This window comes from Meriones unguiculatus, chromosome 12 (genome assembly GCF_030254825.1).
Source record: "Meriones unguiculatus strain TT.TT164.6M chromosome 12, Bangor_MerUng_6.1, whole genome shotgun sequence".
Taxonomy (NCBI): domain Eukaryota; kingdom Metazoa; phylum Chordata; class Mammalia; order Rodentia; family Muridae; genus Meriones; species Meriones unguiculatus.
Genome location: NC_083360.1, coordinates 23,465,040 through 23,537,128, shown reverse-complemented (window position 1 = coordinate 23,537,128; position 72,089 = coordinate 23,465,040).

The following is a 72,089-nucleotide window of genomic DNA, read 5'->3' as shown; positions in this document are numbered from 1 at the left end:
GTCAGGGAGAGGTAATAACTTGCTCTTTAGAGCCAGACATTTGACTCTGTGGCCACTCAGATACACCTCTGCTTCCTTCAGGCATGCATTTGAGAATGCCACAGGTATTTTATCTACAAGCACTAGAACAGTACTTCTCATAAGTCCATTCAGTTAATATTTAGTTATTGCTGCATATAGACCTGAAGTTCAGGTCTGACCTGGAGTTCAGAGACTGTATCCTCAAATTTTCTTCTTTTATAAGAACAAAAGTGATTTCTGGTATGAACACAGGATTGCTTACCTCCAATCTCTTAAGCAATTTTCTATGTACACAAATAATAATACAGAAACTTGAACTGTGCTTTCCTCTGTTCACTGAGCTCATATTTTCACCTTCTAGTTTATTTAACTCAGCAGCTACTGTATTCTCTGGCTTTCTAGAGTTCAGGCAACATCTATTAGACTAATTGTCCTACACTTAGACCAGACTAAAATCTACACACTTCCTGTTTGTTTCCACTCTTTATGCCCTTCTTCCCTTTCAGCAATCCCATTTAATAGTTTTCAATCACACCTAGTCTTCCCTCTTAGAAATTTCAGTCAGCTTTCAGACCCACTCAGTGAATATACTTGACCAATGTTCATAAGTAGATACACAGAGTAGGAAGAGTCTGGACTGCTTTTTATGATGTGAAAGCATGACAGGAAGTTCCAGAGAATATCTGAGACAAATAAACAACAACTAGATGACTCATGTAGGACTAAATAATAGACAAAAGGAGCAGGTTGGAAGGGCACAATGGAAAGAAAGGAATACAAAAGAACGAGAACTTTTTTTTGTTGTTGTTGTTTTAAGAAACAAGGGGTAGATGCATAGCAATCAACATTGGTAATGCTGTGATAAACTAAGGAGATACTGTATCTTTTCAGAGACACTGTAGATAAGCAAGCCTAAGCCCATAACTACAGCAGTATACCCTAAGATCAGTAAAAATTTCTTGTCTGTTTCTGCCTACCACAGTTTCTTCATTCTAAGCCACTATGAGAAGTACAGAGAAACAAAAAAAAATGTTTATTGGATCAGAAAAAGGAAGAAGATGATAAATTTAAGAAATTTGGGGTAGTTCATATTTGGAATAGAAGCTCAAAATGGGAAAGAATGGATGGTCACCAGAATCTCCATAGTAGAAGAGGAGAGATGGCTATTCAAAGCACAATGAAAGAACTGGTAAAAGGACTTAACATTTAGGGGAGAGAGAAAGAGACACTAGATCAGGCAGAAGTTGATCCACTCAGGCCTCAAAGGCTTATTCAGGAGTTTGAGGTATTTTGTTTTGTTTTACAGGAACAAAAGCAAAATCCTGGAAACACAGAATTCCTGATTTCCAATCTCTTAAGTAATTTTCTATGTGTACAAAGAATACTGGAATCTGCACTGTGCTTTCCTGTGTTCCGTGGGCTTATGTTTTCAGCTTTTGCTGTCAGAAACCTTTTGTATCTTCTTAAGCTGCTTCCTAAGGCTCAGATCTAAGTCAACCTTGAGGATTTTAGTGCTAGCTTAGTATTATCAATTTATTCAAACAATCTCCCAGTCTGATTCCAAATTTGTCAGTATAAAAATGATCAATCTGTCAAATTTAGTGTCACTCTTCTTCCAGAAAGACTACATTGAAGGAGAACACTTATAGGCAACATGGGATGGACTGGCAGGGTGAAAGGTGAAGACATGCCCAGTCAATCTCCATCCTTTGGTTCACATTGCCTGCATGGTCATGGAGAAATGTCCCTGACCATCTCAGTCACCTAATCCTGACCCTTCCACATTGCTGTCTATAACTACAGAGTTTGGGTATCTATTTATTTTAAAATTGAGCAATGAGTGTTTTGCAACCCTAACCAGAATAATGTGGCAGATTTAGCTCAACTCAAGAAATTCTACCTCCTCCTGAGAAGGGAGCAGCCTTATCAGCCCACAGAGGAAGACAATGCAGCCAATCCTTGGAGACCTGATAGAGTAGGGTCAGAGGGAAGAGGAGGAGGACCTCTGCTATCAGTGGACTTGGGGAGGGACATGGGAGGAAATGAGGTAGGGATGATGAGTTTGAGAGGGGACGAAGGAGGGGACTACAGCTAGGATACAAGGTGAATGAACTTTAATTAATTAATTAATTAATTAAAAAGACTAATATTGAAAAGAAATTCTGGTCAAGACACCACATCCTGGGTTTTTAATACTGTCTTTTTGCTGGATCAACTTGCTCTATCAGATTAGCACTAGGTACACACCCACACCCACACACACACATTCTCTATACAGAAGATTGTGGACCTTGAAGGAAGCTTAAAGTTTCAATTTGGTATTCTTACAGTGTTGATTTATACAGTGATGCCCTTGACTGGTGTTTAGACTTGAGGACACTTCTAGCCTTGACTCACAATGAGTATTATAAGAACAAGACAGACAGATAATTATGGTTCATTATTTCAGGGAAAGTCAAGTTTACAACTTTCAATTCTAATTGTAAACTCTCAGCCTGTGCATGTTAAGATACTGAGGTGAGATACTCAATCTTTTTGCCATTCTTGGTTTATTCAGTATTTTTGTGTTCTCTGGCTCAAAAACTAGTACTTATTAATATGTAGTCAAGTTTTCTTGTCATTTATCCTACCCACTCTGTTGTGGGGTAACTGAACACTTCACATGCAGATGAAGATTCTCCTTCCGGGTTCATCATGCTCAAGAGTAAAACTATCTTTTTTTTTTCTATTATTATTATTAGTTACACTATTAACTCTGTATACCAGCTGTATCCCGCTCTCTTATTCCCTCTCAATCCCACCCTCCCTCAGCTTCTCCCTGCCCCTTTCCAAGTCCATGGATTGGGGAGGACCTCCTCCCCTTTCATTTGGCCTGTTTTATCAGGAATCTTCAGGGCTGGCTGCAAAGTCCTCCTCTGTGGCCTAGCAGGACTGCTCCTCCCTTGGGGGGTGGAGAGGTCAAAGAGCCTGCCATCTCTTAAATTCTATCTCTTATCTATTTTTATCGAGTATGCTAGTCAACTTTCTGTCATTATCATACAATATCTGAGAGCTTCAATAGGAGCAGGTATATGTTGTCTCAGAGTTCTACAACACCAGTGAATAATCAGTTGATATTGTTGTTTTTGTACGTGTGTGTATGTATGTGCACTGTACTGGGCTCACTCAATAAGAAACAGGTGTCATACAATGATATTCTGTAGCAAGGAAGTGAGAAAAAGAAGAAAAGGAAAGACCAGGATCCTACAACCGCTTTAAAAGATGCACGCCAACTATGTGAGGACATCCCACCAGACACTATCTCTCAAAGTTTCCATTCCATCCCAGCAATCTTCTCTAAGAAGAACGACTTTAACATATGGTCTTTTTAAGCACATTTAACATACAAACTATAAAACACACTTTGATAGTCTAGAAATTTCTTCAGCCATCAGCTATACACAAATATACTCAGCTCAGTGAAGCTTCCACATGCCACACTGTGCTAAAATTTATTCAGTACTTTAAAGCCTCTGCAGCTTGGGAAGTACTAGAAACGGACACCACCACTGCTAGTTCTAGAACTGACGCAGGATGTTCCAACGAGGGGTTAAGGCTTCTCATAATATTTCCTATAAGCCCACACCTGCTTGTCTACATCCCCCATTTTTATTCATTATTAGCCAGATAGAGCCAAGTAATTGTGGTAATGATACTTGCTTTTTTGCCCAATGCTGGAATGCTAGTAAATTTAGGTATGCCCTGGTTACTTGCATGCCTCACTGGGTGCCTGTGCCCATTGATGCCCCTCACGCTATGACTCTCTTCAGACAGAAAAGGGATCTTGGAACTACAGCCACCATTGTTACTACCATCTCATTGGCGGCTGTTGGAGCTACCACCAGGGCATTAGCCATGAGTCATACTGTGCAGACTGCTCAGACCCTGAATAATCATTTAGCCAATGTAGCTCATGCCTTAGTTGTACATAAAGGAATTAATGCTCAACTAAAAGGAAGCTTGATGGTGGTCAATCAGAGGATTGACCTCTTGCAGGAGCAAATTGATACCCTATGGCAAATCGCTCAACCTGGCTGTCAATGAAAGTATGCTGGACTTTGTCACTAGCATACAACATGAGAATTTTTCCTGTGCTGCAAATCTGTCTAAACAATTGTCTATCTATATTTTAGGTAATTGGACTGGAGAATTCGATACTACGATGGAGCAGCTGAGAGTGGCCATTGTCACAGTAAATTCTACCAGAGTGGACGCAGGACTAGCCACAGGATTATCAACATGGATTGCTGCAGCCATGAATCATCTGAAGGAATGGGCGGGCATGGGAGCATTAGCAGGCCTTCTGGTGTTGGTCTCCTTGGTTTGCCTGTGGTATATATGCAAGATTAGAGTCTCACAACAGTGTGATGCAGCCATGATCATTCAGGCCTTTACAGCCATTGAAGCAGGACATTCTCCCCAAGCATGGTTGGATACCATAAAAAGCTAAAATGATACGCTCAGGATGCGAGGCTAAGCACTGCACTCAGGGTCAGCCGCTTTGGACCCAGAGAAGAGCATGTCTGATTGCATGCGGGTTGATGCCCCAGGTCCCGCCTCTGAGAAAAAGGAATCGGACGGGTCTGATGCTCTTTGGGTGGATGACACCTAAATGAACATCGGTACAAAGTCCCAATTTATTTCTAATATCAGAGATCAGACCTCTACTCTTGCCTGATGCGTCTAAAACAAAAAGGGGGAACTGTAGAGAGCTGCGGAATGCTATGCCTTAAAGATGGAGCTGGTTTCCGCCTTCCACCTTCCCGATGGTGAGTGCTCTCTGTCACAAATAATTCCACATTTGGCTAAGGCTGAGGATCTGGCTTGCTTCCATGTATGTGGACCTATCTGCATTGCCCACGTGGCATGCCTGGGTTGGCTACCCAGAGGCTATTTAAGCTGTGGGCTGGCTTTCCCCAGGGTCCGAGGATTGTTCAAGGTTCCTGAATAAACTGCATTGAAAAAAAAAAAAAAAGAAATGCAGATACAAAAAAAAAGAAAAGAAAAAAGAAAAGAAAAACAGATAAATTTTATTTTTGTGCTTTTTAAATTATCCCCTCAAGAAACAATCTACAATAATAGGGTAAGCATAACAGCACAGAAAATTCCTCCCTCATTTCAAAGCTGAGCAGAAAAAAAGTTTTGCTTACAGATACATAATTAATTCAAGTTCATAAGGCATGTTTGACAAACATTTCACTATGAACATATAAATCATAAGGATAACAGAGGATGAAATGTTCTAGTTCCTTTTGGTAGATTCTTTCTCTTGTCCACCAATGTATCCAACAGTCCTCCTGGTTAGAAACTCATCCTATGTATGCAATGTATGGCTTGTGTACATTTTGACTGATAACAGGAAAGAGTGGCTGAGTGAGTCACAGGCCTGCTCAGAAAATCTCTGCATTGTAATGGACTTGCAAACAGATAGCCTACCATGGTAGTGCTCTATCAGCACAGTTATGGGATGTCTCTGGGTTATAAATAATTAAGTAACTCTATACGGGTATAGGATGGGTAAGGAAATATCTTGTTCTGCTTTGGTATTAGAGGCATTTTCATGTGGTAACTAATGGATAAAGGACATTTTAATCAAGATTTTTATCATAAACTATGGCCTAAAAGAGCATAGATAGTATCTTTGAGGAACTAGAAGTGCTAGATGTATCTGAATCATAATATACATGGATAGGAGAAGAGATGCAGGATGGTGGAGAAGAGATTTCCGATGGAAAAAAGGGTGCTTCCTGGTGGCTAAGTCCTATAGCATTCAGTATACTGAAAAAAGAACAAATACGATAACTTGGTCTTCATTTGTCAAATTTCATTCTGGCTACAATGAGAAGAATGAGTGTGTGGGAGGCAGTTTGGTAGCAATCAGACTAGAAAGGAATCTGTTTCAGTAAAAAAGAGGTGATTAAAGATAAATATAGGTGAGACAAGGAGATAGTAATTGTATGGAGTTAAGTAGGGGGATTCTTGGAGCTCCACTGTTGATTAGACAATGTTGGATGAGAGAAAGAATGGCACAGCATGATGTTCTCATTCATGGCTTGGGTTGCTGCTGCATGGTTTTCTAATTGCTTTACATTGGGATGCAAAGAAGACAGTCTGCACTAACAAAATACAGACTTTTTTTTTTTTTTTAATACAGATATCTTGACCTGGAACTTTCCAGGAACCTGAGATCTTTAATCTGTCTTGTTATCTGCTCTTCAGTTTTGACAGAAGTAAGAGATTGGAACAATAGTTCAGATGGGTACTTGTCAGGCAAGAGAGACTTAATTAAGAAAAGCATACCTGGCAAAAGTGAAGAAAACAAAAAGGTTAGATCACTATCATCCAAACACATAGGTCATGGAAAGGCAAACATAACCCAGAAGGAGCCCAAGAAAAATCAGCCTAGAGGTAAGGGTTTGGTCCTGAGCAAAGCTGGTTTAACAGAAACCAAGGAACAAGAGACATGTCATCTAATATGACATCCTAAGACAAAAATGAGCTCTAAGATAAATGTGTGTATAGAATTTGGAGATTTACTACCTTTTCAGAATGATTCCAGTGTAGAAGGGCGGACAGACCCTGGCTCTTTACAGCTGAAGAGGAAGTTATACTCAGGGGCTGGAGCTAGCAAGAGCCAGTTCTAACGCTCAGAGATGTAGCTGTGGCAGGGTAGGGAATTCTTGAATCTATACAGATTATTATGGTTTTGCTTTAATTAAGTGACTTATCAAGCTTTTATGTTGGCTATTGGGAAGACTCCTTTTTTTTCTTCTTTTCTTTTATAAATTTATTTTATTTATTAATTACAATTTATTCACTTTGTATCCCAACTGTAGCCCCTCCGGAAATGTTAACTCAGGGTCTAGTTCTACATACCAGGGAAAGACTTAAAAAGAAAATAAAGGCCAAAAGGACTATCAAGTCAAGACAATGCAAGACCATTCACAGAGCTTCCAATATTTGCCCAACTGTATTTTTTGATACAACATAATTTTATTCTCCAAGGTCCAGAACAGCAGTTCTTTTTTTTAATTTAATTTAATTTTATTAATTACACTTTATTTACTTTGTATCCCCCCATAAGCTTCTTCCTCCCTTCCCAGTTCCACCCTCCCTCCCCCTTCTTCACGAATGCCCCTCCCCAAGTTCAATGATAAGGGGGGGGTCCTCCTCTTCTTCTTTCTGATCTTAGTCTATCAGATCACATCAGGAGTGGCTGCATTGTCATCTTCTGTGGCCTGGTAAGGCTGCTCCCCCCTCATAGCGAGGTGATCAAAGAGCAGGCCAATCAGATTATGTCAGAGGTAGTCCCTGTTCCCAAGTGTAACCCTCTTGGACACTAAAGTGTCATGGGCTACATCTGTGCAGGGGTTCTAGATTATTTCCATGTCTGGTACTAGGTTGGAGAATGAGTCTCTGGGAAAACCCCTGTGTTCAAATTTTCTGGCTGTGTTGCTCTCCTTGTGGGGTTCCTGTCCTCTCCAGATCTTACTATTTCCCACTTCTTACATAAGATTCCCTGCACTCTTCCCAACAGTTGGCCATAAGTCTCAGCGTCTGCAGAACAGCAGTTCTTAACATGTGGATTGCAGCCTCTTTGGGGGGTTAAACAACTCTTTCACTGGAGTGTAGTGAGAATTTTTGGTTTCTTTAAAAATACAGAAATGTTGTTTTTGTTTTAATCCTAGGTATGGGATAATGGGCTGCATCGGATTGTCCAGAGCTTCTGACTAAGATTTGCCTCATGTTCTAGCAAGATTGTGATTTTGTCAGATGCAGATAGTTTCTCCAAGTGAATGACATTTGGAATTCTGGGGACTCTTGAGGGTGCGTATAAAGACTTGCACCTTGAGAGGGGCTTTGGCAGCAGCTGCTGCTCCTTTTCTTCTTCTTCCTCCTCTTTCTTCTCTTCTTCCTCTTCCTCCTCCTCCTCCTCCTGCTGCTGGTGGTTGCTGGTTGCTGTTGTTGTGGTTTGTCAAGTGGTCATGTACAAAGAGATGAGGAAAATAAATTGAATATTCTGATGGTGAAGATCAAACTTGCTCCAAGTAGCTCCAAGCCCCTAATCAGCAGGAAGTCTGCTAATGTTAATGATTCCCCCTTTCCTGTCGATTGTTCTTTCTCTTTTACCTAGGGTTGGGGGGTTGGAAGGGTGGAATAATGTGGAGAAGGATGGAAGAAAGTAAGGAACTTACCAAATAGCAAATGACAGCTGCACTGGAGTTATATATTAGATATCCTCCATTTCAGATATTTACTTTATGATTCAAAATAATAGCAAAATTACAGTTATGAAGTAGCAACCAAATAATTTAATAGTTATATTTCATTATAAAGTGAGGACCTGTATCAAAGGGTGATAGCATTAGGGAAGATGAGAATCACCAGTCTAGAAGTTAAGTATATAAGGACATGGTATTAGCAGGCATGCTGCTTTAGAAGGTTAGAAAGAAGAATCCTCCCTTGCTTCTTTCCAGGACCTGGTGGTTGCTCAGTAACCAGTGACTACACTTCTCCACTTTCTACCTCCATCTTCACTAACATGACATCCTCCAGTGCATGTTTCTTCTTTAACTTATTTTCTCTTCTTACAGCTTGGGATGAAAGCAGGCCATGGCTGTGTCGGTCAGCTGTAACTGTATGAGAAATTTAACTTTTAAATAAAGAGGTTCATTTTGCTTTCACCATTAATGATTTTAGTCCATGTTTGATTTTTCCCATTGTTTAGGCCCCAAGTGAGCAGCTTATCAGAGCAGGAGAATATGGAGCAGAGAAAAAAGAACTCACCTTATGATGTGAAAATTTCCTGTTAGAGATTGACTCTTACGGTTTCCACCCAATGCCTTCTACATTTACCTTTGGGAGCCATTCATTCTTTAACTAATAGCCAGGAGATACAGCTCAATGTAGAATACTTGTCTCGTATACTGAAGATGCTTGATTAAATCTCCAGCACTGAAAAAATATTATACAATAAATCCCTGGACTCAATGGTTATTATCCATTATTACTTCAAGGTACACTGGTTAAAATGATCAAGATTATGTGTCTGAGTAAAGTTACATTACAAAACTATTGTTATAAAAACTATTAGCACTGGATGGCTATTATTTTAGCATACAGAGACCCAAATAATATACAATAGCTGAAACCAAAAAATAGATAATGTATTAACAAAAAGAGAGTCTGGAAATAGACAAGACATTGCCATTCAGCCTAAATCATCTCACAAATGGACATGATATTTATCTATTTAGAGACTGGAGAAAAGTGTGGAAATAGGAACTCCAATGAAGCTGAGGCACTTTAATATTAATTTATTAACAGCAAGGGGACACTGAGCATGGTAATAACTAGGTATGCATCAGAAGATTAAAAAAAAAAATCTCCTGTGAGGCAAACATGTAGAACTTCATTCTAGAAAGATAATCAGGCATGTGCCAAAATACCATATATGTGGTTGAAGAATACACTGGGAAGATGAACCAGTTTGGGCAAAAGTATAAGGTGGTATGAAGGCAAGGGAATTCCATCAATTGTCAACAATAGCAAATTCAGCCATGATGAGCAGGTCTTGCTCCAAATTCCACTTTCTTCCCACTCTGCCACTGTAGAGAAGGAAAGAATGAGTGGAAACCATGGCCCTGAGTGTTTATTTTTCTGATTGGGTATCTTCTTACCTGTTGTTTCTTTATTGATCCCCAAAGGCCTTGGGGTTTACTGAAATGCACAAGGTGGAAGCAGTGATTAATGTGTCCCAGACCAAGGCGCTCACGGTGAGGATACCTGCCTCCTCACAGAGTTGCCATTGTTCCTGTAGGAGACTGGGCCTCGCCCTCTCACAGCCCAGCCTGGGCTTCCCTAAGCAGAGTGTTTATGTGTTGAGTGCAACACCCCATGGACTCCAGGGTCTAATGGGGTGTGAGAGGGAACCTGGGGTTTTTCATCTTGTTTTCAGCTGTACAAACATCATACACCTTCCCCTTCAGCTCGGGTCTAGGCTCAAGCCTGCTTACATCCCAAGCTGTAAGGCAGCAGCAGGGACTCCACAAGTGGAAAAGAGGGACCCAGTGCCTTCCACCCTAATACCAAACACATTCACAGTGTTTATTTTCTTAGCTCCCACCTAAGCTCTCAGATAAACATGTGGATGCTGGTTGATACTTTACAGACTATTCGAAAGGAGCAGGCTAAGTCCCGAACTGTCCAAGCAAGGAGAATCTGCTCCCTAAATTTCATCAGGAATATAAGAATGCAGATTGTTTCCTTTCACTTATCATTGATTTGGTTTTTTTTTCTTTCTAATTTATGGTTCGGATTGTTTTTTAATAAGTGAATTTGTTTAGGAATTTCTTTTGTTGACTAAAAGGTCTCTTTTCCTGGAACAAAAATAGATGAAAAGAAAAGAGCCACAGTGAAAAGAAAGGAGCATTGTAGGACTCCACTGAAGTGTCTCTCAACTGTGATGCTCACTGACCAAGGCATTTCACTTAATTCCCAAATCATGGAATGTAAATGTTACTAACAGATGAAACACAGGCGCATGCGCACACGCACACCCTCCCCCCCACCAACATATTCACACACACACACACACACACACACACACACACAGGAAACAGAGAGAGAGAGAGAGAGAGAGAGAGAGAGAGAGAGAGAGAGCATTTATACTATGTTCTTTGCTTTTTCCCCCTAGAAGACTGTCCTTTTTTACTTTATTTCTTTCTTTTAACTAAGCTGCTTTATTACAAGTATTTAGAGAGAAGGGTAAATGGAGAGACAAGATGAAAAGGGAGAGGAGAGAAGAGATAACAGGAAAGAAGAGGAGAGGGAAGGAAAGGGAAGGGAAAAGAAAGAAAATAAAGGAAAAGGAGAGGAGAAGAGTTCTTAAGAAGAAAGGGGCAAGGAAAGACTGACTGAATGAAGGAAAGAAGGGATTGATGACACCATGATTGATGCCTATAACCTTAGCATTCAGGAAACAGAAGTTGGAGGATTGCTTCAAGTTCAAGGCAAGTTTGACCTACAGTGAGTTCTATAGTTTTATGCTGAACAGGGTTACAAAAAGAAACCCTGTCTCACTTAAATGAATAACAGAAAAAGAAGGGGAAGAAAAGAGGAGGCAGAGTAGTAGGAGGAGGAAGAGCAGGAAGAGGAAAATGGAAGGAAGAAGAGAAAGGGAAAGAGGAGGGAGAGGAGAAGGAGAGAGCAAAGAGTTCAAAGTAGATATTAAAGATATCTGTGTGTGTGTGTGTGTGTGTGTGTGTGTGTGTGTGTGTGTGCTGGAGTGTTGAGCCATCATTTGATTTTGGTCAAATACCACTACTATTTACTATTTGTGTCTAGAACACAACATGTTTTGTCAGAAAGAGAGAAGAGTTGGTCATATCACAAGATACACCTTGAATTCTGAACTCTGTTACTCAATGTAGAATTTTATTTTTGAATAAGCTTTGCTTAGTTGCTTAATTAGAAATACATGTTATATTTTCTCCTCCACTCTTCCATCAACCCTTTCATGGCAAATTCTACCTGCTATTGTGAAATTGCAAGTAGGTTCTTGGAAATTTGAATTGATATTTACTTATGTATTCTTGTTCATAAGACTGTGTAAGTTTATTCCATGAAAGGTATATGTTGCTTTAAAAAGCAGCTTTCTGGAAATATCTTCATGTTAATGGCTGGCCTGGTGAAGAAGAATAAACATGAAATGCTACTTAAGAATTAGTTCACTCTTTGTTTGCCTCCCCCTGAGGGGGGAGCAGCCTTACTAGGCCACAGAAGAAGACAATGCAGCCACTCCTGATGAGACCTGATAGACTAGGATCAGAAGGAAGGGGAGGAGGATGTCCCTTATCAGTGGACTGGGAGAGGAACATGGATGGGGAAGAGGGAGGGTGGGATGGGGAGGGGAGGAGGGAGGTACAGGGGGGATACAAAGTGAATACATTGTAATTAATAAAAATAAAAATAATTAAATTAAAAAAAGAATATTTGGAACTAAAAGTCTGATTCTCCATATTCTTCCTATCATCCAAAAGCATTTACATTGGAGAATTTTTAAAAAGGCAATGGGTAGACACCTAAAAGGTGAACCAGATTGTCTCACTTCTGGTATTTGCACCTTTGTGTGAATAAGATATTCTTTTGCGAGTGAGGAAGACCCATATCTTGGGTTTTAATCAACAGACTATGCAGGCGTAAAGGATGCCACTGCTTTCATTATTTTGTCTTTACATAGGACTTTTCAGTACCAGTGGACTTGTCTGAGACCCTCTGATTTGGACTTTGAAGTGGTTAGCAATCACAACAAGAGGCTCACATACTATAGGAATTACGGTGATTTCTAGCTGTCAAGCAGCGATAAGCTGGGCTATCAGCCCTGTATGTGTGAGCAAATGACACTGTTAACAATTCTGTTAGAAATAGTCCCTGTTCCCCTCACTTTGGGAAACCAATTGGTTACTGAGCTACCACAGGCTACATCTGAGTGGAGGTTCTAGGTTATATCCATACATGGTCCTTGGTTGAATGTCAGTCTCAGAAAAGACCCTGTGCCCAGATATATTTGGTCCTTGTGGAGCTCCTATCCTTTCCCCATCAGACTAACTCCCCTTCTTTCTTATGATTCCCTGTACTCTGCCAAAGGTTTGGTCATGAGTCTTTGCTTTGAAAACACTGCTAGTTAGAGTCTTTCAGATGCGCTCAGTAGACTCCTGTCATACGTTCAATGCACATCCCATCTGTCTTTCTAAATGAGGATTGATCATCTTACCCCATGTCCGCTCAATTGATTATCTTTTTTAGGTGTATAGATTTCATTATGTTTATCATATCTTATAGGTCTATATAAGTGAGTATATCCCATGTTTGTCTTTCTCCTTCTGGGATATTTCACTCAGAATGATCTTTTCTAGATCCCACCATTTGCCTGCAAATTTCATGATTTCCTCCTTTTTGATTGCTGAGTAGTATTCCATTGTATAAAAATACCACAATTTCTGTACCCATTCCAGCGTTGATGGACATCTGGGTTGTTTCCAGGTTCTGGCTATTACAAATAGAGCTGCTATAAACATGACTGAGCAAGTGTCCTTTTTGTGTACTTGAACAAACTTTGGGTATATACCTAGCAGTGGTATAGCTGGGTCCTTTGTTCCCCCCTCCCCCGAAGGGAGGAGCAGTCCTGTTAGGCCACAGAGGAGGGCTTTGCAGCCAGTCCTGAAGATACCTGATAAAACAGGATCAGATGAATGGGGAGGAGGTCCCCCCTATCGGTGGACTTGGAAAGGGGCACGGTGGAGACGAGGGAGGGAGGGAGGGACTGGGAGGGAATGAGGGATCGGGACATGGCTGGGATACAGAGTTAATAAAATGTAACTGATAAAAAAAAATAAAAAATAATAAAAAAAGATAAAAAAAAAAAATTCTGGCCAAGAGAAAAATGCAATTCAAAAGACTCCCAATATTGCATGTGCGTACATTTCCTGTGGGGCCATCTTCTCCTATGATTGATATGAGATAACCTTGTCATCTTCTGCTATACTACATTACTGAATTATATTTTGACTTGATTGACTAATATTCCAAGCCCTATGTCACAAACTACATTTGTTGAACTGCCTAAATGGTTTTTTGAGCTTTACATTAGTTGATTTATAATTTAGATTGAGCATCCCACTGTAGGAATAATACTGTTTTTGTGAATTCTCATTACCAAGCTTCCTCCTAACAAAACACTCACTTCCCATATGCATCTCTGAGATTGAAAATGGGCTAGCATAAGGATATCTATTTAGTGACAATGCCTTTGTTACTCTTTCACAAATGATTTTCAGTTTGGGGATCTTAGCTGACATTAAGAGTTGAGCAATCCTGTTGATTTATTATTTTCTTTCCCTAATATGCATTCTGGGATAAAGTGCTTTTCCTGTCAACATTGGTCACATCAGCTACACAATGAGAATAATGATCACATCAGCTCCACAAGGGGAATAATGTCCACATCTGCCTGTCTGTGTCATTACGAGAGTAGTTGAGTAAATTATCCTAACAACAGCAAGTGTTGCAAAAATCCTTTCAGTCCCAGAAGATAGATCTCACTCTTGGGTTGATACAGCAAAGGAGGTCAAAGCATAGATGCAAAAAGCAGACAACTCTGAGATCAAATCTTACATCTGTCATTTCCCAACTTTGCAATTTTGTGCAATTCAGAGTCTGCACTATGATTTTTCTCGTCTGTAAGACAGAGATGATAATGGTTCTGCTGTGGTCATGTTACTGTGATTCTTAACAGAGAAAGTACATGCAACTACTTAGCTAGTGCCTGCCAACTATAAAACCCTTGGCAGCAATAACCTCTATTAATGTGAACATGACAGCTATTGCTCCATGAATAAAACAAGTTATATTCTAGGATATTTTACATAGAATGATGATTCTATTTCTCTATGAAAAAAAATGATTTAATGAGAAAAGTTTTCATGAAGAAACTACATTCCAGAAGCAATTTAGCTAGTATGTGATATTATACCCACAACTATTGCTGAGATTCAGAGAGAAGGAGAGTCATTGGCTTCAATTGTGGGTCCACCAGTGACTCTACTAGGCTCAAAAGGATAGTTTCAAAGTGATGTATATACAGAAGACCCTGATTAAACTAAACAGGTCTTAAAACAAACCCAAAAGTCATGAGCCTGGGACAGAGATTGGTAGGGAGTAAGGATGGTAGGGATATGAAAGAGGTAAGACAAGGTAGAGGTTATTAATAATCCAAATGTATTATATACATGTATGAAGTTGTTAAAGAAATTTAACAGTGTAGTGTAGTAACTGAATGGCCCCACATTCATGCACATACAGGCAGCACTAACTAGACACAGTGGGGGAGAAAAAGAGAGGAAGAGTGGAGGGAGGGAGAAAAGAAGGAAGGAAAAAAAGGAAAGAAGGAGTTGGGAGGTGCTTTGTTGGAGGTACCAGGGGTAGCTGCAGGAGAACATATGTTGTTTATGATCCTAATGCACTGTACACATGTATGAAATTCTTAAAAAATCAAATTTTAGAAATAGGTTCCTAAATAAGAGACCAATGAGGTACAAAATACAAGCAAGTTTAACGATGCATTGTGCATGGAGAGGATATTTGATGCCTATAGTTGCACATAGGAGCCAAAAGTAACCAAACCAAATTGCCACATAGTCTTTCATTGGTCATGGTTTCAGATCTTACCAATTTTATACTTTTGAAAAAGAAAAATAACTTATTCTGAAATGGCCTGAAAAGCAGTGTTCTCAAAGCATAGTCTGACTACAACTAGACATGTTCCTAAGGTCCGACTGCAAGAGAACATTTTCAGAAAAGTTCCATGCACAGAATACTCAGTGTCAACAAACAGCCTTGAATACCACTTCATGTTCATCATGTGGTCTCCTTTTGTAAGGAGAAAGCCTGAATAAATAACATTTGGAACATTAGCCACCATATTAGACTCTGGCCACATCTCAGGTACACTACCTTTGAATCCATTCAATTTTGGTTTGAGTGTGTCTTAGATTATGAATGTATTTTTTTTAAGACAAGGCCTAATTTTGTAGACTACAATGGCCTAGAGCATACTCTGAAGCTAAGCTTTCTTTCAACCCAAGTTTATTCTTATGCCTCAGCCTCTCAAGGGCTAGGATTACAAGTGTAACCTACAGCACCATACTAATGTAATAGAACATTTAAACAGTAGTAAGATATGTGTTATAAATTTATGAATTAGAACTTCCCAGAAGATGAAAATTATTAGCTTTATTATGTACTTTTAAAGTATATCTCAAGAACATAGGGCTCCATATGGCTCCATTAGGCTATGTTACTGAATTGGGCACATTGTGTTGGTGTTCTTTATTTAGCTGTTACAAAACACCTTAGGCTTTCAACTTACGAGAAGGAAATATTTTGTTTTGTCTTATTGTTTCAGAAGGCATAGTCCACTATCACTTGGCCCTTTGTTCTTGATCAGTGCTGATTGTCATGGAAGAACCTTGTGACAGATAAGAGCTACAGAGCCATCCAGGAAGCAAAGAGAGAATCCACTTTTATAATAAGTAATATAAGTAATAATAAGTAATAAAACCTCTCCTTCAAAACTCACTAAACTGCGAGTCAATTCATGGATTAATCTACTCATGAAGTCAGAGCCCTCATAATCCAATTAAATCCCAAAGACTCTATTTTGCACTGCTCTATTGGGAACAAAGCTTTCAATAGAGGGGACGGGACAGCTGCTCAACATTTAAGATCCAAACAATAATATGCACACAGGAGAAATTTACAGAGAATAAGAAGAATATAATCCTAACTTAAAAATAAAACTGCTTGAGCTCCTAGGAATCTCATTCTCTTTTCTCACACTGAGAAGAATCTGCCATTTGTAGTCATCTATAAATAAGCATGCCCAGAAGATAGTGTTAGCAATCAGCCACATCAAACGCACAGACCTGTATACCTGATCCTCAGGTCATACCTGTTGGTACCCAACAGTCTATCAGCGTGAAAGACTACCTTGCCAGGTATCTCTCAGAGAAGAACTTCACAGCCTTCTAAACTAATATGCTATCATGGCAGAAAGACTCAGGCAATTATTTTAAACCACGATATTAATGTTTCATTTTATGATTAATAGAGACCTCATTATGTCTTTCTAAGTAACATGGAGAGATGCTGTTTTCCTTTGTATCTCCCATGAAGTAACACACATTTAAGATGTAACAATCAAAATTCATCCAAAATAATTTTCACTTTTATTGATTTCCAGTTAGCTTGTATTTTGGAGATTTCATTTTCTGAGGACTTAAAAACAATTTAGAATGGAAAAAGAACATTGTATTCATCTGTATCTTAATTTTGAGCCCATATAAATTTCTAAGAAAATCCAGTGACTGTGCTTCAGAATCATTTGTGCTTCATTCTTAAATAAGTATTTTATTATCATACAGTTTTATAGTTTTATACAATAAATTTTAGTTGATTTCACCCCTGTCATTTCTCCCTCTCTGCTATGAGAAGCCTTCTTCTAAACAACTTCCCTTTATTCTCTCATGTCTGCTTTTCATGTGTAGCCCAAGGAAATTAATTAGGATTTATTGACTGCAAAAAGTGAAATTTAGGAGTCGCTGCACCAGAAAAGAAAATAATATCCACTTCCTTAATACTATTAACTATTGGGAGTCCCTTGAGAAGGAAGAGGATCTCATGGCCCCTATTACCCATGACAGTATGTTCAAGGGCTCAATATTGTGTAGGTCTTGTCCAGAACACACATGTTCAGTGACTTCATGAGTGCAAAAACTATGTCCTGTCTATATGTCTCTTTCTGTGTATCCTCCCACAGCTTCTGCCCCTTTTTTTTCCTTCAATGCCCTCTTCCATGATGAACCCTCAACTTTATAGTGGATGCCATATGTAGTTTTTACTGTTGTTCAATGTTTAAATTTTTTTCCTTTTATTCTCCTTTGGGGCACACATATTTAAGCATAAGTAACAGAACCCAACCTAATAAGTTCACCAAAGGCTAGTGTTCAAGCTCATTATGTGCTTGGCAGGATGTGTCACCATGTTTGTGGCCCATCACATCAAGCAGAGAAGAGTAGACTGACTCAAGGATGACTTAAGGGATTCAAAGTAACTCTTTTACAAAGCTAATTTGAGCCAGGGAGATGGGTTTGTTAGCAAAAGCACTAACCACAAAATCCTGATGACCAGAGTACAATTCCTGGTACATGTAGAAAGCCAGATGTGTTTGTACATATCTGTAATCCTAGCACTCTTATTTGCAGAAGAAAAAGGGAGACAGGAAAATCACCCAGAATCCTTCAGGCTGACTAGACTGAAGTATGAGGCACAGCACAACAGACCTGGTTTAGCAAAGAGGAAGTTGAGAACTGATGCCTGGAAAGTTGTAATTTGACTTCCACAAGCACTCCATGTTCACACCTGCATGCATACATGTACACACAAACACACGCATACACACAAGAGAAAGAGACAGAGACAGAGAGAGGGGGAAGGGAGAATTATAGTTTAAAGAAAAAGCAGTTAAGTGCGTAAAAAAAAATAAAATTTCTCAAACAACAACAAAACAAAACCACGTGTTCATTTGCCATAAACAAAAAGCAAGATTTTCGGTTGTGTAGTTGAATGTGACAATGTGTGAATTCAATTGCTTCAACATATTACACCCAGGAAAAGGCCAAACTAAGCTGAACTCAGCCCAGGGTCAGGGAGATAAGCCATATATATAACCAAAATGTACAAGTTGTGCTTCGAGTTTCAATAAGCTATCTTTTGTAGCTGTCTCCCAATGTCTGCTCCACCGTGGATGATTATTCTGAACCCCATTCCTCAACAATAACACATACAACAAAATTAAGTCATCCAGTACTTCAAAGAGGCTGAATTCTTTGGTATCTTTATCAACAATGGTGTCTTTTGTTTTTATTTTATAAGCGGACAGATGAAGGTTGTTGTTCCTTACTACCTAATAAAAATAAATGTATTAACTAATTGAAATTATACATCAAGTTTTTCTGTTGGCCTTTAAATATATTGTCATATATTTTATATTTCTTTTTCTATGTTATGTGATTAATTACTTGTTTGACCTGACTTATTTTTAGCATATTTTTAAAAGTATGTTTATTGCTTGGGGATTGAGTTATTAGTCAATAGCCCAAATGGTTTATAAAATATTTTTTTGAATTGAATTTTTGTCACCATTATTTTATAAATAATTAATTCGGTATATTTTTCTAATGGAAACAAACTGCAGAAGTCCTTAGAAAACTGTGGATTAAATATTATTGATCATAGAATTTCTTTATTATTGATTATAGGGGTTTTTTTCCTATTATCTATCTTGTTTATCATTTGTCTCATACACTTACCAGAAAAACAAATAACTCCTACTCTTTAAGAGAACAGAAAGACAGGAATTTGGTGTGATTACTTTAAAAGCAGCCACTTTTACAGAAATAATAATATAGTAATCTGACTCTGCCAATCTCTTCTTATGTCTCTGATGTCATTTATTGATGTGTTCAGACTTTGTGCTGTTTAATATATTTGCATACATTGCAGTTTCACAGTTGAGTATCTTAATCATCATTCAGTGATATATTTTTATTAATAAATTTCTATTTAATGATAATTTTTCTAATTTGAATATTGGTGCCTTGTTTATCTCTTTTGATTAAAAATGAAAACTTGTGTTTTGTTTTTAGATTTTTTTTCTAAATTAATTTGATTGCATTTTTTCAACAAATACTAACTGAATTGGGTTTTCATCCATTCTAGAAATGAATGCCCATTGTCATAAAAATTTTAATGATCATCTTTATTATGATGGTTTTTATTTATGATCTGTACTGCCAGTCTGCACTCTACTGTTTTCTTTCTTTTAGCATCATGTAATTTATGGATAAACGTTTTCATATGACTTTGAATTTAATTTGTATCCTATTGTGAATGTTGAAACAGATTTAGAAAAGTCAAATAAAAACTTTATTTCATTTTGTTTTAAATTTATAATCTCCTAAAAATTTATAGGCTATGGAGACAGTTACTAGGGATACACGTCAAATATATTTATTTCAAAGTATTAGCCATTTGGGAATGAAAGGAACACAATCAGAATTTCCCATGAAAGTACTGACTGATGCTCTTAAAAGAAGCATTTTTGTGGTGATTTTACAGTGTCTGTCTTGTAGTGACCTGTTGTCAGTCTGGGTACTTTATGAAGGTTTTCAGGGAGATCTTGGGTGGTCGTCTCACAATACCTATCAGCACCTCAATTTTTGTGTCTCAGCGAAGTTTATCTGTAAGTTTGGATGTTTATAGGAGGTTTTCCATGAATAAAAGTGCAGTGGCAGAAATACTAGGATGAATGACAAATGTTAAATAATCACAACTATCTGGAACTTCATCCCCAGGTTATCCAATGCCCTCTTCTGGCCTCCGCAGGCAACCCCATGCACATGGCATGCACACAGACACCCTTACAAACACATAGATAAAACCAATCTTTTATATATATATATGAAAAGGAGAGTTTGTATAAACTTCCCTGACCACAAAATATCTCTTTTTTAAGTGCTTCCTGGTTCATAGTATGACTGTCTCTTATAGGAAAAAAAAAAAAAAAAAAGGAAGGTTTTTTTAAGCGGGCTACCTAAAAATAACTTTGAGTGGTGAGTAAATATGCATTAAAACCACTGGGTCTTCCCAGAAACTCATACATCAACCAAGTACCATGTATGAAGATAACCTAGAACCCCTGCACAGATGTAGCCCATGGCAGTTTAGTGTCCAAGTGAGTTACATAGTAATGGGAAGATGGACTGCCTCTGTCATAATCTGATTGGCCTGCTCTTTGATCACCTCCTCCTGAGGGGGGAGCAGCCTTACCAGGCCAAAGATGATGACAATGCAGCCACTCCTGATGAGATCTGATAGACTAAGATCAGAAGGAAGGAGAGGAGGACCTCCCTTACCAGTGGACTTGGGGAGGAGCATGCCTGAAGAAGGGGGAGGGATGGTGGGATTGGTAGGGGAGAAGGGAGGGATTTATGGGAGGATACAAAGTGAATAAAGTGTAATTAATAAAAAAAAATTGAGTACTTTCCCTCTTTGATTTGGTTCAACTTTAAACTATTTCCTCATTGTCTTCAACCCTGTTTGCCATACTGAGAATTCTTTGAGCAAGCTGGCTTATTTCTCTCTCCCATCATGAGATAGTATATGCAGCTTATATGATGTATGGTAAGCTTTGAAAAGGGGGGTAGGGGGTGTGAGAAGGCTGCATTGGGTCCTATGGAAAGGACATGACCCCATAGCACAGGAAAAAGAACCAGGTCTCTACAGTGTCCAGAGCCTGGCCAGATGATGTAGCCATTAAGTGGCACAATCAAGTCAAGTGTTCAGCCTCCTACTTCCCAACGTGTAAACTCTTTCCAATCTTATGTCTGAACCTGTAAGACAGGATGGGCAACTTTTATTTTCTCCCCACTTTTTGAAGGCGGTGCTGAAGGATAGAAGTAGGGGCCAATATTCAAAATGTTGACAATGACAGTTGGTTAGTGGGAGGCAACACAAAGGCCCAGGAACTAACACCCATCCATAACAGCAGGCACATATTTTTCCTGGCACACTATGACTGTGAATGTAAACACACATCCAAGCTGGTATTTTATTACTTTAAGTATTTGTTTTAGAGTATTTTGTGTATGTCAGTGGTGTGTGGGGAAAGAGAGAGATTAAAAAGAAATTTCTTGTTATAACATATTTTGAAAAGTTCTACATTTCTTCTGGATGGTTTATTTTTGGTTCCTTTCTCAGCATGCAATCCTGACAATTTGGAGAGAGAAAGATCTCTAACAGACAAGACTCCTTTGACAAAAACTCTTATTTGCATAGCATGTCTGACACAGGCTGACTAAACTTGAATCCTGGCTTCTCCTCTTTGCAGCCATATGATTTTGTCAAGTACGATAATATTTGCGGTCCACCTTCTTATCTGCAAATGAACTGTTGAAAAATTTAAGGACAACAATGGTACCTCCTTCACCAGGGTGTCAATATAGTAAAAACTGTCAAATAATATAGTATACATGAAAGCCCATCTTATTTTAAACACTGTATCATTTAGCAGCTTGGAACAAACCTACCTCAGAAAAATCAGTGTTTTAAAAGAAGACAATGTAAAAAGTTTATCTCTCAAAAAAGATAGTTCTAAATTAATGGGGGATTGGAGAAGGAGATCATATATACTGGCTAAAGAGCACAGAATATCAATTCAGTAGAAGGAATACGTGTAGTAGATCTGTCCTGTAACACTAAATATATAATTAACAGCATACTGAAGTTTTGGAAATAGTGGAGGGGTGGCTGGAGACACAGTTAAATAGTTAAGAGCACTTGATACTATGGACATAGTTGAGCAAATGTCCTCATTGAATGGTGGGGCATCTTTTATGTATATGCCTAGAGGAGGTATAGCTACATTTCGAGATAGCACTATTCCTAATTTTCTGAGAAAGTGCTGGATTGATTTCCAAAGTTGTGTACATGGTTACATTCCCACCAGCAATAGAGGAGGGTTTTCCCTTCTCCACAACATCTCAAACCAGTTAGATGTCCCTCAGTGGAGGAATGGATACAGAAAGTGTGGTACATTTACACAATGGAATACTACTCAGCAATTAAAAACAAGGAAATCATGAAATTTGGAGGCAAATGGTGGGAATTAGAAAAGATCATCCTGAGGAAGGTATCCCAGAAACAGAAAGACACACACAGTATATTCTCACTTATAAGTGGATATTAGCCATATAACATAGGATAAACATACTAAAAATCTAGTTCTAAAGAAGCTAAACAACAAGGAGAACCCTATTGGAGATGCTTAATCCTCATTCAGAAGGGCAAACGGGATAGATATCAGAAGTAGGTGAAGACAAGGAACAGGGCAGGAGCCTTCTACAGGTGACCTCTGAAAGACTCTACCCACCAGGGAATTGAAGGAGACACTGAGACTCATAGCCAAACTTTGGGCAGAGTTCTGGAAACCTTATGGAAGAAAAGGGAAATAGAAAGACCTGGAGGGGACAAGAACTCCACAAGGCAAACAACAGAGCCAAAAAAAAAAAAAACTGGGTGGAGGGGGGTCTGTAGAGACCGATACTTCAAAGAAGGACCATACATGAAGACCTAGACCCTCTGTTCAGAGGAAGCCCATAGGCTCCTCAGGTTCCAAGTGGATTCCCAAGTAAGAGGTACAGGGGCTATTTCTGACATGAACTCAGTGGCTGGCTCTTTGATCACCTCCCCCCTGGGGGATGCAGCCTTACAGGCCACAGAGGAAGATGATGCAGCTAACCCTGACAGGCTAGGGTCAGATAGAAGGGGAGAAGATCCTCCTCTATCAGGGGACTAGGTAAAGGATATAGAGGGAGAAGAGGGTGGGCAGGTTAGACTGTGAGAAGAAGAGGGAGGGGGCTACAGCAATTATACAAAGTGAATAAATTGAAATGAATGAATGAATAAATGAATGAATGAATAAATAAATAAATAAGATTTAAAGAAAAGAAAAAAGAGAGCATTTGATGCCCTTCCATAGGAAATTCAGTTCCCAGCACCCAAATGGGGCAACTCGAAATCACCTGTGTCAGTTTCAAGGAAGCTAATGCCCTCTTCTGGCCTCCGCAGATACCTGCATATGTTTGGAGTTCACACAGAGAGATACACACATAAACACATAGAGAATAATAAATCCTTTAAAAGGAAAAAGAGTGAACCAAGGGGACATAAATTCCTGTCACAACACAAAATGGTAACTACCTGTTCTTTTTACTTCTTGCCAATTTGACACAAATCAGTGTCATCTAGGAAGAGGAAAATGCAACTGAGAAAAATACCTTTATCCGATTGCCTGGAAGGCACATCTGTGGGGTATTGATTAGTTAATTAATTAACATTGATTAATGACTGCTGTGGTGCCGCCCACGTATAGATGATCCTGTATGGTATAAGAGAGCTACTTGAGCAAGTTAAGGAAATTAAGCCAGCAAACAGTGCTTCTCCATGGACTCTGACTCAGCTCCCACCTCCCAGTTCCTGTTTTCAGTTCCTACCCTTACTTCCTTTCTTGATGAACTTTGACTTGTAAAATAAAACCATCTTTTTTATCACAACTCTAGAGTCAACCAAGGACGCTATTTGAAGAAAAGAATGTTAATTATCAAGAGTTGTTTGTTCTAAAATGTATATACTCTTCAAAATCCCCTCCTCCACAACAAATCCATAAAATTTTGTGTTTTGATTTTAAAATAAATTAATAAAGACCCATTAAAAAATTTTAAAAACCAGATTTTATTTTGGTGATTTATAAGTGTGGGGTAGGTAGGGTGCTGTTGACTATTGATCTGGACTCAACTCTGTGATGATGACTTGACTAGACACATATATTCCTTTTGACTTAGTTAGGATTTCTGTTGTTACAACAAAACATGAAAACCAAAAACAACTTGAGAGGAAAGAGTTTACTTCAGCTTACAGCTTATAATTCATCACCTGGCGAAGCCAGGGTGGGGACTCAAGGCAGAAATCGAGAAGCAGAAACGGATGCAAAGGTCATGAAACAATCCTGTTTACTGGCTTGCTCCACATGGTTTGCTCAGCCTGCTTTTGTATAGCACCTAGGACCACCTGCCCAGTCACCACTTCCAGTGAGGTGGGCCTATCCATATTAATAAAAAATACACTGTAGATTTGTGTACAGGCAGATCTTATCCAGTATTTTCTCAGCTGAGAAAATGACTTGAGTTTGTGTTAATTCGACATAATGTCAAGTCTGCAGTGCATCTGAAGGTTGAGTTTGGCTTTCTCTAGTATACGATGATGAGACCCCTTAACTCTGTTCACATGTCTTTCATCCTCCTCAATGCTGGCCAGATCAGCAAGCTCATCTCAATGAAATGGTAGAGGACAAGACATAAACAGGCTTTGGAGGCAGACATTTTGCACAGCTTTTCTTGATTCATCTCTGCAAAATACCTATCAAGGCAAAGAAATCCTCACACAAAAGCAAGGGAAAGTGTGTTCTGTAGCATACTCACCTTAGGATTGAAGTATTGCATAAATACAGAAAATGTGAGAGTTTGGGACCAATAACACTGTACATTACCAGTTGTCCAACACTGTCATTTTATTCCCAAGTCTTCATTCTTAAATATTGCATCTGTCCCCAGGCTATTGAATGGTTTTACTTCTAAAGTGAATATGCTGGTATTTGGTGTTAGTTTTCCCTCCCTATCTGTCCCTTGGATTGAGTAATTCCCTTTTTCTTACCTCTAAGCTCACAGAACATTTTTTCTTAATTATATCTGGCAACTGAGTTTCTACTTTTACAGAAGTAAAGGTTTCAGCAATTTATTTATAAGTTCTGCATCTCTACTGAATGTTCTTCTTTACTTATGAAACTTAAGGAAAAATTTTTCTTTAATTGTTGAAGCATTCCTTTTCGTTATTTTAAGGCATATTTCATTTATGTGTGTGCATCTATCTGTGTGTGTGAGAGTGTGTATGTGTGTGCCATAGGTGTGTAGGTTTCTGAGGAGAGCAGAAAAGGACATTGGATCTTGTGGAGATGGATTCCTAAGCAGTTGTATGCTATCCCACTTTTATGTTATGAACTACAATCTAGTCCCCTGGAAGAACAGGAAGCTTCCGTAATTGCTGATTCATATTCCAGACCCCCTCTTTCCATTTTTAAGAACATAATGAAAGATAGGTATATGTTCATTGGTGAAAATATTTGCTGCATAAGTGTGAGGCCCAAAGTTCAGATCCTTAGAACCCAGCTGTGTAAGCTTTTGGGTACACATTTATGCGGCTTCCTGGGGTTGACAATATGACAATACCTGGGGTTCTCATTTGCTTCCCACCTTAGATATTGAGGCATGGTCTTTCAGTTGAAACCAGAGCATGAGTATTTGACTATCCAACTTGCTCCATAGAATTCCTGTCTTCCCTGTACAAGCAAGCTTATACAGCAGTTACATAGGTTCTGAAGAACACATATGCACACACACACATATACAAAGAAATCTCTGCTATGTTGTTTGTCTTCTGGAAAAATATGTGTGTGTGTGCTTGATGTTTCTTTCTTTTGGCTGTCCTTTTTCTTCCGTAAGAATCTCTCATTATTGTTTCTCTATGACTCCATTACAATCTTTCAGTTTTCTGTTTTGAATATTCAGTGCACTGGGTTTCTAGCTAATGGCAGAGATAACTCCTGAGTACAGTTGTCTATCCCAGGAATCTACATCTATGAGGGTGACCCTAGCTAAGACTCCTAGTAATGGGGGCTACAGAGCCTGTACCAACCATCTCCTGTAAACAGTGAAGGAATTGGGACATGAAACCAGCCACAAAATCGTCAAGTTTTCCTGCTTACAAGATGTGCTGGGGAAAAGGTAGCACAGAAATTGTGGTAGTGGCTGACCAATGACTAGTGCAACTTAAGACCCATACCATGAGAGAGAGCCTATTCCTGACACTGTCTGGAGAGCCAGGACCCAGAGGCTGATAGCCCAGAGACTTATAACAGAACCAAACACAACTGGAAAAATAAGTTAATGAAATAATTCCTAATGATATTCTGCTATACTCATAGCTTGGTGTCTAGCCCAAATGTCACCAAAAATGGTTTACCCAACAACTGATGGAAACAGTTGCATACACTCACAGCCAAACATTAGGCAGACATGGGGAATCCTCATGTAGAGGGGAGGAAGGATTGTAGGAATCAGAGACATTAAAAATATTACAAGAAAACCAATAGAATCAATTAATGAAGGCTCATGGAGGCTCATAGAGGCTGAACTGCCAACCAGGAAGTCTTCATAATACTGACCTAGGCCCTCTGAAAATATGTTATAGTTGTCTTCTTGCGACACTCCTAAGAGTGGGAGCAGGAGCTGTCTCTGATTCTATTGCCTGCTTTTGGGATGCTTTTCTCCTACTGGGTTGTCTAGGAAGTACCGAGACTTACTGAAACTTGATATGCCATGGTTGGTTGATATCCATGAGAGGGCTTCCCTTTTCTGAAGAGAAGAGGAGGAATAGATGTTGGGGAGATTTAGAGGGAACTGGGAAGAGAGGAGATAGAAGAGGCTAAAATCAGGTTCTGAGATAGACAGAGAGAGTTCAGATACTATTGTATGTCTACTTTTATTTTATTTTATTTTTTACTATTTTCTTGTATGATTCCGGTTACTTTTTGTGAAACCAAATGAAAATCTTTGTCTCTTCCATATTATAAACAACCAGAGTCTTTATACCTTATTTAGCTCCAAGCTGCTGCTGATCTAGCCAAGTAAGTCCCTTAGGACTCTCCATTATAATTGTCACTCACCAAACCATTGGCATAGATCTGTACAGCATATGCATTTGGGTGCCTCTGTTTACTCTATTGCATTTACCTTGATTTAGAAAATTCCTCATCTAATTTCCAGACTGTTAGTTTCCATCTCTGCCCTCTGTGCTTTAAGCCATCAAGGCTTCCAATTTCCCCAATATTTGGGAAATGCAAACATTTAAAAATCAAGAGTCATGAATTTTTCTCAGTCCAGCTTTGTCTCTAAAGGACAAATTCTTTCCTTTATTTTTTCTTGAGTTCTCTGTAGTCTCCCAAAAGTATTCACAAGTACTCATGGACTTAAATACAGACTTTTGTTTTTTTTTTTTTTTCAGCATTCTGCCAAAACTCTGTTCTGTTGATTGACACCTGCGTTAGTGAGGCTGACTTTCCCCAGCATCACTGCGAGGAGTGCTTCCAAGAACAAAGCCACAATCCTGCACTCATCAGCATTTTCTATTGAAATTTAATTTAATATTTTTGTGTTTGTGTGGTATACTAGTGTACATGTCTGCATGTCTATGCCCATGCATGTGGGTATGCATGTATCTGTACACATTGTATGTAGTAGAAGCCAAAGCCTATCATCATTTGGCTTCCTAGATTACTTCCCATCTCTCTCTCTAACTGACCCTGTAGCTGATGAATTCAGCTAGAATAACTAGCCACCAATCACCAGAGATGTACCCATCTCCATCTCTCCAGCATAAGATTACAGGTGTGTGCCACTGAGGCTAGCTTTTATATATGAGTGCTAGGAATCAAACTCATGTCAAGTTTGTACAGCAAACACTTTACCAATTCAATCATTATCCAGTCCCTTCAAGCTGAAGCTTTGAAAAACTAAGTTATCTTGTGTCTTTTTAAAATAGTTTTAATGGTACATGGTTGTTTTCATAAACTGTGTTTAGAGTTCATACAAGTCCTCTACAGGAGAGGTCCTGTGAAGATTTCACTCAATAAGCACTAGAAATCTTGTACTTTGTGAACACTGATCAATGATGGCAGCATGGGCATGTACCATGGTATTCTGAGGAAGATAAAAGCCTAAAGTAGAATTTTAAAAAAATCATGAGCATTTCTTTAAGTGTTTCTCTGCCATCCAATGTTCCTCTATTGAGAATTTTCTGTTTAGCTATACACCCCATTTTTTAAATTGGGTTACTTGATTTGTTGGTGTTTAACTTCTTAAGTTCTTTATATATTCTGGATATTAGCCCTCTGTCAGATATAGGATTGGTGAAAAGTTCCTTTCCCAATCTGTAAACTGTCGTTTTGTTCTGATGAGAGTGTCCTTTGCTTTACAGAAGCTTTTCAGTTTCATGAGGTCCCATTTATTGATTGTTGATCTTAGAGCCTTGCTGTTGGTGTTCTGTTCAAGAAGTTGTCTCCTGTGCCAATGAGTTCTAGGCTCTTCTTCAGTTTTCCTTCTAACAAGTTTAGTGTGTCCATTTTTGTAATGAGGTCTTTGATCCACTAGGATTTTAGTTTTGTGCAGGGTGATAAGTATGGATCAATTTGAATTTTTCTACACATAGACATCTAGTTAGATTAGCACCATTTGTTGAAGATTCTATGTTTTCTCCATTGTATGGTGTTGGTTTCTTTGTCAAAAATCAAGTATCATAGGTGTGTGTGTTTATTTCTAGGTATTCTATTCAGTTCCATTGATCTACCATTCTGTTTCTATACCAGTACCATGCAGTTTTTATTACTATTGCTCTGTGGTATAGCTTAAGATCAGGGATGGCAATACCTCCAGAAGATCTTTTATTGTGGAGAATTGTTTTAGTGATCCTGGATTTCCTGTTATTCCATATGAAGTTGAGAATCTTTCTTTCAAGGTCTGTAAAGAATTGTGTTGGTAATTTGATGAAAATTGCACTGAATCTGTAGATTACTTTTGGAATGATGGCCATTTTTACTATGTTAATCCTGCCAAGCCATGAGCATGGGAGATCTTTCCATCTTGTGATATCTTCTTCTATCATCTTGAGTGAGGTATCCCAGAAGCAGAAAGACACACATGGTATATACTCACTTGTAAGTGGATATTAGACATATAATATAGGATAATCATACTAAAATCTGTACACCTAAGGAAGCTATTCAAGAAGAAGGACCCTGGGTAATATGCTCAATCTTAATTCAGAAAGGCAAATGAGAGGGACATCAGAAGAAGGAGAAAACAGGGAACAGGACAGGAACCTATCACAGAGGGCCTCTGAAAGACTCTACCCAGCAGTGTATCAAAAAATATGCTAAGACTCATAGCCAAACTTTGGGCAGAGTGCAGGGAATCTTATGAAAGAAGGGGGAGATAGAAAGACCTGGATGGGACAGGAGCTCTACAAGGAGAGCAACAGAATCAAGATATCTAGGTCCAGGGGGTCTTTTCTGAGACCGATACTCCAAAGAAGGACCATGCATGGAGATAACCTAGAACCCCTGCACAGAAGTAGCCCATGACAGCTCAATGTCCAAGAGGGTTCCCCAATAATAGAAACAGGGACCATCTCTGACATGAACTCATAGGCTGTCTCTTTGATCACCTCCACCTGAGGGTGGAGCATCCTTACCAGTCCACAGAGGAAGACAATGAAGCCAGTCCTGATGAGACCTGATAGACTAGGGTCAGATAGAAGGGAAGGAGGACCTCCCCTATCATTGGACTGGGAGAGGGGCATAGGAGAAGAAGAGGAAGGGAGGGTGGAATTGGGAGGGGATGAGAGAGGGGGCTACCTACAGTTGGGATACAGAGTTACTAAACTGTAATTAATAAAAATTTTAAAATTAAGAAAAAAAAATTATGAGAATGCATATCAAATAGAATAGCCAGTCATAACAAATGCTCAAGAGAATGACAAAGGAAACGAAATAGTTGAACAGAAAAGTCTTCCCAAGAAACTGAAACTATTAAAAGGTCAAATATAATAATCCCTGAAAACATCTCTCCTCAAAGGGTAGACAAGAAACCAAGCAAGAGAGAGGACCCTAACTAAAACGGTCAATCCCCATCCTGAAAGGCAAAGAGGATGGACATCAGAACAAGAAGAAAACAAGAAACAACCTAGGAACCTTCTACAGAGGGCTTCTGAAAGCCAGAAGAAGAAAACAGGAAACAAACTAGGAACCTACCACAGAGGGCCGCTGAAAGCCTCTGCCCTGCAGACTATCAAAACAGATGCTGAGCCTGATGGCCAACTGTTGGGCAGAGTGAATGGAATTTTATGTAAGAACTGGGAAATAGTAAGAGCTGGAGAGGACAGGGTCTCCACAAGGAGAGCAACAGAACAAGAAAATTTGAACACAGGGAACTTCCCAGAGACTCATACTCCAACCAAGAACTATTCATGGAGATAACCTAGAACCCCTGCACAGATGTAGCCCATGGCAGTTTAGTGTCCAAGTGGGTTACATAGTAATGTGAAGAGAGATTGCCTCTGACATAATCTGATTGGCTTGCTCTTTGATCACCTCCCCCTGAGGGGGGAACAGCCTTACCCGGCCACAGTAGAGGACAATGCAGCCACTTTTGATGAGAACTGATAGACTAAGATCAGAAAGGAGAGGAGAACCTCCCCTATCAGTGGACTTGGGGAGTGGCATGCATGCAGAAAGGGGAGGCAGGGGAGGAGGGAGGGGCTTATTGGGGGGATACAAAATGAATAAAGTGTAATTAATAAAAAATTTAAAAAAGAATAAAAAAATTAAAAAAAAAAGAAATCAACCTCCCAACCATGAGGAAGGATGAGTGAACGTCAGGGGTGCTGAGAATGCATCTTTGTAATTGAATTGGGTCGTACAGGAAACACTGCAGGGAAAGAATGAGAAGATAGTGGGTCTTCAAACCTTAGGAGCCCCTGAAGATAGCATCAGAAGAGTGTTCAGCAGAGAGAACAGCTGCTAAAATCCCGAGTGTTCAAATTCGGCCCTTAAGAGCTATTAATGTGAGCAAGTTATTGCTCATTTTAGTCTCAGTCATGGACTGTACCTGAAACTCAGTGGTGACTTTGTGTTGTTACACAGTGGATCAGGATTTCATAAGGCAGAGGGTGAGAGGTGTGAAGAAGAGAAAAAAGGTGATGAAGCAGAGAGTGTTAAAGGAATTCAGGGACTGGGGTCAGTCAGTAAGCAGCAGCTGAAGATTTAGGGTTGTGCAACCCTAAATAATATGAGAAGTAAACTGGGTAGAACATTGAAACATGTGTATAGAAATTATATATAAAGTTATAGAAGTTTTTAAGCCTTTCTAAAATGATAGAATAAACTTAAAACACAGTTTCACTTCTGCTGCTTTCTCCCAGCTTCTCAAGGAGAGCACATTGGCTAGTTCACCCCACTGGGCACATGAATGAACACTGCTATCTAAACCAATTCTTGTGGTTTCTGCCATAACCGCCTGCTTAGGTGACAGACATGGGCTGGGGTACCTTTCTGCATATGAAGTCTAAGGTTTAAAGAGGCTTCAAAGGACCACAAGTGCCACTTGGAAGAGAATCACAACAATAAATTTTACATGAGGAATGTGCCTCGGGACCCTGAATTGGGGGAGAAAGGATGGTGCTCAACATCTCTATACTGCCTCTTCTGACCTTCAAAGCAAGAACAAAAGAGAACCTTCAAGAAATATATGAAGAGTGGGGAGACAAAGTTTATTTTGGACTGGCCAATTTCTATCTAAATTTTAAGTATTACTAAATACATAAAGTCCTTGGTTGCTTTGGAAGGCTAAGAGAGTATGTATGTAAATAACACAGGAAGTGAGACTGTCTAGCAGTAAGGAGGCACAGGAGGCCTAACATGATTATTTGGGTCCTAACAAAATTGTGTGAGACACTGCAAATATCTGGATTCTGGATGCAATTATCTATTCTAGCTTTGGATTCAAAATTTGCCAAGAAATAAGTATTTCAGCTAGCACATATTACTTCAAATTTGAAGCATTCATCATAAACCGAAGATGGCAGCTATAGAAGATTTTGGGAAACTAGAAAGCTATACAGTTCCACAGAATAGTAAATGACATTGGATGGTATATTGTAATTATTAGGAATTTTGTATAACCTTCAGCAAAGTGGCAGGATACAAAATCAACTCAAAAAAATCAGAAGCCCTCCTGTATACCAAAGACAAAAGGGCCAAGAAAGAAATTAGGGAAACAACACCCTTTACAATAGCCACTAATAACATAAAGTACCTGGGGGTGATGCTAACCAAGCAAGTGAAAGACCTGTTTGAGAAACACTTCAAGTCTCTGAAGAAAGAAATCGAAGAAGATATCAGAAGATGGAAAGATCTCCTGTGCTCATGGATTGGTAGGATTAACATTGTGAAAATGGCCATCCTGCCAAAAGCAATCTACAGATTCAATGCAATTCCCATCAAAATACCAACTCAATTCTTTACAGACCTTGAAAAAAAGATTCTCAGCTTCATATGGAGAAACAAAAAACCCAGAATCTCCAAAACAATCCTGTACAACAACAGATCATCTGGAGGTATCTCCATCCCCGATCTCAAGTTGCACTACAGAGCAATAGTAATAAAAACTGCATGGTATTGGCATAAAAACAGAAAGGAGGATCAATGGAACCGCATAGAAGACCCAGAAATAAACCCACACACCTATGAAAACTCGATTTTTGACAAAGAAGCCAAAAGCATTCAATGGAAAAAAGATAGCATCTTCAACAAATGGTGCTGGTCCAACTGGATGTCCACATGCAGAAAAATGAAAATAAATCTATATTTATCACCCTGCACAAAACTAAAGTCCAAGTGGATCAAAGACCTCAGCATAAAACCAGATATTCTAAAGCTGTTAGAAGAAAAAATGGGGAACAGCCTAGAACTCATTGGCACAGGAGACAACTTCCTGAACAGAACACCAACAGCACAGGCTCTAAGAGCAACAATCAATAAATGGGACCTCATGAAACTGAAAAGCTTCTGTAAAGCAAAGGACACTGTCTTCAAAACAAAACGACTGCCTACAGATTGGGAAAGAATCTTCACTAACCCTTTATCTGACAGAGGACTAATATCCAGTATATACAAAGAACTAAAGAAGCTGAAAAGCAGCAAACCAAGTAATCCAATTAAAAAATGGGGAACAGAGCTAAACAGAGAATTCTCGACAGAGGAATATCGAATGGCAGAGAAACACTTAAAGAAATGCTCATCCTCATTAGCCATCAGGGAAATGCAAATCAAAATGACCCTGAGATATCACCTTACACCCATCAGAATGGCCAAGATGAAAAACTCAAGTGACAACACATGCTGGAGAGGTTGTGGAGAAAGGGGAACCCTCCTTCACTGCTGGTGGGAATGTAAACTGGTACAACCACTTTGGAAGTCAATCTGGCACTTTTTAAGACAATTAGGAATAGTGCTTCCTCAAGACCCAGCTATACCACTGCTAGGTATATACCCAAAGTTTGCTCAAGTACACAAAAAGGACACTTGCTCAACCATGTTTATAGCAGCTTTATTTGTAATAGCCAGAACCTGGAAACAACCCAGATGTCCATCAACAGAGGAATGGGTACAGAAATTGTGGTATTTTTATACAATGGAATACTACTCAGCAATCAAAAAGGAGGAAATCATGAAATTTGCAGGCAAATGGTGGGATCTAGAAAAGATCATTCTGAGTGAAATATCCCAGAAGGAGAAAGACAAACACAGTATATGGTATATACTAACTTATGTAGACCTATAAGATATGATAAACATAATGAAATCTATACACCTAAAAAAGATAATCAAGAGAGTGGACATGGGGTAAGATGATCAATCCTCGTTTAGAAAGACAGATGGGATGTGCATTGAACGTATGACAGGAGTCTACTGAGCACATCTAAAAGACTCTAACTAGCAGTGTTTTCAAAGCAAAGACTCATGACCAAACCTTTGGCAGAGTACAGGGAATCATAAGAAAGAAGGGGAGTTAGTCTGATGGGGAAAGGATAGGAGCTCCACAAGGACCAAATATATCTGGGCACAGGGTCTTTTCTGAGACTGACATTCAACCAAGGACCATGTATGGATATAACCTAGAACCTCCACTCAGATGTAGCCTGTGGTAGCTCAGTAACCAATTGGTTTCCCAAAGTGAGGGGAACAAGAACTATTTCTAACAGGAACTCAATGACTGGCTCTTTGGCCTCCCCACCCCGAAGGGAGGAGCAGTCCTGTTAGGCCACAGAGGAGGGCTTTGCAGCCAGTCCTGAAGATACCTGATAAAACAGGATCAGATGAATGGGGAGGAGGTCCCCCCCCTCATCAGTGTACTTGGAAAGGGGCACAGTGGAGATGAGGGATTGAGGGAGGAACTGGGAGGGAATGAGGGATCAGGAAATGGCTGGGATACAGAGTTAATAAAATGTAACTGATAAAAAAAAATTTAAAAAAAGAAAAAAAAGAATTTTGTATAAAATAAGAAAAAGACATGATAAATAAACTATAAAATCAAATTAATTTTGAAGTAGGCGTAACACAATTGACATCATAAAACCTGAGTTTGAGAGGTGGCTTTTCTATGAGCCAGCTTTATCATCTAAAGTCCACTACAACCTCCATGGAAGAAACAGTTCTGACCACAGTAGAGGAACATGAGATGGATGAGAGCTAGCATCCCTCTTTGTCTGATTCACATGGAAGGTCACTTTTATATCATTAATTTGTAATATCTTTGTAAACTGTTAAGTACTAGACAAAGGACAAGTTTGTTGACAGGAGATATCTTTGGTTCTGATTTTATGAAACAAATCTGTTTGTCTCCAAAACTCCATTGTGAATAATCATGTCACATGCCCTGGCAAGGAAGGATCTTATTCTCATTTGCTTTATTATTCGAAATGCTTGATCTGTTATTTACTTTCTTATTCCAACATATCTATGACAGTCATTAGTTGGGTGTCTTCAACTCCCAGGTTGTATGGATCCTTAAAATGGTGTACAATCTGATGTTTTAACCTCATATTTGAGAAAAGGGAACAATTCCCATGCCATAGAAAATTTATATGTAAACAACAGAGGGAAAATTAATTCACAAGAATTCAACAAAACCAATTTTATCTATCACATATTAGCATGCCTTTGTGTATATTATTCAGGCAGTAGGGGTCCTCTTATGAAAACTATAGAGGACTGTTTCTTTAACACCTAGCACAGGGTACATATTAGAATAAATATAATGCTGAACTTGGCCTCATGTAAGTATTCTTTGTTTGTTCTCTAGATTAAGTTTCTGCTCAGAATGTGGGGTTGGAGAGATGGCTCAACACTGGAAAGCTCATGTTGCTCTCTTAAAGGACCATAGTTCAGTTCCTAAAACCCATGGAGGGTGGCTCCCAGTCAGCTGTAAGTGTAACTCCAGGGATTCTGAACCCACTTCAGCTCCCTTCAGTTACTGCAGTTATATGCACAAGCCAGCATACAAACTCATAAATATAGAATTTTTTTAAATAAACTTATTCATTTTGATCCCAATCACAGCCCCTTCCCTCCTCTCCTCTTGGTCTCTTCCTCCCTCCTCTACTTCTCAATAAAGGGGATCCCCCATTAAAAATCTACCCCAGCCCAGAAAGTTGGATCATGACTTAGTATATCCCTCTTCTATTGAGGCTAGGCAAGGAGCCCAGCTAGGGGAAAGTGATCCAAAAGCAGGCAACTGAGTCCATGTCAGATATGATCCACATGACCCTTGTTATTAGGTAACCCAGAGGTGGACCAAGCTGTCCATAAGTTACATATGTGTCATGGGCCTAAGTCCAATCCATGTGTGCTCTCCGGTTGGTACTTCAGTCTCTTTAAGCCTATGGGCCTATGTTAGTTAACACTGTTGGTCTTCTTGAGAAGTTCTAGTCCACTCCAGGTACTTCTAAACTACTCCACTCTCCTCCACAAAATGCTCCAAAGTCCACCTAATTTTTGGCCGTCTGTCTCAATATCTGTTTCATCCTGCTGCTGGGTGGAGCCTCTCACAGGCCAGTAATGCTAGGCTCCTGTCTGCAAGCATAGCAGAGTATCATTAATAATGCCAGGGGTTGGCTTTCTCCTACGGGGTGGATCTCAGGTTGGGCCAGTCATTGGTTGACCATTCCTAGAGAAAATTTTAAAATAAATAAAATAAAACCTTTATATACAGAAATCCCATTAAATATTTTAGGCAGTGATATATACATAGACAACATGAATTGCTGTCTTCTTAAACATTTTAACTAATCCTTTGGCCTGTCAAGTCACTCTCTAAGTAAGTTCATCTTTCTCTATAGTAAATCCAACATGAATTTTACACTTAGTTCCACTCTGGATAATAAAGGCATCATTTGCATTGATAAGAGTTTTGGAAAAGGATAAAACTATTCCTCTCAGTTTTTTTATTTATTATTAATTACACTTTATTCATTTTGTATCCCCCCATAAGCCCCACCCTCCTCCCCTCCCGATCCGACCCTTCCTCCCCTTTCTGCATCCATGCTCCTCCCCAATTCCACTGATAGCGGAGGTCCTCTTCTCCTTCCTTCTGATCTTAGTCGATCAGATCACATCAGGAATGGCTGCATTGTCTTCTTCTGTGGCCTGGTAAGGCTGCTCCTCTCAGTTTTATATCAAAGTGCTGTTAAGATTCTGAGTTGCGAGACTCTAATCTTGCATATATACCACAGGCAAACCAAGGAGGCCAACACCAGAAGGCCTGCTAACACTCCCATGCCCGCCCATTCCTTCAGATGATTCATGGCTGCAGCAATCCATGTTGATAATCCTGTGGCTAGTCCTGCGTCCACTCCGGTAGAATTTACTGTGACAATGGCCACTCTCAGCTGCTCCATCGTAGTATCGAATTCTCCAGTCCAATTACCTAAAATATAGCTCGACAATTGTTTAGACAGATTTGCAGCGTAGGAAAAATTCTCATGTTGTATGCTAGTGACACAAAGTCCAGCATACTTTCATTGACAGCCAGGTTGAGCGATTTGCCATAGGGTATCAATTTGCTCCTGCAAGAGGTCAATCCTCTGATTGAACACCATCAAGCTTCCTTTTAGTTGAGCATTAATTCCTTTATGTACAACTAAGGCATGAGCTACATTGGCTAAATGATTATTCAGGGTCTGAGCAGTCTGCCCAGTATGACTCATGGCTAATGCCCTGGTGGTAGCTCCAACAGCCGTCAATGAGATGGTAGTAACAACGGTGGCTGTAGTTCCAAGATCCCTTTTCTGTCTGAAGAGAGTCATAGCGTGAGGGGCATCAATGGGCACAGGCACCCAGTGAGGCATGCGAGTAACCAGGGCATACCTAAATTTACTAGCATTGGGGCTTAAAAAAAAAGCAAGTATCATTACCACAATTACTTGGCTCTATCTGGCTAATAATGAATAAAAATGGGGGATATAGACGTCTAAAACAAAAAGGGGGAACTGTAGAGAGCTGCGGAATGCTATGCCTTAAAGATGGAGCTGGTTTCCGCCTTCCACCTTCCCGATGGTGAGTGCTCTCTGTCACGAACAACTCCACATTTGGCTAAGGCCGAGGATCTGGCTTGCTTCCATGTATGTGGACCTATCTGCATTGCCCCCGTGGCACGCCTGGGTTGGCTACCCAGAGGCTATTTAAGCTGTGGGCTGGCTTTCCCCGGGGTCCGAGGATTGTTCAATGTTCCTGAATAAACTGCATTGAAAAAAAAACAAACAAACAAAACAAAAAAAAAAAAAAATTCTGAGTTGCTATCTCTAAGTTTCTCTTGATCTCGTGACTACCTATGTATGATCATGAATATCCCCTGGATTGAAAGATACCTAAAGAAACAGTAAAAACCCATTCCATTTCCATGTATGCCTATGAAAGTGTTTCTAGAGAGGATTAACATACAGGAGAAAAAAAAGATGAAAGAGCCACTTTGGAAGTGGGTGGTATCGCTATGCTGGGGCCTTGCTATAATAAAAGTGAGAAAGGAAGCTATCTACAGTGAACAAACTTCATTCCTCCTGAATGAGTGTGTAGTGTGTGTGTGGGGCGGGGTACTTTCATTACTGATGGCATTCCACCTTCTTCAGCCTTTCAAAGTGAACTCACACAAATGACTCTTCAAGAAGATCCCAGGCTCCAAACTCAGATAGGGATTGTAGGTCTCAGCCTTCATCAAAGAAGTTTTTTTTTTTTCTTTTTCCTCACAGACATGGATCATTTACAAGATCTATAACTTATCAAAGTGCAGAGAACAGCCATTCATGGGGTGTACAAGCCCAGTTAACATATCTACAACACAACCCCTGTAATAAAGCTCAGGAAATATTTTGAAAGATGGACTGGAAAGACTGTAAGAGGCAGGGAATAAGGCTCTCTGGTACTGTATTTTATATATGACAGGGAAGTTACCCTCATGAAATCTCAAAACTATTTTCACCTAAACAAGAGCTGCACAATGCCACCATGAATGAGAACTCTTACAAATCTCTACTACTAGACAAAGTGCAAAAATCAATTAATGGCTGCTGGGAGAGGGTCAATTAGACTTCTCCAAGAATGAGACCCCTGACAGTTTGTCTACTCTTCAATGGACAGCCCTAAACAAAAACACTAAATGGACTTAACAGGCTGAATATAAGATATACATACGTAATATTTATATATAATATGTATATACATATATAATAGAATACATATATAGTATATTATGTATACATATACATACAAAACAATAATCTATGGAGAGGTCGTAAATTGACAGTCAAGAAGAAGTTGCAGGGGGAAGAGGTGGGAAAGAAATTATGTTAATGAAATAGTCACACGTGAAATCCTTTAAAAATCAATTTAAAAGCAAGAAAAGTAAAATGTAGGCTCTGAATGTTGTAATGATGTGGTTCAATATAGTAAAGATTATTTTAGTATTAAAATAAGGAGAGAAAAAGAAAAGAAAATAGTTGCTTTTTAAGCCACGAAGAGTGTTATAAATTGTTATAGGACCATGAATTGATCCCAACATTTAGTATCTATTTTCACTTTTCCAAATCTAAATCTATTTTCCCCAGGAATTTGTGTTCTTGTCAATAGAGAATGATATTAAAACAACAAGATTTGCGCTCCACATATATCATGCTTCTTGAGTTTTGTTTTCAGAGTGACTTAATAAACAAAGATTGGACAAGTGTGAATACGCAAATATAGTTACATAGAGACATTTGTTTTGGCATTTGACCCTGTGTTTGTCTTCTGAGAAAATCTTGTGTTTATTCAATACCTTATATTCAAACTGACTTCTTAGGGTTGAAACGATTTTATCCCTCTCTATAGTTCCAACTTCCTGCAGCAAATAGAAGCCTGGATGCCTTGTCATTCGTGTGTCAACTTATTTATCCACTTTGCAAACAAGACCACATTGGACACAGAGACTTGGCTCTGCTGTCGTTAGGTCCATTTTGCTTACTTCTCTTTCCCACTTTATTTGGCCACCTTCTTTTTTTACTTCCTTCTTGCTTCAATCCTGGCCACACCAGCTGAATTTTTACTCTGCCTGTAATTAGGTTATTTTTTTTCTCATCACTTGACATATAAATATTTTGGTGCAGAACATTGCAATCAGCTTTCTGGCACATTTCCAAAGAAATAAACTGATTGGTCCATTCATCTGGAACAAGGTCACAAGCACATTTGAACAGTGAAGGGAACATGGATTAATGGAGTAGAAAATAAAAACATTCACAAATTGTCAAAATATTTGTTCAAAATGCACTATTTCTTTCACTAATGAAACATTGCTAAACACTATATCATAAATATTGTTCTAAATCCTTCATATTTAGAAGTTACATCAATCTCTTCTGACACATTCTGCCAGCTATGGTATAGAAACATGTCATCTTCTACCTCAGGGTTGGTTTATCCATCTCCTCATGTAGTTTTGGAGCTGTGAAAATGAGCACTGTCAGTCATTTCCATATTTTCAAAGCATAGCCAGAGATCAGCACAATGGCATTTTACAGACATTTGCCAAATCCAGGGCGGCCTCACCATGCCAGAGAGGAAGAGGATGCAGGCAGTCCTGATGAGACTTGATAGGCTGGAGCGAGTTGGTAGGAGAGGAGGGCTCCCTCATTCTGAGGACTAAGGGGGAGGGATGGGGGAAAGAGAGAGAGGGTGGGACCAGGAGGAGAGGAGGGAGGTGGCTACAGTTGGGATATAAAGTGAATAAGTTAAAAAAAAATAAATTAAAAAAATTGGCAAACCACTGAAATGTAGAATGAGTAAATGATGCCTATATTAAACAGAATGGACAAACATAATGACTACATGAATGTTCCTAAATTTGTTGGCCCCTTGTATTTTTCCCCCTTTGGAGAATATTTTGGCCGAGTCCCTTTCATTATGCTTTGAGTGCACTCTGATAAGCCTCCATTGAACATCCAAACCCAGTTCTGTGTTTAAGACTATAACCTGAAGCTATTCATATTTGTGATGACTCTTCAGATTTTCATCGATAAGAACCTTTTCTCCCACACATGGAGATCATATCAGTTCCTAGTATAATGTGCAATTTGGGTAGCAAAAGACCAAAGCTTTAAAGGAAACCTTTACATGAATCCATCTCCTAGAAGTTCTTCAAGTGCTGCTTACTCATACGCTCCAATTACTCCTACTATTTTTAACTATAGACATGAAAATGTGAAACTCTGATTATCTTCTCCTTTTCTTCTTGTTCCTTCTCCTTTGATTGCGAGACAAGGCTTCCTTCTATAGCCCTAACTTGCCTCAAATTCAGTATCATCTAACTCAGCTTCAAATAGTGCAATTAAGGTATGCAACACAACAGCTGATTTTTTGTTTTGTTTTCTTTTTGTCTTTCTTACATAGAAGCTCTCCAATGCTGCACACATTGTTCAATGCTTAATTGAACATAAAACTTCAGATACTTCTAGATTCTGCCTTTTACTGTCATAGTTCCACTTCTAGTAGGCTGGATCTTAGAGCGGTGTTTGACTTGGATGATGCTGCCACATATTTTGAAACTCTAGTTCTCATCATGTCATGTGTTCTCAGTTATCTTCTTTCATCCGTGGAAGTCTTCCTTGATTCTTTTCCCATTTTGTGACTCTAGGCTCCATCTTACTTTCAACTTTGACATTTACTACTTCATTCATACAGTATGTAATGTAAACATCCATTCATAGAGAATCCAAAATATTTCATCAAACTCTGTGGTTTTCCAAAATCCTAAATGCAACTATGGTTTAACTTTATGTAATTATTTTATCTATATATAGCTATTTGGTATCTTCGCTTGGCTTCCTGATATGCACTTTAAACTCAGTCCTAGCTTTTTTTTTTTTATGGGTTTCTCAATTTTAGGAGATAGCACTCCCATATATTCTCCCACATACAGCCAATATCCAGAATCTACTTTCTCTTGTACCAGTGTATCTGCTTGACTGTTCCCCCGAAACATACCTCAAAGTAACTACTCTTCTTTGCATCTTCCTTGTTTTTGTTAATGCTCACTAAAACTCCTTATTCAAAGAAATTGAGTGTCAAGACAGTGAGAGTTCTTGGTCTCACTGTGGAAAAGCCAGACAGTGCATGTGATTCGTAGACTTAGGTTTCTATAACAAAGTATTTAAGACTAGATATCTTATAGCAATAGATGTTTCTTTTACATCTTTGTTAAGAATACCCACCCCATTCTTAAAGATACAGCTTCTCACAATATTGGAAGGTTTGGATTTTAGCATATGATTTGGAGAGAGGGGAGTCTTCCCAACAACTCTTTTTTTAAATTTTTTATTAATTACACTTTATTCATTTTGTATCCCCCCATAAGCCCTCCCTCCTCCCCTCTCGATCCCACCCTCCTTCCCCTTTCTGCATGCATGCCCTCCCCAGGTCCACTGATAGGGGAGGTTCTCCTCTCCTTTCTGATCTTAGTCTATCAGTTCTCATCAAAAGTGGCTGCATTGTCCTTTACTGTGGCCTGGTAAGGCTGCTCCCCCCCTCAGGGGGAGGTGATCAAAGAGCAGGCCAATCAGATTATGTCAGAGGCAGTCCCTCTTTATAGCATAGAAAACCCTGTGTTTTATGCCTCCTTTCTGATCTTCAAGTTAGGAGTGTGAAACTCAAGATACTAACCTGCTAGTTACCAGCTCTGTAACCACATAGCCTTGCAAGGGATGATTTACCCACCTATTAAATGGTGGCATAAAAGTAAGTCTCCAGCACATCGGATTTTATAGGAAACAACTAAGGCCAAGAATAGGAAAAACAAACTGTAAATTACAAAGTAGTCTTTAAGTAGATGGTGGGGTGCTAGTCCACAGACTGGGTCTGTTGGCAGATAGATATAAGGAGTCAGTTATCAGCCCTCACATGATCAAGAGAGCCCTGGCCCTGGAAATGTTGGCATATGCTCATTTTACTCTATGATGGAAAAAAGAATAAATAAATCCTAAATGATTAATTTAGGCTTCCCTCTGTGCCTCCCGTTAACAGCTTAAAGCCCCCACCACACAGCAGATTCAGTGATGAACTGCTGTGGTAGAACCTTCAAGAGGGCGGCTAACCCTTCTCCAAGTACAACCAGCTGTGAAAACAAACTTAATTCCACCAACACAGCAACGGAGCAAAGCTTTTTCATAGGTTAGAGATATAATGTTCACCCCGTTCGGAGGAATCCAAACCAAATACCAATGACTTCTAGGAGTAGGCACATTAAGTATAACAGACAGATGCTCTGCTAGTTTACTGAAGGTGGAGGAAGAGACATTTGTCATGGTTTTACTAGTAAATGAGACTGTATCAAAGGGAGGAAAGGTGAAAGGTCGCCAGTTCTATTGGTGCGATTATTATCTTTACATAGCTGGAGTGGCAAAAGAAATGATCCCAAGCAGAGCAAAACAAAACAGACCTCACCGAAGCACTTCAAGATGAGCCCCAAGAAGCCATCGTCCCAGACCCACTGGCTTCGTCTTCATTTATCATTTACAGGCCCGTTGACAAGAGCTGATTGGCTTCTCCCGCTATCCAACCTAAAGCATGCTTCATCATGGAACACTATGTGATAGACTTTTGAAGATGCTTACCTTTTAGGAAGCCTATCATTATAACAACAGCATTCCTGCTGCTTAACAGTATCTACTCCACAGCTGTGCTAGTTGACTTGACTGATAATCTACAACGTCATTGCTGCCACTTGGAAATGAAGCAATAATGTTTTTTAATGCATTGGCCTGTATTGTTGACATCAGGGCTATGTCTGTTGTCTGTGCTAATAAATGTGATATGAGAATTATATCAGTATCTTTATTGTTGCCTCAAAAATATGCACACAAAACACTTACAAGACAGCACCGATCTATGTGTTCTTTAGAACACCTTTATGTATACCTAATGATGTAGAGTAAGTGAGCTCCAAGAAACTTGATTGCTTCAAGCTAGGATTGTTCAGGATTGCCTTCCTGTCTCTTCACAGAGATTGTTGCTCCTTCAGTAGAAATCAGGGCTGTCCTCTTAGATAAAGCAATGTCTGAAGTCTTCCCTTTCTCCTCTGCCTCTATTCTTAGCATTCTGTTGTTGCCTGGTTACTTCTCTTGTAGCATCCCATATGGAATACCCTACCTGACCTGGGCACTGAGAAGGCACCTCAGCTAGTCTTCCTAGCTGTTGTTTTACATTCCCTCAAAAACAGAGCAGTTTTGCATTTCTTTAGATAGAACCAAGGTTCTTTTCCATGCTTTTCTCTGAGGCAGGAGCTAACCCAGGTCTCCAGATTTTATGACAGCTTCCCCTCCATGGAACTAGTTCTTATTGTGTACGTGAGCAAACATTTTAAAATAAATTTTTAAAATATAATAAGTATTAACATTTTGAAATAAATTGAATCTTAAAGTAAAATTTTATACTAACATGTATTGAATATTTTTAATACAAGTGGTAGCATGGGCAGCTTTCACCTATACTATCACATCTCATCTTTTAAAAAAGTCTTAAGGGGACAGAGGAGAAGGGGTGTTAGAGAAAGAAATAGTAGGATATTAGCTAGAATAAAAAAGGGAAAGGAGAAAATCCAAGTTAAGAATCAACTAGAGAGTGGAGAGAGGTCACTACAATATGAGAGGGAGGGACAAAAGAAAAATAACACTAAAGATACTTGAAAAGGCAATAATGAATCATATTACTTTTATTTACCCAAAATTACACATAAATATATAAGTGTATGTGCATATACATATATATGTATGCACACACATGTATATATACATGTATGAACATATATATGTAGTTTAAATGAAGTCCTACAATTGACAGTGATTTCCTCAATAGCCATAGATAATCTAACAAAAAAATCCCCAAACTAAATACGAGAAATCACTCTTTGGATTGTTGATCAGGAGAGTTCAAGAGGCAACCAAATCAACACAGGCTAATGCTGTTGCCCTTGGTTGCCTCCAAGAGGCTAAAGATAAATCCCTATTGCTGATAATGCCTTACACTTTGGATATAGGATTTGGAGGATTCAAGTGAATCTTACCTGAAAGTCTCCTCTCTGATGACCAGCTTTCATAGTACCAGAAATCACTATGTCAATGAAAGAAAACAACTAAGACTCCCCATTCCTCTGAGGCCTATGAACTACACCAATGAAGAGCATGACAAGATACCTGAAAGATGCACAAGTGTCACTCATGAGTTAGCAGCAACTAACAGTTGTCTAATTGGGCTGAAGGACTTCTACAGGAAGGAAATAATTTCTGACACTGCAAATCTACCCAACTACTAGTGAGGTCATGGATATTAGAAGAGAACATACTACCACCACATTATTAACCAAGCATAATCACAAACGGCATTCTAAACACTTCTTATTATCATAAATAAGTGTAGCTCTCACTCCTAACCAAAGAAGCTTCTCTGCTGCAGAAGGAGACTGTTACAGAAACCCACAAGTGGTCACAATATAGACAACAATTTATTATGGGTGATTAGACTCAGCACAACTCTTGCACCTAAGACTCATCTCACAGAACATCAAAGCAAAAGGGGCAGAAAGTTTATAAAAGCGGGACGTCTAAGAAGTCTGCTGTGAGCTTATGTCTCCTGGAAATGTCAAAGTAGCTACACCCATGATACCCTAACAATACGGCTATCTAAACAGAACCCTATGGGGCCCCAACCCCAGAAAGAACTAAAGGCAATTTTGAGAGTCAAAGAATTTGTTTCATTCAGGGATAAGCCCTTTAATTGCTTATCCAATGCTGAGTGGTCAGCCTTGAAATCATAAACACAGAAGCAACACTAAATGGATTCAGTAGGTTTTCTGTATGGTGTGGGTATGTGTGTGTGTGTGTGTGTGTGTGTGTGTGAATTAAAGAAAAAGAGACCATAGATTTAAGAGGGAGCAAGGCAGGGCACATGGAAGGAGTTGGAGGGAGGAAAGGGGAAATGGTGTTAATATATTTTAATTCTTAAAGATAACATTCTTTTTTTTTATGATTTTATTGTTTTTTTTTATTTTATTTTTTTTTATCAGTTACATTTTATTAACTCTGTATCCCAGCCGTGTCCCGATCCCTCATTCCCTCCCAGTTCCTCCCTCCCTCCCTCCCTCATCTCCGCTGTGCCCCTTTCCAAGTCCACTGATGGGGGGGACCTCCTCCCCATTCATCTGATCCTGTTTTATCAGGTATCTTCAGGACTGGCTGCAAAGCCCTCCTCTGTGGCCTAACAGGACTGCTCCTCCCTTCGGGGGTGGGGAGACCAAAGAGCCAGTCATCGAGTTCCTGTTAGAAATAGTCCCTGTTCCCCTCACTTTGGGAAACCAATTGGTTACTGAGCTACCACAGGCTACATCTGAGTGGAGGTTCTAGGTTATATCCATACATGGTCCTTGGTTGAATGTCAGTCTCAGAAAAGACCCTGTGCCCAGATATATTTGGTCCTTGTGGAGCTCCTATCCTTTCCCCATCAGACTAACTCCCCTTCTTTCTTATGATTCCCTGTACTCTGCCAAAGGTTTGGTCATGAGTCTTTGCTTTGAAAACACTGCTAGTTAGAGTCTTTCAGATGCGCTCAGTAGACTCCTGTCATACGTTCAATGCACATCCCATCTGTCTTTCTAAATGAGGATTGATCATCTTACCCCATGTCCGCTCAATTGATTATCTTTTTTAGGTGTATAGATTTCATTATGTTTATCATATCTTATAGGTCTATATAAGTGAGTATATCCCATGTTTGTCTTTCTCCTTCTGGGATATTTCACTCAGAATGATCTTTTCTAGATCCCACCATTTGCCTGCAAATTTCATGATTTCCTCCTTTTTGATTGCTGAGTAGTATTCCATTGTATAAAAATACCACAATTTCTGTACCCATTCCACCGTTGATGGACATCTGGGTTGTTTCCAGGTTCTGGCTATTACAAATAGAGCTGCTATAAACATGGTTGAGCAAGTGTCCTTTTTGTGTACTTGAACAAACTTTGGGTATATACCTAGCAGTGGTATAGCTGGGTCTGGAGGAAACACTATTCCTATTTGTCTTAGAAAGCGCCAGATAGCTTTCCAGAGTGGTTGTACCAGTTTACATTCCCACCAGCAGTGGAGCAGGGTTCCCCTTTCTCCACAACCTCTCCAGCATGTTAAAGATAACATTCTTAAAGCAAGAGAAAAATGATTACACTGTGTTCTTCTCTCAAGAGTTTTTTTGGAGTCTAATGGAAGGGAAGGCTTGACACAGACAAAGCTACAAGAAAAGCCCCTGAAATTTGGAAAATCATGGTAGATTTATTAGATAACAGGAAAGTGGAGTCATCCACATTCCATGTTCCTACTCCCCAGGTCATAAATAGAACTTTCCTGCTGTATTTTCATGTGGTAGAATGGGTGAGCCCTCTTGTGCTAATAACATATACTAATCTTTCATAGAAGGTCTTCACGACCTTCCAAAGCCCTAGTCGATATCACACTGGGGGTTCTGATTTTCATGTAGGAAATGGGTGGAGACAAACATTTAGACAGCAGTGGTGTAATGCATTCCCTTCACCCACCTGTGAGAAAGTTGTGCCTCTACCCATACATCTTCTCCTTTAACTACGGTCTATACTGGCGTGTGTCCATCATTCTCTATTGTATTTAGGGCATGCACTTAGGTGACTACCTACCCCTGTGTTCCTCAGCTTTCTCCTCATCATAGAGGGTGAGAGAGAAGTACATCTGGATGGTTGATAAAAAGCACCACCATACTTAGGATCCAGGGCTTTTTAGTTTCCACTGTAAATGCCCTTAATGCTTCCCACAAACAATATAAAAGCACATTTCTTTCCCCCTTTCCCATTTTTTTTTTATTTTTGTTAAGACAAACATAGTACTTTGCTATGTTTATCATAGCCATGCATACTTAGTGATGACTCCGACTTTTTTTTATTTTCGGTTCTGGTGTCCAGAAGCCTAAGATCTAGCTTTGCTTTATTTCCAGCCCTCCGAGGGAAGCACCAGTAGTACTCCGGCCCCTCTAGATTTCCTGTCTTTAGTGTTTTTTGTTTTGTGTGTTTGAAATAGACTCTTGTTGAGTTGCTCAAGCTCCTTATGCAGAACCTTATGCTCAAACAATCTTCCTGCTCCAGCCCTCTAAGTATCTGGAATGATGGATCCACAGCTCCATGGCTCTCTGGCAGATTGATGGTCATCTTTAAGGTCTCAACTCTATATGTGTTTCTGTTGCCCTTGAACAGCTCTGCATGTTCTCTGTCTAAGTTACATCAATGAATACAGCAGTCATGTGGGCATGGCATGGGGGGGGGGAGAATCACATGAATGCCCTCATTTAGTGAATTATCTCTTTTAAAACCTGTCTTCAAATGCAGTCTTATCTGAGGTACCACAGATTAATTCTTCAGCATATAAACAATGGGCAGGAGAAAAAAATCAAACAATAACATAACTGCACAAAAATGAGAGTGCAACTGTCTTTTGGAATTACCCACATCCTTTAGAACTAAGCCATACTGAAGGATGTGACAGGCCAAGCTCACCAAGTCACACACAAGGCCATTCTGATACACCTTTTGGTTGAAAGGACGAATAGTCTATCACTTTTAAGACAGAAACAGGCTCCCTGGCGTTCTTCCTCACATGTGCTTTCTTCACTGCATCAATTTTAGCAAATCAAAGTACACTAGTTACATTTGAACTTCAGGTAGACTGTGTTTCTTATTTTACTATGAATATCTCCCATGCCTGGGATATCAGTGATGTACTTATACTTTAATAGATTACCATTAACACAAAACCCAAATTTACGGAAGATTTGTTCTTTATCTGTAAATCTTGCACCGGTACCTCCTTTCTGTACCCATGCTCCTCTGCTTTGATTTCTGACTTGTCCATTGAAGGCCCTTTATATACGTTAGCTACTCCTGCTCTGCAGATAAATCTGTCCCAGCTTGCTTCTCCTGGAACTTACTTTAATCCATAATCTCACTTTGCCAAAATGTGTTCATTCATTTATTTGACTTTTGGATTACATCAAGGTTTCTGAATGTGGGTATATTATGGAAAGACCCTCCCACACTACTTGCTAGAAGTTTCCCATGGCAGAGACTCATGAAAAAAAAAAAAAACAGACTTATTGTATTATTATCAATACTTTCTTTCTCTCTTTACTTTTTTCAAGGTTTAACGTTCTTCATTACTGTCCACCCATCAATGGATTTTTCTAGATTTTTCTAGATTTTTTCTAGATTTTTCTAGATTTTTCTTCTCTTGCATCCTTTGGGGTATTTGACTTTATTTTTTATGCCAAGGCATAAAACTTGAATCAACTCACAAAAATGAACCAAAAAGTAGAAGGACAATGAAAAACTGTTTCCAGAAGTTAGATTAATAATGATATTAAAGCATTGCTGGATTTCCAAATAGTCCCTTAGAGTATATTCAAATATAAAAAATTCTGTTTGGCTTAGAAATGGACGTGAACTGAAGTGTGTTCACTACAGCACTGAAGGACTTGGTTAACTTTTAGGAGGCTAAAATCAGTTTCTAAACACTTCCCTCAAGGTCCTTTATTTAAATTTCTCACCACCTGGTTCAGAGACAAGCCACATAGCCACATGTCCAGGCATTGCTTGGATGAGATCAAATGTTTCCTGCTGAATCTGGAGACTTGGAGGGTTGTCGATGACCCCTAGAGCCGGTGTGAGAGTGGACCGGCAGCCAGATGGCTTCACATTTCCACATTCCTTCAGCTTGTTTTCTTATCGATGCAGATATACAAGAGCCTCCTAAATCCTCAGAGGAGTCCAGGTTTCAGGACAATCCTCTTTGCTCTTGCAAACTGTGTCTGCCAAAGAAAAAGAATATTTAAAATATCTGTTGTTGGTTTTGTCCAAGTTGTCAACAATATCAGAGAAAAACAAAAGGTCTCACTGCACAGCATGCTTCTGCCTTTTCAACATTCAGTAGTTCCACTTAGGGACACGAGTACCACACATACCTACTGCTGAGGATGGAGACAGGTCAGGGAAGACAGGTCTGTGGCCACACAAACAGATCATCCCATTTCCTTTCTACTGCAGCTGTCTCCTCAGAGGAAACTTGTGAAACTCTTGCTTTCATTTGATCCAACCCCATGTAAACAAGCAATTTGAATGGGAAAGAAAACATCCCAGGCAACAGATTTCAGTGCAGCTGAAGCTGTCTGTCTTTTGTAAGCAATAGACTCACTCAGCATCAAAGACTGGTATTTGGAAGGATAAGCCCTAAACCTTACTACATTTGGGCAAATAAATGAAAAACAATTATTATATTAACTCCAACAATAAGGAAAAATTGATGTTTATTCTTTTCCACATGTGACTATCCTATCCACATAGCACCCTTCGTTTTTATCCACCCCTTAGGTTTTTAACAATTTAAAAGTAAATAAAATTTTCTGAAAATACTTAATAAAGGTTTAAAATGGTTGAATCATACCCTTCTGATTCAACCATTTAATAAATCAATAAATATTTTTTGTAATAAGCTGTGAAAATAATGACTAACTACTGAAAATAGATTATCTTATTTGATTTATTTCATCTATTTTGAACTAATGAATCTGAGACACAGTCAGATTAAAGTCTAATCTAGACTTATTAGTCTTAGAAATGATGGATTCTTGAAATTTTCTCTCATGACAACTGGATAAGAAGCATATATTTTTAACATTTAAGAAAAGATCATGGGAGGGAATAAGGGAGGAGCTACAGCAAGGATACAAAGTGAATAAATGGTAATTAATATAAAAAATAAAAAACTAATTAAAAAAAGAAAAGACCATGAAGATGAGATGCCAGTTAAAGGATACAGTGGACAGTCATTTGATAATAAGTCGTCTGAAACAAACGAACGAACAAAAGTTTGGTGAGCTGACAAGATGGCTACGTGGTGAGCTGACAAGATGGCTACGTGGGTGAAGGCGTTCAACGCAAAGCTTGGCAGCCTGAGTTCAATCCCTGGATCCAGCAACGTTCAAGGAAAAGGCTGATTCCGAGAAGATGCCATCTGTTCTCCACATGCATACCATGGAACAGGTGCACACACACATACCCCCACCACAACAACAACGATGATATAATAATAGTAATAAATGAATGTCTAAAAATTGAACTGTTGAAATTACAAACAACTGTGGTACCATTAGGTATGTTGTTAACCACCACTGCCAAAACTGAAGACAAAACCCAAAGAGCTAATGAAGATGTCATTAGGTTAATAAGTATTTACTAAGATAAATGGAGCAGTTGGAGCCTATAACACTGATGACGAACAACAATAATATGGCTTTCCTTCTGAGTGTTTTCATACCAAAATTCTCACGGTGAAAATACAGCTGAGAAATAAAGATCTAGGTTCCAGGGTTGATCTGTGTGAATCTGTATCTCCACTCTCCTAAATACTATTATTGACCTAAAGAAACTCACTCATCTCTCCAGGCTCGAAAATATGGTAATAATTATACCTATGTGATAATAAGATGATTGATGAACTAATCCATCTAAAGTATATAAAAACAGTGGTCTATATGTAAGTAAATACTGGAATGAATAAATCAAAATTAGAAAATAAAAGTAAGTACATAAGAAATTATTTCTTGCATTTAACATTCTATGATTTGGATTTCAAATATTCTACATAGGCCAATAGTCTTGGCTAAGCATCCATCCCATGACACTACTGGAAGGGCTGGAACCTTTAGGAGACATGTACTGGGGAAAGAGTATGTCCTTGAGGGGACCATGGGGACCAGGCCCTTTTCCCACCGCCTTCTGGTTTCAGGCTCTTAGGATCTAAGTGGCTTTGCTCGACAGTGTGCTCCACATCTTGATATTCTGCCTCACAACCAGCCAAAAACAAGGTAGTGCCTGGCCTCAGAGGGAAACATTGTTACCAAGTGTCAGAATAAGCCTTGTCTCCTGTTAAAGTTGTTCACATCAGCCATTCTATAGCCCAAGCTCACCAATTCATACCATTATATTAATACAATAATATTAATCAGCCAAAAACCAAATACTGAAAACAGGGTGCTTTGGTATGTTCTTGGAATGCCAACACTGGAAACACAGAGACAGGCAGATCCCTGGGGCCTGCTGGTCAGTAAGCCTAAACTACTTGACAGGTTTCGGGTTAATGAGAGACCCTATAACAAATAAAAAAAAGTGCATGTCTTCTCAGGAATGACAGCCAAGCTTGTCCTCTGACTCAGGGCAAACTAGCATAAACATACAATGTTAACAAAATTCTTTAAGACCTTCATAATTGTATGTAGACAATGCCTGATGTCAGGATCATCACATTATGGTGCTTGTGTCTATAGCCCTCATAAATAATATAAAGCTTACTTTGCCTAGAACACGAGGCAAATACTCAGATTTAAGTAAAATACTCAAAAAAGAAATATCTAGCTCTACAGACAATAGAAACAATGAACTAATAATGAACTAATAACACAAGAGCATATTAAACTATTAGTGGGAAAGAACTGTGTCAAGAATTACTGGGAAAGATGTGCATTAATAAACAACTTTGTGCAATTCTTAGCTAAGGTACTATTGCTTCTCTGATCAGGCCTTGGATTCCTTGTACATTTAAAACAGCAGCTGGTCTCCTCCCTCACTCAAATGGAAGTTATTACCGTTTTGCCTTGGTATTACTATACAAGTGTAAGTAAGTATTATTATCATAAATAATTTGAAATTTTCTCTTTTCCTGAATCAGTCATTACAACCAATTACCTCATTATATAAATTTTCATGAATTATAACCATGAAAGATGTGTATAGCAATGGCTTTAGAGAAACCAATATGTCATCCCATATATTCACAAAATAATCAGAAGTTCTGAGGCCATATGGTGAAGAAAGGTCCCAGGTTCCCCACCTCCTTTCCCCAGTTGCTCTTTTACTTCCATTTCTGTCCCACATTCTGGAGTATTTATTTACCTTAACATTTAGATGAGGCCCTGCCGCCCTTGAAGGGAATATGGAGACATTCAGTTCTGAAGATGGACTCAGGAGAAAACCCTATTTCATGCCCATTGGCAATTGGAAGGCTTTCCAACTATCTGTTGGGAAGTTTCTCACACAGTATAAACAGAGTGTTAGAGGGTGGCCATGCATTTGACTTCCCTGCTGACTTGGGTGTGTTGTTGAGGCTCTCAGCACCTCCAGCTCACCATCTGCAAAATAGATCATCTGAATGTAACAGACCATTTATTCTGATGACCTTGTTTTACTGATGTAGAAATGGGGGCCCTGAAAGTAAAGTCATGTTCCCAAGGTCACAGAAATGAGTTAGAATTCCCAATCGGAGACCTCACACTCAGCCACATCTTTCCCTTTTTAAGTCAAGCATGAGCTTGTGACAAGAAAGAATCTGGGAACTGTGGGAAATGTGGACGCCTCAGGTACTTTGCAAAGCTTCAGCCAAAAGCTGAACTCTGTTTGCTGGCGTATAAGAAGACAGGACACCAATTTAGTCAGACCTCAGCGAAATCCTCAAGTTTTATTCCAAAGTCATGCTTCCTTCTCCTGCCTCTGTTTTCTTCTTTAGGAAGCAAAGACAATAGTACATTCTGTGTAGCAAATGCCAAGAGGAGAACACAGGGCTGAATACGACATCAAGGGCTCCTAAAATTATTTTCCCTCATAAAAGCCCCCTGACCCTGTATCCCCAATATTTCAGCAACTGTTGCCTTTTGCATGTTTTGAGTCATATTACAGAAAAAAAGACATTAGTGACGCTTTGCTGAAAACAATGAACAGGAAATTCTCAAAAGCAATCTTAAGGCTGACTGAGACTTCTAGTCCAGGGTAGGTAGAATGCTCCTCCATTCCCTGCAACACACATCACCATGTACACATTTGCTTAGATCCTTTTCTTCAATACCCCCAAAGAAAAGCATCAAAAAACATTCATAATTTTTAAAGGCATAAGGACATAAGAGATGAGAATAGAGCAGCAATCAGAAACTAGAAAGCAGGTGCCCAAGCTGTGATAGCTAACGTAGCAGACTCATGCAAATGGCTCCTTACATCAGCGATGAAGACAGCTGAGAAGCAGCTCAATTGACTCCACAGAATCCCCAAAGGCCAGACTGGCCATGGCCTGTAACTCTTGGTGTTGTGGACAGAGAAGTATTCTCCTCACTCACATGAAAAAAGAGTATAAGGGTCTTGGCTTGGAAAAGGCAAAAGTAAGAGTCTGGATAAATGAGTAGAGAGAAAGAGCACAGGAGATACTGTGCTGACCTGCAGGCAAGGAGCACAATAAGGATTATCCTTTAGAATTTGTGGGTTTTTAGGGGATTTTTATGCCATTGGGGAAGAATTTGGTCTTGAATTAATTATAAATGTACTGAGAATAAGCCAGCAAAACAAGACAAACATTGGCTTTGTAGGTAAGATATTATTCAAATAAGTAAACCTAAGAAGAAAATTGCATAATAATGGCATGCTATCAACCTAGACAAAATTGCTAACTATGTATAGGAAGATGATACAGTTATACAAAAAGAGAAAGGCCCCTTCTATATGTGGAAGGCAACACAAGGCATCTGAAATAAAAACATCTACAGAACAAAGGTGTCCCATGGAAACATTAAGGCAAACACTAAAGAATTACCAAAAGCATCACTGTTATTCTCATCCCAAAGTAAAAGTGGAGCAAGTCTCTATGTTTTCACAGACCTGGTACAACCACAACCTCCTTAGCACTTAAGTGAATCTTGCTTTTTTTTTTTAATAAAAGTAAAACTTAAAAAGAATAAACCTAGTGTGTGTTTGGCTGGGGCTTTTGCTCAGTTGGCAGAGTTTTGCTTGGTGTGCGTGAAGCCCCGAGTCTGCTTCCCAGCACCTCATGAAGCAGGCATAGTATTCCCTGCCTATAATCTCACCCAGAGCTGAACACGTAGATGTGGTGAGTTGGTCAGTATTCTGAGCTACATGAAACTCTGTCTCAAAAATCAATCAAGATCTTTTGTATCTACATGTGATACTATCTGCTAAGTTTTAATCTCCTTATTTTCACCTTGAACAACAAACTATCCATGCTATCTTACCCATTGAATTGGATAAGAAATTGCTTCTGAATCCATTCTAATACATATTAAATTTAATTATTAAAGTTAATTAATACTGTAATGTACCTCTTAGAATTATCTTGCCCTAAGTGTGTGTTTATTCTCACACATTTAAACTTATTTAATAGAAATACTCATGAAAAGCAAGTTATTGTATTCAAGTCACCACTAGAGGGAAATGTTGGTCTTCCTACCATTATGGAAGAGGCAGAAAGTACTGCTGGGGAAGCTAAAGTTCGCTGTCATTTCTGAGGAAGTGGTCTTACCTTGATTTTAGCTAGATAACATGAGTTTTGCCACCAGCCACAGATATTCCTTAAGTTTTATCAGAATTGTAGAGAAACTTGCTGTGGTTTCATTGTATTCCCAGTGCCTTAGAGGACTACCTCTCTAGATGTTAGATGACTGAAAGAAAGCTCTGCTAATTGCCTAAAATCCAAAATCGAGCATCAAGACAGATACCCATATCGTATTCATATAGCTTAGGAAAATATCACAAAACCTGACACTGCCTGCTTGGTCTATCTCAGTTCTATGGCTTGATCCAACTAAATGCCCAGTTATTCCTGATTGTCATCTCCCATGTTTTATAACACGTTGTTTCAATCACGAAACACAATTCTGTCACTGTTTCCTGATGTGCTGATGTGCTGTCTCTCGGAACACCTGTACTCTATTCCTTATGGCTCTAGTCAAGGCCTCATCCTTCCACATATGGAACTGTGAGCTTTAGCTCAGCAGCCATCAAGTGCTGGTACAGGAGAGTGGGGCTCCTTCTCAGAGATCATAACCATTTGTAAAGAGGAGGGTAAGTTTCCATCCTAATACATTCCTGCTGGAAGGTCCTCTTCTAAAGGCTCCATGGATCCCATGATTTTCCATGTAATCCTTTTTCCTTATGTTGTGTTTTAATATTGACTTAGATTTTGGTAATTCTGTGAACTTTAATGTCTGTAAACATGAATTTAAGACAGTCTAGGCGGAATCAGGACTCAGAGACACTCTGCCAATACCAGAAAGTGGTGCTTCACCGTCATACATATTTTGTCTAGCTTACTCTGGCAATCACTGATTTATTCATTGTCACTATAGTTTTGTACTTTGAGACAGTTATACGAACAGAGTCGTGGAGAATATAAACTTTGAGGGGTGTCTTGTTTCACTCAGCCTGTGCTGATATTCATCCAAGTTGTTGGATGTGTCTTCAGCTTGTTCTTTTTTATTGCTCAAAAATATTCCATTGTATGGATGTACCACAGTTTGTTTATCCATTCTTCCTCTGAAAGATATTTGAGTTGTATTGTTTCAGGCAAAAATAAATAGAGCTGCTATAAAACATTCCTATGTAGGTGTGTGTGTGTGTGTGTGTGTGCATGCATGTACTTGAGTGTATACAAAAGTTTTCATAACTCTAGAATAAATACTGAAGCATATGCTTTCTGGGTCATCTGAGAACTTTCTGTTTAACTTCATGTCAAATTGCTGTCATATTTTCCACAGTTCTTTCTCCATATCCATGAGCAACACATACAATTTCCAATTGCTCAGAATACTTAACACAGTTAATCCTTATTCTATTATAGTGTTAACTCAATTTTTCCTAGTGCATTAAAATATTGAGCATAAGTATTTCCTTCATGTGGAAAAATGTTCTGTTGTTTTTTAAAAAATTATTTTTAAATAATTGTGTTCAGGTAGAGATGGATGATGGTCTTATTCTCCATTACTATCTCGCTCATCCCTCTCCCAGTCTTGCTGGCTTCTGTCTTTTTCCCCAAGTGTTTGGTCTCCCACCCCATGACTTTTTGTATGCAAGTCTTATGCCATAGTTTCTGTGTCTTTATGATTGTGACAGCCATGCTGTATCCAGAAAACAAATAGCGCTTCAATGCACCCTTTCCTCTCCCTCTTCTGACTCTTACAGTCTTCCCACACCTTCTTCCATGATGCTCCATGGGCCTTGGTGGAGGCAATATACATATATTGTCTGAAGCAGAACACTCAAAATTACCATTCTCTGCACCTTTATCAGGTGTGAGACTTTTCACAAACTACTCCCTCTGTAAAAAGAAGCTTCTCTACCCAGGCTGAGAGTAGCACTAATCTGTGAGTATAAACATAGATGTTTAATATGAAATTTAGTTACATGTATATCTAGTAAATCTTCAGTAGCTTGTTGCCCTTTTACGGCTAGTGATCGCCCTAACTAGAGGCTTATGATCAGGTTTACAACATCAAGAATGTATTCTCTTCTATGTAGAAAGCCTCAAATCCAATTGGGAAGTGACTGGTTAGCCCCCAAATATTTCCTTATAGTGTAAGGCAGTACTATGTAGGCTTATGTAGGACAAAAGTCAACAATGGTTTTCTAAAGTGGTAAACTCTATGTTCTGACCTGTGAGAGAAGATGTACATAGTGGTACAAAGTAGCATGAACGCTTAGAGTTAACCATCCACTTTCTGATATAAAATATCTTATTTATTTGCAAAGCACCCGAACTTTAATACATGGTCTCATGATAATTGGTCCTTTTCTTCATTCTTTTTTTTAATTTTTATTTTTATTAATTACAATCTATTCACCATGTATCCCCCTGCAGCCCCCTCCTCCTCCCCTCCTAAACCCACCCTCTCTTCTCCCTCCCCTCCTATATGCCTCCCACAGTCCACCAAGAGGGGAAGTCCTCCTCCCCTTCCCTCTGATCCCAGACCATCAGGTCTCATCAGGAGTGGCTGCATTGTCCTCCTCCTTGTCCTGGCAAGGCTGCTCCTCCCCCTCCCCCCGCATGGGGAGGTGATCAAAGAGCAGGCCAACCAGTTCATGTCAGAGACAGTCCCTGTTCCCACCACTATGGAACCCACTCGGACACCGAACTGCCATGGGCTACCTCCGTGCAGGGACTATTACTCAGTAATGAAAAACAAGGAAATCGGGGCTGGAGAGATGGCTCAGTGGTTAAGAGCACTGTCTGTTATTCCAAAGGATCTGGGTTCAATTACCAGTACTCACATGGCAGCTCACAACTCTCTGTACCGCCAGTTCCAAGGGATCAACACCTTCACACTAATGCACAAAAAATAAGATTAAATAAATTATTAAAAAACAAAAACAAGGAAATCATGAAATTTGCAGGTAAATGGTGGAAACTGGAGAGGATCATCCTGAGTGAGGTATCCCAAAAACAGAGGGATACACAGGGTATATACTCACTCATAGGTGGATTTTCAACATATAATATAGGATAAACATACTAAAATCTGTACACCTAAAGAAACTGATCAAGAAGGAGGACTCTGGCTAAGATGCTCAATCCCCATTCAAAAAGGAAAAGAGGATGGACGTCAGAAGACATCAGAAAACAGGGAACAGGACAGGAGCCTGCCACAGAGGGCCTCTGAAAGACTCTACCCTGCAGGGTATCAAAGCAGATGTTGAGACTTATGGCCAACCTTTCGGCAGAGTGCTGGGAATCTTATGAAAGAAGTGGGAACTAGTAAGACCTGGAGAGGACAGGAGCTCCACAGGGAGAGCAACAGAACCAAGGACTCTGGCACGGGGGTCTTTTCTGGGACGGACGCTCCAACCAAAGACCATTTGTGGTGATAAATATCTTTTGCTGTGTTCATTTATCATCTTGTATTTTCTTTGGTGAAAAGGGCTGCAACACTATTTGAGTTATCTCTCTCATATCATGGCACTGGGGTTACAGATGGTTGTGAGCCATCAAAACTAGGTCATCTGGAAGCATATCCAGGTCTCTTAGCTGCTGAATCATCTCTCTATCCCCTGGGATGAATTTTCATAGTGGTTTCTAAATAATTTAATCTAAATTATAGAATTTATAGGTTCAGAGTGGTTCATAACATTTGTTAAAATCCTTTTAATATTGTGATCTTGGAAATAATCTCAATTTTGTACTGTTTATTAAAATTTAAAGTATCTCTTTTTGTTTTTATTTCTCCTTTCTCAGGCCATAGAGGGGAATAAAACTTTAATTGATCTTAGAAGGTACAAAAGGGATTTTTTTCTGGTTGATTTTATCAATAATATCATTTAGAACTTCACTGATTTCTGTCTTTATTGCTATTATTTCCCTTATAAATTACTTATGTTTATTTTGTCTCTGAAATATCTTAGGTGGGAAACATTATTTATTCAGAACATTTTTTAATAGAAATATTGTTAAGGGTTCACAATAAAGTGCTTTGACTATTTCTCAAAAAATTATTTACTTCCCATTTATTCTGGTTCATATAATTCCTTCAGATTTCCTCTTTATCTAAGGAAATTAAATTATCATCTCATAGAGACATCTGTATTGCTAGACCCATTGAGTATTATTCAGTCATACCAAGATATGGAGTAAAGAAGAGTATTGATGAACTAAGCAATCATGTTATAGGACCTTATGAAACTAAAAATTTTTTCTGTCCAAAAAAGGGTATCACCTGCCAAGAGAAGAGGCAACATACAGAATGAGAAAAATATTTTACCATCAATATCTGACAATGAGTTAGTAGCTAGAAATTACCAAAAAATTAAAAACTAAATATCAAGAAGACAACAAATCGTTAAAAAAAAGTGGAACATGGAAGAACACATACTTTTCAAAATATAAAACACAATGGCAGAGAAACATTTTTTAAAAATGTACAACATGTACTGCTATAACAAAAATCTAAGAGTAAAACTACTTTGAGATTTTATCTGAACTCAGTCCGAATGGTTGAGGTCTAAAACACAAAAGACAAAAACATGAGGGCTTGGATGTGGATAACGAAGGGGAGCGTATCCATTGCTAGTGGGAATGCAAATTACAACCACTATAGAAGTCCATGTGAAGGTTCTTCAAAAGTCTGGAAATAAATCCAATCTAATAAACATCATCCAGTTGTACCACTCTTGGGTTTACATCTCATTACTGAGATACTTTTTCTTCCATGTTCATTGCTTTTCTACTCACAATAGCTAGGGAATGGAAACCACCTAAATTCTTATCAACTTATGTATAATGAAAATGTGATACATTTACAAAATGGAGTATTATTCAGTTCTTACAAACAAAACTGTGGCCTTCTTATGTAAAGGAATGGAACTAAAAGCAATCATTCTGAGTGATGTAATGTCATTTTGTTAGCTTTGAATCTTCAGAAACTTATATTCCATTTGGAATAACCATGAAGGCCATAACATTAACAATGGACTCCTGGGGTGAGATGTTCAAAGGAAGTAAGATAGAGGGTGGTGGTAAAAAAAAAAAAAGTGTTATTGGGGAATAATGGTGAAGAAGGGTTAAGTGAGGAGAAGCATGAAAGATGAGGACAGATTAAGCAATATGGGGAGAGATTGCTAACATTAAATACTCTTTTTTTTTAATTTTTCATCAATTACACTTTATTCATTCTGCATCCCCCCATAAGCCCCTCCCTCCTCCCCTCCCAATCCCACCCTCCCTCCTCCCTCTGCTTGCATGTCACTCCCCAAGTCCACTAATAGGTGAGGTTCTCCTCTCCTTTCTGATCTTAGTCTGTCAGTTCACATCAAAAATGGCTATATTGTCCTCTACTATGGCCTGGTAAGGCTGCTCCCCCCCCCCAGAGGGAGGTGATCAAAGAGCAGGCCAATCAGATTATGTCAGAGGCAGTCTCTCTTCACATTACTATGTAACCCAATTGGACTCTGAACTGCCCTGGGCTACATCTGTGCAGGGGTTCTGGGTTATCTCCATGAATAGTCCTTGGTTGGAGTATGAGTCTCTGGGAAGTTCCCTGTGTTCAAATTTTCTTGTTCTGTTGCTCTCCTTGTGGAGACCCTGTCCTCTCCAGCTCTTACTATTTCCCAGTTCTTACCTAAAATTCCGTTCTCCTGCCCAACAGTTGCCCATCCGGCACAGCATCTGCTTTGATAGTCTGAAGGGCAGAGGCTTTCAGAGGCCCTCTGTGGTAGGTTCCTAGGTTGTTTCCTGTTTTCTTCTTCTTCTGATGTCCATCCTCTTTGCCTTTCTGGATGGGGATTGGATGTTTTAGTTAGGGTCCTCTCTCTTGCTTAGTTTCTTTAGATGCACAGGTTTTAGTGGGTTTGTCCTATGTTGTATGTCTATATGAGTGAGTATATACCATGTGTGTCTTTTTGCTTCTGGGACAACTCACTCAGGATGATCCTTTCCAGATCCCACCATTTACCTGCAAATTTCATGATTTCCTTATTTTTCATTGCTGAGTAATATTCCATTGTGTAGATGTACCACAATTTCTGCATCCATTCTTCAGTTGAGGGGCATCTCATTGGTACAGGGGAAAACTTCCTGAACAGAACACCAACAGCACAGGCTCTAAGAGCAACAACCAATAAATGGGACCTCATGAAACTGAAAAGCTTCTGTAAAGCAAAGGACACCGTCATCAAAACAAAGCGACCACCTACAGATTGGGAAAGAATCTTCACCAACCCTTTATCTGACAGAGGACTCATATCCAGTATATATAAAGAACTAAAGAAGCTGAAAAGCAGCAAACCAAGTAATCCACTTAAAAAATGGGGAACAGAGCTAAACAGAGAATTCTCTGTAGAGGAATACCGAATGGCAGAGAAGCACTTAAAGAAATGCTCAACCTCACTAGCCATTAGGGAAATGCAAATCAAAACAACCCTGAGATTTCACCTTACACCCATGAGAATGGCCAAGATCAAAAACTCAAGTGACAACACATGCTGGAGAGGTTGTGGAGAAAGGGGAACCCTTCTGCACTGCTGGTGGGAATGTAAACTTGTACAACCACTCTGGAAATCAATCTGGCGCTTTCTCAGACAACTAGGAATAGCGCTTCCTCAAGATCCAGCCATACCACTACTGGGCATATATCCAAAAGAGGCTCAAGTACACAAAAAGGACATTTGTTCAACTATGTTTGTAGCAGCTTTATTTGTAATAGCCAGAAGCTGGAAACATTAAATACTCTTATTCTTCAAAACAATCATATGAAAAACTACTACAATAGACATCAAGGTGAGCAACAAGGACTGCATATAACTTGAAGCTGATTAAGGAAAAATGTACCTTAAAGGGAAAAGGCGTTGAATATATGGAGAGAAAATAACTTTGAGAATAAAAGCACCAAGAGACTGAGAAAGGGAGACAATGAAAAGAAGACATTGAGAGAAAGATAAAGAGGAGGGAGAGACAAAGACAGAGAGAGGGAGAGCTAGGGAGACACACAGAGAAAGAATTTTATTTCCATTAATACCTTTCAATACTTGGTTATGTGCACACAAATCCCTGGTCTTAGATTCCTTAGAGACCTTATGCACTATTTAGGAAGTGTTTTACTGACTGAGAGTGTTTCACTGTCTCACCATCGCTTGATAAAATCAGGCTCTGATGATGGTTTCAGAATTCTCATTAGTGTCACTTCTTTTGAACATGGTCTAGGTTTTGACCAGGTTCTTTTCTGCCTTCTCTATGTAGACATGTTTTTCAGGGAAGAGTAGTAGAACCACCAAAATGAAAATATCTTCTATGTGGTTTTAGCCAAAAATTGTAAGTCCTCCTTTTTTTTGCCAGTAATTAGCTTTTGAGGAAAAAGGCAACAAATACTGCCTATTATAATGCAAAAAGCAAGCAACTGTAGACTTGGATAAAACAAACAGATGAAACGTCACATCTGTACTTTTCACGTAGTCATCATCATTTCTGAATTTGTTGCTTCGAAATGTGGAATCCGAAGCTGAAGGAATGCAACCAGACAGAAGAGGGAAGTCATCCTTGATAGTACTGGTTTAGGGGTACTTCCCCATATTGCTTAAACCAGAGGAATAGCAATTTCCCATTGTTTATAAAATTAAAAAAAAAGAAAAAGAAAAACAGCTCCCTTCAAAGGGAACAATATTGCCTATAATTCTTGCCTATGAAGTATAAAACAAATAAAGGTAGAGAGAAAAGAAAATAAAATGGCCCAGTACTAACCAAGACTGTATCTAAATATCTCAGTGTGATGTGGGTATGATTTGAACACATCTTCCAAAGACTCATGTGTTAGAAACTTAGACCCCAATAAAGCAATGTGGAGAAGTTAGAAAATCTTTAAAGTTATATCTTTTTTAAAAAAAAAAACTTCAGTGTGTGTAGGTGAGTATGCACATTCATGTGCATATCCCCTGGAACTGAATTTACAGATGGATTTAAGCTGTCCAACATGAGTACTAAGAACCATCACATGTTCTCTGGAAGAGCAGTGCATAATCTTAACTATGGTTCCTTTACTCCAGCCCTAGTGAAAGCTTTAAAAGATGAGGCCTAGAAGAGGAAGTTAGATCATTAGAAGTGCTGGGCTCAGAAGGTATTTATACAGTTCTTGTGGGACCACAGTTGACATGATGGCAAGTAGTACTTATGAGGGAGAAATATTAAAAAAAAAAGGAGGGGGGAGTAATCCTGGACCCTGAAATCTCCTATTTTTCCATCTTGTAATGTGATTCCTTTCCCACATGACTGGTTATTTTTTGTTTCTCTCACATGTTGCAATATAGCCAGGAGTCTCTCCTCAGGGTGACAGCTACCAGCATTCAAACACAAGTTTCTTCTTGAAAAAATATCCAACCTCAGTTATATTTCTATAGCTATAGAAAATTGATCACTCCTTGTCTTTGATGGTCAATAAAGTACAATTTATTGACTATTTTCTAACATCACACAGATTCTTCAATTAGTAGTGATGAGATGAAGAAGAAGTAGGAGGAAGAGAATGAGAAGGAGAAGGAGAATGAAGAAAGAAGAAGAGGAGAAAGAGAAAGAAAAAAGAAGGAGGAGGAGGAAGCAGAGAAGAAATTGTTTTAGCATGACAGAGGGTTACTTATATGTATTTTTGTTCATTTCTGTGCCAGTGTTCTTTAATTCATGAAAACAAAATACCTAAGATCATCAACTTATAAAGAGACAATATAAATTTCCATATATGCTTTTGAACTTATGGCAAAGCAGTATATTATAAATGAAGTGCATATCAAAATCATTTGCCTCATAGCCAGAACATGAAAGAGAGCTTGAGAGGAGTTAAGGCACTATAAACCAGTTCCAGTAAATGCTATTAATAATCTACAAACTTCACAGCAGTCCCCAACTCTTAAATATTTCACCACACAAGATACTAAGCGTTTGTCATGAAAACCGTTGGATAAACTTAAGCTCCAACTTGCGGTGGTGTTCAATGGATCCCACACTTTCCCATTCACTTGTTAATGGGCAGTGTTAGCAGTACAACCTCTGTGTTCATCTCTACAGGACTTTCGGGCAATTACCCCCACAGTAGGAATGCATCTCTGTTGTAGGCAACTCTGAGGTGCAAGGTCCACCCCACAGTTCTCCTAAATTGTTAGTCTTTCTTGGGGCACTTTTTCCCAGATACTTTATCTTTGCTAACTTTCCCCTCTTTGTTTTATTTTTCATAAAAAGTAGTGCTTAGAGTCTTTCAGAGGCCCTCTGTGGTAGGCTCCTGCCCTGTTCTGTTTTCTTCCTCTTCCATTGTCCATCCCATTTGTCTTTCTGAGTGAGGATTGATCATCTTACCCAGGGTCCTCCTTCTTGCTTAGCTTCTTTAGATGTACAGATTTTTGCAGGTTTGTCCTATATTTTATGTCTAATATCCAGTTATAAGTGAGTATATACTCTGTGTGTCTTTCTGCTTCTGGGATACCTCACTCAGGATGATCTTTCCTAGATCTCACCATTTGCCTGCTAATTTCATGATTTCCTTGTTTTTAATTGCTGGGTAGTATTCCATTGTGTAAATACACCACAATTTCTGTATTCATTCCTCAACTGAGGAAAGTCTGGATTGTTTCCAGGTTCCAGCTATTACGAATAAAGCTGTTATAAACATGGTTGAGCAAATGTCCTTGTTGTGTACTTGAGCATCTTTTGGCTATATGCCTTGGAGTAGTATTACTGGATCTTGAGGAGGCACTATTCCTAATTGTCTGAGAAAATACCAGATTGATTTCCAAAGTGGTTGTACAAGTTGACATTACCACCAGCAATGAAGGAGGGTTCCTCTTTCTCCATATCCTCTCCAGCATGTATTGTCACTTGAGTTTTTTATTTTAGCCATTCTGATGGGTGTAAGGTGAAATCTCAAAGTCGTTTTGATTTGCATCTCCCTGATGACATTGAGCAATTCTTTAAGTGTTTCTCTGTCATTCTATATTCCTTCCTCTACAGATATCTGTTTAGCTTTGTACCCTATTTTTAACTGGATTACTTGATTTGTTGCTTTTTAACGTCTTTAGTTCTTTATATATACTGGATATTGGCCTTCTGTCAGCTATAGGGTTAGTGAAGATCCTTTCCCAGCAGTGTATCAAAGCAGATGCTGAGACTCATAACCAAACTTTGGGCAGAGTGCAGAGAATCTTATGAAAGAAGGGGGAGATAATAAGACTTGGAGAAGACAGGAGCTCCACAAGGAGAGCAACAGTACCAAAGTATTTGAGCACAGGAGTCTTTTCTGAGACTGATACTCCAACCAAGGACCATTCATGGATATAACATAAACCCCTGCTCAGATATAGTCCATTGCAGCTCAGTATCCAAGTAAGTTCCCTAGTAATGGGAACAGGGACTGTCTCTGACATGAACTCAGTGGCTCACTCTTTGACCACCTCCCCCTGAGGGGGAAGCAGCCTTGCCAGGCCATAGAGGAGGACAATGCATCCAGTCCTGATGAGATCAGATAAGCTAGGTTCAGATGGAAGAGGATGAGGACCTCCCCTATCAGTGGACTTGGAGAGGGGTATGGGAGGAGATGAGTGAGGGAAAAAGGGTGGGATTTGGAGGAAATGAGAGAGGGGGCTACAGCTGGGGCTGGGATACAAAGTAAATGACTCTAATTAATATATATGAAAAAGAAAATAAAAGGCAGAAAAAATAGTGCTTAAACAATTTTTCATTTCTGGTCGTGTTTCAGGAAACTGAGAATCTCCTTCACTTCACACATGCCTAGAGAAACAGTTATCTCTCAAGCACCCACTCTCTTCTTGGTATTTCTTCTCACCTTGCAGTTTCTCTTTCTTTTCCTAAGGTTTTTATGACTTCCTATATCATAATCTACACTATCAATAGTCTTTGTTCAATTTTTATCCCATGTCTGAAGTCTTCCCTGTTTTCCTCTGCTGAAATAATTCCTGGTCATACTCTATAATTGGGCCTATAACCATGAAACGTCCTCACACATGCATTTAATAATTCAATTAATCAAATTAACAACTAACACTATAAGATCATTGTTCTTGCTTTGGCTTTTAATTCTCTTCCAAGTAAACTCTCACATAGAAAACCAATTACTTCTGTTCTTCTACTAAAACTCTACAGTGGAGAACTCACCTTGTTATACAGATGTAGTTTCTTCTCTTATTTCTATCATATAACCTTGGCTGACCCTTCCTTGTCAATGAAAATGTCTTCTTTATCTGACCCTTGTTGCTCTGAGTTCCATTACTTTCATCCTCTTAAATTGGAAACCAAGTCCCTGAGCCATTGTCCATCAATATTCACACAAGGTACACTTTAAAGGGCACATTCACCACTGCTGCCTAGAGATGTCTAGAAGAACACACCAGGTAATTTCAGAATAAAATGCCAATGAGAAAGTCATGGCTCAGAATTTTATGTTATTTATTTATATTGTTTTGCTTGATTACAAAAACATCAAATTTCTACATATTGTCAGAGTGCTGATAAATATTCACTACATGTAGGAATTGCACAGTGTTTAATCACATTAAAAGGATTTATCACTTGAAAGCTATTTCAAATCTTTGTGTTGGAAAGTTTTTAAATCTTCTCTTCCAACCTTCAGAAGTGAATAATACATAATTGGCTTCCATGGTAACTGATATACTGGGCAACACTAGATCGTAAATTGGGGTTTTCTCTCCCTACCAACCATGATATAAAATCTGTTAACTTACAATTTTAAAAATAAAAAAAATAAGGCATCGTGTCTCAACCCCAAAGCCCTACAAATTCTAAAAACAATATACAGTTATATTAAAATATACAATTAGGAAGACCTTCGCATCAAATGTTTTAGATACAGGTACTGGACATCCCAACCATTGAAATGATGTAGCACAAAATTGCTTTGTTTATGGTTACAAATATACTCTGTTATCCAGTAGCACATGGAAAACATACTCTCAGGTTTCCATTTGAAATACTCACCTATGTGTGTCACCTTCCATACACCCGTACCTCTGACCCTCTGACCCTCTGACCCTCTGACCTTGTCCTACAAGTGACGTTTACAGCTAACTCATTATGCATTATCTTGTATAATGTACACACACACACACACACACACACACACACACACACACACGTGCTTTTTTTCAAGATTTTTCCCTATTTAGCTGAAGTTCCAAGCAGCTGCCAAACTATTCCAAACAAAATTCTGAGCACAATCCCCAGTCACTCTTTTCCTCAACTCAGTTAGCAAGTCCTATCAATTGCATTTGTAAGACACATCTCATATTAGCTCCTGCCCAAAACTTTTGTCAGAGCACATAGTCTAAACTCTTTCCTTTTCAATACATATATATGAATATAGGAAACATATTCTACTTAACATATGCCAAAAAGCTTTTCATTTTCATAAGATAAAGTGCAAATTCTCTCATGTGGCTCATTCTAACCCCCATGGCCTACACCTAAGTCCAGTGCTATAGCCTCTGTCTTGTCCTTAGCTCAGAACTGCACTTTCCATGGTAGAACTTGGACCTCACTGAGACTTCACATTACAAGAGGTCTTTTCTGACCATGTGTGTGGATGTGTATGTGATGTATGAGCATGTATTCGGGCCTGTAAGTAGGAGTGTGCACACATTCACTCATGCACACGTGAATGTGGAGGCCAGAGGTGGATGTTGTGTGTCTTTTTCAGTAGCTTCTCTGACTTAGTTTTGAGGCAGAGTGTCTGTCTGAGATGGAGCTTGCCGACTGAGCAAACCTTGCAGTTATCTCCCCAGTGCTGGGACTGCAGGCTTGTTTTTAAGTTCATGTCTAACACCCACATAAATAGATGCACATAAATTCACAAAAGACAAAGAAAGCAAAAGGACCAAACCAGATTCTACCCACTGTTTGTTTTGTTTTGTTTTTTACTGTGTGACTAGACTGCTTACTAAATCTCTCAGAATCAGTTTTCTTGTCAACCAAATAAAGAAAAAAGGCAACACTGAAGAGCAGGTAAAAGTGTAGTTTCTGGATTATTTTATCTGTGCTCCAGTTCACTTTCAAGCTGTGTGACATTGGGCAAGCTACTTAACCTCTCTGATTCTCACTCTCAACATGAACAAGAGTACCTAACTCTTGTTGTTTGAAAGTTTAAATATCACATAAAAATTGCACAGCAATGTATTGAACTCATAGTAAGCCTTGGTACTGGTGACAATGACAGCGATAGAAACGGCATGCATGTGTCAAGATAAAGATTAAATAAAGTAACACAATTAAAACACTGGGCACCCTACCCAGAAAGCATGAAGTGTCCTACAAATGCCATTTCCTTTGAGCCTTTAATGTGTTCCTCCCCAGGCAGTGAACTCCCAACAACAGGAGTGCTAACCCATCTCTAGGTTGTTGTAGCAATGCTTTGAAGCCGGGTGGAGATCAGTGGTAGGAAAGGAAGTCCCTGAGATTCCCTCTACATATGCTATGATTGAGTTCAAAATCTTTAGCAAGCCGGTCAAATGGAAACTGTGCATGACTAAAACTTGTGTGAAATGCCCCATCTCATTTTTCAGGGTAAATGCATCACCCCACACACCCTACACAGCACATGAAATATTACCAATACACACACACACACACACACACACACAAATGCATGTACACAGAGGCATCATTCATATGTCGGAACATAAGTCTTTTCACCACAATGACCAAGGCTGTCAGTGAAAGAAACACTCTTGTTCAGCCCAATGCACTTGGGAAGCCCAAATAAACAATGGCATAATACCCAGCGTTCACCCTGCACCTTCTGTGGTAAAGGCTCTCACTTTATACCTATTTCTTGTCTATCATGGTCACATTCCTGGGAGACAGGCCGGCCCTCAGAGAGGCAATAATGCTAGGCTTTTGATTTCAGGCCTGTGGAAGATTGCTATTTTAAATGTATTTTATTCTTCCAGGACCTGGCTGAGTGGCTTTTCAGCACAGATTCGATATGTAGCATTGAAGAGTCATAGGGCCTTTGGTCTAAGCTTTTCCCTATTATCTCCAGGTGTCTGGCCCTTGTAGGTTAAGAATACTGTGGCTGTTAGCGACAGGCTTAGTATTATGTTTTAGCAAGCACACATCCTAATGTAGTGCTCCTTGAGGATGGCATATTGGAATCCATATCCCAGCCTGTGCCTCAAACTAGCTGTGTAATCTCCTGGAAACTCTTTCCTATATTTGAACTAACATTTCCCAGAAAACAAGCCCTCTGAGACATAATTTTCCATGTTGTTCTGAAAATATTAGAGGAAGCATGCAAGCTCCCTCGTACTGATGGATACCGAGTTCAAAATACCTCTAATAATTATGGGTTTCTAAGATTTTTTTCTCTGTATATCCATGTTATAGGTCCAATTTTGTCTTTCTTAAAAATTCACATATTTTCAGACTGGTACTCAATAACCCAGAGTGTTACTGTATCCAAAGACAGGTGTCTTAAATGGGTGATAAGGTTAACATGAAGTCATTGGGTTGGGTCTTAATTCAACAAAAAAGAAGGTCTTACGAGAAGAAACTATCAGGATACAGAGAATGAGGGTTATCACATGGTACATAGAGAAGCCAGGTTACACCCAGGTATCTAACACAGGGTGAGGCCTACATGTCCTCTCTCTCCTTGCTCCCATTTATTACTTGAGCACTCTGTGTTCTCTGGTCTTCCTTGGCCTCAGTGGTCACCCTGCTTTTCTTAGGCTTATGATACCAGCTAGAGCATAAAACAATAGCCTCATCCACAAAGATACCCCTTGTGCAAGTTGATAAGGAAGTGAGGCCTTTAATTCTTTATGACATTCTCAATGACGGAGGATGACAAGCAAGAAGGCCTTTCTTTGTCAGCAGTAAGGTTCTATAGCAAAGACAAAAAGGCTGAGAAATAAATTAGGGAAACAACATCCTTCACAATAGCCACAAATGACATAAAATACCTTGGTGTAACCCTAACCAAGCAGGTCAAAGACTTATATGAAAAAAATTTCAAGTCTCTGAAGAAAGAATTAGAAGAAGATATCAGAAGATGGAAAGATCTACCATGCTCATGGCTTTGCAGGATTAACATAGTAAAAATGGCCATCTTACCAAAAGCACTCTACAGATTTAATGCAATTCCCATCAAATCACCAACACAATTCTTTACAGATATGGCAAGAAAAAATCTCAACTTCATATGGAATAAAAAGAAACACAGAATTGCTAAAACAATCCTCTACAATAAAAGATCTTCTGGAGGTATCTCCATCCCTGATCTTAAGCTGTACTATAAAGCAACAGTAATAAAAACTGCAGGGTACTGGCTTAGAAACAGAATGGTGGATCAATGGAACCAAACAGAAGACCCAGATATAAACCCACACACTTATGGACACCTGATCTTTGACAAAGATGCCAAAACCATACAATGGAGAAAAGACAGCATCTTCAACAAATGGTGCTGGTCTAACTGGATGTCTACATGTAGAAAAATGCAAATAGATTCATACTTATCACCCTGCACAAAACTAAAGTCCAAGTGGATGAAAGACCTCAACATAAAACTAGACACATTAAATCGGTTAGAAGAAAAAATAGGGAAGACCCTAGAACTCATTGGTACAGGAGACAACTTCCTGAACAGAACACAAACAACACAGGCTCTAAGAGCAACAATCAATAAATGGGACCTCATGAAACTGAAAAGCTTCTGTAAAGCAAAGAACACTGTCATTATAACAAAATGACTGCCTACAGATTGGGAAAGAATCTTCACCAACCCTTTTTCTGACAGAAGGTTAATATCCAGTATATATAAAGAACTAAAGAAGCTGAAAAGCAGCAAACCAAGTAATCCAATTAAAAAATGGGGAACAGAGCTAAACAGAGAATTATCTGTAGAGGAATACCGAATGGCAGAGAAACACTTAAAGAAATGCTCAACCTCATCAGCCATCAGGGAAATACAAATCAAAACGACCCTGAGATTTTACCTTACACCCATCAGAATGGCCAAGATGAAAAACTTGAGTGACCACACATGCTGGAGAGGCTGTGGAGAAAGGGGAGCCCTCCTCCACAGCTGGTGGGAATGTAAACTTGTACAACCACTCTGGAAATCAATCTGGAGTTTTCTCAGAAAACTAGGAATAGTGCTTCCTCAAGATCCAGCCATACCACTCCTAGGCATATATCCAAAAGAGGCTCAAGTACACAATAAGGACATTTGCTCAACCATGTTTGTAACAGCTTTATTTGTAATAGCCAGAAGCTGGATACAGCCCAGATGCCCCTCAACTGAAGAATGTATGCAGAAATTGTGGTACATCTACACAATGGAAGATTACTCAGCAATGAAAAATAAAGAAATTATGAAATTTGCAGGTAAATGGTGGGACCTGGAAAGGATCATCCTGAGTGAGCTGTCCCAGAAGCAGAAAGACACACATGGTATATACTCACTCTTATAGACATATAACATAGGATAAACCTAGTAAAATCTGTACATCTAAAGAAACTAATCAAAAGAGAGGACCCTGACTAAAATACTCAATCCCCATTGGGAAAGGCAGAGAGGATGGACATCAGAAGAAGAAGAAAACAGGAAACAACCTAGGAGCCTGCCACAGAGGGCCTCTGAAAGGCTCTGCCCTGAAGACTATCAAAGCAGACGCTGAGATTTATGGCCAACTGTTGGGCAGTGTGCAAGGAATTTTATGTAAGAAGTGGGAAATAGTAAGATCTGGAGAGGACAGGAACCCCACAAGGAGAGCAACAGAACCAGAAAATTTGAACACAGGGGTCTTTCCAGAGACTCATACTCCAACCAATACCAGGCATGAAGATAACCTGGAACCCCTGCACAGATATAGCTCATGGCAGTTTAGTGTCCAAGTAGGTTACATAGTAATGGGAAGAGGGACTGCCTCTGACATAATCTGATTGGCCTGCTCTTTGATCACCTCCCCCTGAGGGGGGAGCAGCTTTGCCAGGCCACAGAAGATGACATTGCAGCCACTCCTGATGAGATCTGATAGACTAAGATCAGAAGGAAGGAGAGGAGGACCTCCCTTATCAGTGGACTTGGGGAGGAGCATCCGTGAAGAAGGGGGAGAGGGAGGGGAGGAGGGAGGGGCTTATGGGGGGATACAAAGTGAATAAAGTGTAATTAATAAAATAAAATAAAATTTAAAAAAAGAGAGACTCTCAGCACCTAA